This window comes from Indicator indicator, chromosome 33, assembly GCF_027791375.1.
Source record: "Indicator indicator isolate 239-I01 chromosome 33, UM_Iind_1.1, whole genome shotgun sequence".
NCBI lineage: Eukaryota > Metazoa > Chordata > Aves > Piciformes > Indicatoridae > Indicator > Indicator indicator.
This window is the reverse complement of record NC_072042.1, coordinates 6,145,811-6,215,038: the sequence shown is the minus strand read 5'-3', so window position 1 is coordinate 6,215,038 and position 69,228 is coordinate 6,145,811. Positions and strand designations below refer to the sequence as shown.

Sequence of the window (69,228 nt, the reverse complement as noted above, 5' to 3'; positions counted from 1 at the left end):
CTACCCCCCCACCCCCCCCAGCAGAACCAGGGGCTGTGCTGGAGGCTTGTGTTGGGATTCTGGAGTGGGTCATGGCCAAGCCCTCCTGGGACTCAGGGCTTTGACCCCATCCTGGTCTCCACCCAATGTTGCTTTCAGGGATGCTGTCTGCAGGATGGGGTTGGAGAGGATCTTATTTCTGAGAGCAGATGCCTGAGGTCATGGCTGGGCTGGGTGCCAGCCCTCAGCTTCATGAATGCCAACCCACCCCCCTACAACAGTTCACCCCAGCTGGCTGCACCATTACTACTCTGGAACCCCCAGATTCCTCCAGGCTTAATCTTAAAGCAGAGACCACCTCCCTCCACTGGTGCAGGGCAGCTGAAGGCCATCCCTCACCCTTAGCCCTTTGCCCTGGCCATGGCTGAGCTTTTCTGCCTTGGCATCACTCTGTGCAGTGCTGTTTTGGAGGGCAAAGTCTGGGCATGCAGGAGGCTTCCCATCACCCACGCTTGGTACCCACCAAGGCCACCCCAGTCCAAGATGACTTCCTCCATGGGTGGCAACATCTCAGTGTCTTGCTTTGCTTTCTCTTGCCTTTTTTATTCTCTCTCCAAGGTGGCAAATGCCTCCCAAGCCACCTGTGCCCACAGGCTGTGGGGACCACACTCATTTTTCTAACCACTTCTAAAGCTCCACAGCGCTGAGCTGCAGCCCACGCAGAGCCCAGCAGCAGCTGGCCACAAAATGCAAGCCCAGCACATCCTACTGAGGGCAGCAGGTCCTTCCTGGGGGTAAAGCTGGCATCCTGAACCTGCTGGGAACCCCCATTCTCATCACTGCCCCTGGCTGAGCCCCAGCTTGCTCAGAGCTGCTTCCTGCTCAGAACTCTGCAGGTGCCCCTTGAAATGTGAATTCTTGCTGCTGACTGATGAAGAAAATCCAACCCTGTCTCCTGGGAAGGGAAATGAGGGCTGGAGGGTGGCAGCAGTTTCCCCCAAGCCCTCCCAATGACTTTTTTTTTTTTTTCTTTATTAATGCCCAGACTTGGAAAACAGACTCTGAAAATGCAATGCATGGAGCCTCCCTCCATGGCCTCTGCTGTGGAACCTCTCTTGCTCTTGGTGCAAGGCTTGGTGGGACATAGCACTGAACACAGCTGGGAATGGACCTCAGGCTGCTCCTGGTCCACAGGGCAGACACCAAAATCCACTTTCTCTGCCACAAGTTGTTGGGGTTTGCACCACCCTTTGTGAGAGGTGCAGTCAGCATGGGTGGGGGATCTCTGCAGGCCCCCCAGGGTGGCTAAGCAATGGACAGAGGTATTCAAACCCCAAAAGGAAAGGGAATTCCCTCATGCTCCATGGAGGGGTTGAGGTTTGAGGGATTTTTAGACTTTCCCACTGTGGGTCTGGCAGCAAAGTGGTTTCAGCACCATGGGGACCTGCTGACCCCCCACTTTTTCAGCTCATCCTGCCTGCAAATGCATCAATCCTCCTTTAACGCCAGTGATGGGCAGGGGCTGGGGCTTGCTTGGATGGGAAGTGTGCTGGGATGGGACTGCCACTTCCTGGAGTCCCAGCAGCCCTCCCCAGTGCCTGTCTGTGACCCCAAGGTCAGGTGCAGGGCACTGCTGTGGCTGAGCCCTGCTGCTGTGTGACTGCAGCGTGACCCAGTGATGGCGCAACCCCGGCCCGTGCCAGGCTGTCCCCTGGGGTTCACCCAACCTCCTGCCTGGAACCTCTCTGTCCTGCTGTTCTCCTGGGGGCTTGCATGTCCCTCGCCCCATAAAGCACCCCAGAACCTGCTGGGTGCCTGTGGTGCAGTGGCAGAGGGTTGCCAACAGCTTGGGTGCTGCAAAGTGCTCCTTGCCCTGCGGGCATCGCACCACCCAAGCTGGGGGCACACAGGGCTGGGAAGGAGCCTGCCCAGCCTGGCCTGTCCCTCTACCCCTGCCAACACCTCTGTCCCCAAAGCCCCTCTGGACTCTGGAGATGTCCAGACAGGCACTGGGTCTGTGCTCAAAGGCACCACTGAGTTGCCTCAGACACTTGGTCCCTTTTTGAGTTTGCTTTTCCATTTCTCCTTCACCCTGCTCAGCCCTGGGCTGTGGTCACCTCTGTGGGCAATCCCCAGATCCAGTGCAGCATCCCTCTGCCTGCACCTCCCCAGCTGCTCCTGCAGGCACTGGACAGCAGCTCCACCAGCCCTTCAGCTCCACCCCACTGGCTCCCAGTGCTCCCCAGCTCCAGCACCACCAGCAGCTGGACCACCACAGCTGCACTCACAGCTCCCACTCTGGGCTGCTCTCCCTTGCACCCTCTGGCAACCATAGAACTGTTGAGGCTGGAAGATATCTTTGAGGTTACCAAGTCCAACCTCTTGCCTGGAGCTCACAATCCCACCCCTGCTGCTCAGCCACCAGCACCACTAACCCACATCCCTCAGCACCACAGCCAGGCAGCTTCTGAATCCCTCCAGGGATGGCTGTCTGGGATGCACAGGAAGGACAAGGCAGCTGTGCAGGGCTGCTCCCATGGCTCAGCCCTGCTCCGGGCTCAGGAGGCACTGCTGCAGCAGCAGAGGGGTGACAAGGGTGGCATTGTGGTGCCCCCTGCCCAGGCCTGCCCCGTGGCTCCGTGCAGCCAGGCGCTGGGCACCAGCCCTGGGCATTCCCAGGGCATTCCCAGGGCATTCCCAAGGCACCCTGGCGCCAGAGAGGAAGGGCTGGGGGGAAGCTCGGACACAACCCTGGGCTGTTCCCAGGTCCTGGCAGTTTCTCTGGAGCTGATCACATGCCTCCTTTCCCATGGCTTCAGGCAGAGCCAGTGTGGGGTTGGGTGCTGGGATTGGCGGTGGAGCAGGGATGTGCTGCTGAGGCTTTCTGGCTCTGGCAAGCAAGCCCTGGCCTGGCCAGGCTTGGCTGGGCACCACCATGAGCCTGGGGTGTTGGAGAGGATCATGGAAAGGTCTGCAGCAGGTTGCCCAGGGAGGTTGTGGCTGTCCCCTCCCTGGAGATGTTCAAAGCCAGGCTGGATGAGGCCTTGAGCAAGCTGGGCTGGTGGGAGGTGTCCCTGCCCGTGGCAGGGGGTTGGCACTGGATGACTTTTGGAGGTCCCTTCCAGCCCAGAGCATTCTCAGATTCCCTCCACCTTCCCCAGTCCCCCCTTTGGCAGCCAGTGTTGTTTATTCTGCTGCATGTGCTTCAGATTTTTGCTTAATCCTAATGCAGATGAAATCCTTGTGCAGAGGAGCCACCCATCCACACAGATGGAAGCAGTCTCAGGCTGTGGTGGGCTGGGAGGTGGAAAGCTGTGTGCAGCTCAGCCTTGGGATGCAGGCAAGTGGGGAATGGGGGGAGAAAAGGCAGCTCAAGGGAGAAACCCACAGCCTGTAGATTGATATTGCTTCAGTCACCCAATTAGGGACCTAAGGGCTCACAGCTCACAGGATGTCAGGGGTTGGAAGGGACCTCCAGAGATCATTGAGTCCAACCCCCTGCCAGAGCAGGAGCATAGAATCCAGCACAGGTCACACAGGAACACAGCCAGATGGGGCTGGGAAGCCTCCAGAGGAAACTCCACAACCTCTCTGGGCAGCCTGTTCCAGGGCTCTGACACCCTCACAGTGCAGAAGTTCCTCCTCATGTTGAGGTGGAGCCTCCTGTGCTGGAGTTTCATCCATTGTCCCTTGTCCTAGCCCAGGGCACAGCTGAGCAGAGTCTGTCCCTGTCCCTGTCCCCTGCCTCCTGACCCCAGCCCTCACCTATTGATAGACATTGATCAGATCCCCTCTCAGCCTCTCCTCACAGGGCACTGCTCCAGTCCCTCCAGCATCCTCCTAGCCCTCCTTCCTTGGTGTCTTCTAAGGCAACAATCCAAGAGTGATGTCCCCTCTGCTCCTGCCTCTCACTCAGCTGCCAGTCCCAGCCAGCCTCCCCTGAGCCGCCAACTACTAAACCATGAAATTATTACTCAAAAAAACCCCTAGAAGACAGAGAAGTATCCCAAGGCCAGCACCCCCAAGCTGCAGGGATCTGGCTGGGGCTGTTGACACCACGGATCAGGTGCTGCTGCTCCCCCAGCCAGCAGATGCTGAGCTGGAGGCTCTGCTGTGCCGACCACAGAGCCACCAGCCAGCCACAGCTACCTGCACCACTGCTGGGCAGTGCACCTCTTCCCCCTGGCTGCTGCTTCTTCCACCCTCCTCTTCCTCCTCCCACCAGCCAGCAGCTCTTCCAGGGGAACAAGACCCAGAATGAGAGGGGGGATGGCATCCAACAGCTTCTGCACCTCCTTGCCCACCTGCTCCTCCGTCTTGCTGCGTGCTGAGTACAGCCCAGGCCCTTCCCTTCCTGGGTGGCAGGAAATGGTCTTGGGGTTTGCATTTATTTCATTCCTTTTTCTTGTCAAGCAGCAAACCAGCAGCTGGCTCTGAGATGGCTTTGCTGGCTCTGAGATGGCTTTGCTGGCTCTGAGATGGCTTTGCTGGCTCTGAGGTGCCTTTGCTGGCTCTCAGGTGCCTTTGCTGGCTCTGAGATGACTTTGCTGGCTCTCAGGTGCCTTTGCTGGCTCTGAGGTGCCTTTGCTGGCTCTGAGATGACTTTGCTGGCTCTGAGGTGCCTTTGCTGGCTCTCAGGTGCCTTTGCTGGCTCTGAGATGGCTTTGCTGGCTCTGAGGTGCCTTTGCTGGCTCTCAGGTGCCTTTGCTGGCTCTGAGATGGCTTTGCTGGCTCTGAGGTGCCTTTGCTGGCTGTGAGGTGCCTTTGCTGGCTCTGAGGTGCCTTTGCTGGCTGTGAGGTGCCTTTGCTGGCTGTGAGGTGCCTTTGCTGGCTCTCAGGTGCCTTTGCTGGCTCTGAGATGGCTTTGCTGGCTCTGAGGTGCCTTTGCTGGCTCTGAGGTGCCTTTGCTGGCTGTGAGGTGCCTTTGCTGGCTCTGAGGTGCCTTTGCTGGCTCTGAGGTGCCTTTGCTGGCTCTGAGATGACTTTGCTGGCTCTCAGGTGCCTTTGCTGGCACTGGGGTGCCTTTGCTGGCTCTGAGGTGCCTTTGCTGGCTCTCAGGTGCCTTTGCTGGCACTGGGGTGGCTTTGCTGGCTCTGAGGTGCCTTTGCTGGCTCTCAGGTGCCTTTGCTGGCTCTGAGGTGCCTTTGCTGGCTCTGAGGTGCCTTTGCTGGCACTGGGGTGGCTTTGCTGGCTCTGAGGTGCCTTTGCTGGCTCTGAGGTGGCTTTGCTGGCACTGCCCTGCTGGGGTTTTCTGCTGGCCCCTCGATGCTCCAGGCCAGCTCTGTCTTTGTCCAGGTTTGCTGGGTGGCTTCTTCCCCACCTTTCTTTTGTCCCCTTGTCCCATGTGGTTGCAGTGCTGGCAGGGGTCCAGGCTGTGTGGTGTTGGGTTGGTTTGATGTGGTTGATCCAAGCTGGCAGCTGAGTGCTGGGAGGGTGCAGCCTGAGGAGCCAAAAAAAAAAAAAAAATCTGCAGGAATGTGAATGGTTTCTGGAAAAAGAAAGTTGTTTGCAAGGGGAGAAGAGCTGAGGGACATCAGAGCTGCCTTCAGGCTTGCAGTGGATGTGGATCTGTAGTGCTCCAGCCATGCAAACACACACACAGAGCTTTGCTCAAGAGTCACTCCACTGGGGGAGGGAATTCTTCAACCTGCTCTCCCTGCTCTCTCTGCACCACCCCAGACATGATGCTCTCATCCCTCCTGCTTGCCTCAGGATGGGCAAACCCCCCATCAAAGCAGGTTGCTTCTCCTCAGCTTTCTCCTCTGCTTGGTCCCCAGCCCCAGCAGGATCTCCTGTTCCCAAAGCTCTCCTCATTCCACAACTGCTGTCCTCTTGTAACTTCCCTGGAGCCAGGGTGAACTGGGGGGATTGGAGCTGCTGGGACCACAGCTCCCAGGTGTGTGCTGAGACCTTTTTGGGAAGGAGCTGGATGCTTGCCAAGATTCAGGCTGTGCCTAGGAAAATTTTCCCTAGATTGAGTAGGAAAGTGATAGGATGTAAATAAATTACCATGGGATGTAAATAAATTATCATGGGATGTAAATAAATTACCATGGGATGTAAAAGGGAAGATAATGATAAGGTCTAAATAATGCCATTGGTCAACCAACCTCTACCCAAAGAGCAAAATGCTACAGGCCATCTGGAAACATCCCCTCAGACCTGATTTTGGCCTCTTCTGGAGGGCTCAGAAGCTGATGTGCCCTCCTCAGGTGGCTCAGTGATGTCAACCTGCAGCACTGCATCTCCTTGCCTTTGACTCTTGTGAGCAGAAGGTGTTAGAGAGACACCAGAAAGAGCCAGGGATGGGGATTGGATAGGGATGGAATGGAGCTGGGAGGGGATGAATCCAGAGCAGCTCCCCTCTCTCCATCATGAAACAGGTTTCCCAGGGAGGTTGTGGATGCTCCTTCCCTGGGGACATTCCAAGCCAGGTTGGATGAGGCCTTGACCAACCTGGTCCAGTGGGAGGTGTCCCTGCCCACAGCAGGGGGGCTGCAACTGGATGATCTTTGAGGTCCCTTCCAACCCAACCCAATCTGTGCCCACCCCACACTGGAGCCCAGGACAGACAGAGCAGCCACACTCATCTGAGTGCCCTCTGCTTGGAGCTGGTGGCATTGGAAGTGTGTCCTTTGTACTCCCTGCAGCTAATTGGAGGCAGTCCCATGGCAAGGGAAGAAGAGAAGCTTTATAAAAACCATTTGCCTGCCTCCTTTTTCATCTCTACTTCTCCCCTTCCTCAAGCCAGATGAAGAAACTCTGGCCTTGAACTGGGCTTGCTCTTGAAAAGTGAAACCAGAGGGAGGAAGAGGAGGCTCAGCTCTTGCCTGCCATCTCCATACAAATAGGAACTCATAAAAGCAATAAAAATCTTTGTTTCAGACATCATTTTATATTAACTAGGGGGGGAAGGGAAGGATTAAATGATTGCACCCAAGGATGGAATATGGCCAAATGGTGAAACATTTGGTTAGTGTTAGGACAAGAAATCTTTGTTTGCTTTGGGGGGCTCAGGGTTGTCTTCTCCTGCCCAGCCAGGTTCTGGGGGGTGCTGCACAGCTTTCAGGAAGGTTCATTGCAACCCCTCATGGCTTTCAGCCACACTCAGCAGGGTTGGGTTGGCTTTGCTGGGCACATCCATGAAGATGGGGGTTTGGTGGGGGAAATGCTTGAGGAATGAAGGGGGGGAAGAAATCCCCAAGGGATTCACTGGTGGCCTTTTAGATAGAAAGAAGAGAAAAGATTATTCTTTAGCTTGCCAGTCATAGAACTGTCAGGGTTGGAAGGGACCTCAAGGATCATCCAGTCCCAACCTCCCTGCCATGGGGTGGGTGGAGGAGCCCCACGTGGAGCTGTGGCACCAACCCCTGCTGGTGTGTGCCAGAGTCACAAGGAGCAAAACATCTGCTGGGGACTGCAGTGAATGTCCCTTCAGGTGACTGTGGTGGGGATACAAACCCAAACCCCACCTTGGGTGGGCAGCACTGGTCTGGCCTGCAGGCAGCCTCTGCATCTCCTCACTGCTCTTGGAGACCAACATAAAGCTGTAAGCTCATGGAATCATGGAAGGGTTTGGGCTGGAAGGGACCTCCAAAGGTCATCCAGTCCAACCCTTGCAGGCAGCAGGGACATCCTCCACCAGAGCAGGTTGTCAGAGCCTTGTCCAGCCTCACCTTGAATATATCCAAGGATGGAGCTCCCTCCCTGGGCTCCTGTTGCAGTGTTCCAGCAGCCTCCTGGTGCAGAACTTGCTCCACACATCCAACCTCAATCTGCTCTGCTCTCATTCCAAGCCATTGCCCCTGGTCCTGTCCCTGCAGGCCTTTGGGAACAGTCCCTCTGCAGCCTGCTTCAGGGACTGGCAGGCAGCTCTTGCTGTTTCCAAGGACCACAGCTCGTGGCTGGTCCTGCATGGGACATTTTCTATCCCTTTTTGCAAGAAAAACAAAACCCTGACTGTGTCTTTTTCTGCTCCCTCTGAGAACCCCACAGCTCAGCTCCTGGGTCCAGCCATGCCCTCCTGGGACTTCTGGAGCCAGCATCCCAGTGGTGCCAGATGCCTCTAGGTCATCAAATGTCACAGCTGTGAGTCAGTTCTTATAGCTGATGGCTGTTGGGATGGAGAGGCCTTGGCCACAAGGGTTGGTTCCTCAAGAGCCACCTCTGTGTCTGCAGTGGAAGCCAGCAGGGACCCCCATGGGGTGCAACAGTCTGTGGGGACAGCCAAAGGCTGTGAAGCTCCATGGGGACAGCCATGGAGTTTGGTGTTCCCTGAGCATGGCCATGCAGAGTGATGCTCCATGAGGAAGCAGTGAGGTGCTGGCAGCTCAGCTGCTCTCAGAATTTTTGCCTCAGGGTGAGCCCTGCCTTGCTGACTGCTCCTCTGCTCTGTGCTGGACTTGTTCACCTCTCCCAAACTCAGGCTGCTGATGTTTGATGCTTTTCAGCTTGGTTTTTGGAAACCTAGAAGCAAGAGGGGAGAGCTCATAAGCTGTCCCCATCCATCCCCACTCCCCAGAGGCAGCAGAATGGTTCAGTCAGGGCTTTTTTGCCTCTTTCTTCACCATGTCCCCACTGGGCATATTGACTTTGGTCTTAGGATGAAAGTTGAACTCAATGATCTTGGAGGTATTTTCCAGCCAAACCAACTCCCTGCTTGTCCTGATCTTGAACCTGCCCCAGCAGATGCTGGAGGAGGAGCAGGAGAAAACCCTGTGGTGGTAGAGCTGGTGGCAGACACCTTTAGCTTCTGGAAGTGGGCAGTGCTGGGTGCCCTGCTGCACCATCCCCTCTTCCCTGAAGGTCTCTGGGTCCATGCCTTTCCCTCAGGCATCACCAGCATGACACAGTCAGAGTTTCACAGCTGCTTGAGTGGGGGCTGTGGGCTGGGGCTGACACATCCTGGGCCATGGGGAAGCTGTCCTGGTGCTCCTGACAGGTCCTGGTGCTCCTGACAGGTCCTGGTGCTCCTGCTGGGTCCTGGTGCTCCTGCTGGGTCCTGGTGCTCCATCTGGGTCCTGGTGCTCCAGCTGTGTCCTGGTGCTCCAGCTGTGTCCTGGTGCTCCAGCTGGGTCCTGGTGCTCCTGCTGGGTCCTGGTGCTCCTGCTGGGTCCTGGTGCTCCAGCTGTGTCCTGGTGCTCCTGCTGGGTCCTGGTGCTCCTGCTGTGTCCTTGTGCTCCTGCTGGGTCCTGGTGCTCCTGCTGGGTCCTGGTGCTCCAGCTGGGTCCTGGTGCTCCTGCTGGGTCCTGGTGCTCCAGCTGTGTCCTGGTGCTCCAGCTGTGTCCTGGTGCTCCAGCTGTGTCCTTGTGCTCCTGCTGGGTCCTGGTGCTCCAGCTGTGTCCTGGTGCTCCAGCTGTGTCCTTGTGCTCCTGCTGTGTCCTGGTGCTCCAGCTGTGTCCTGGTGCTCCAGCTGTGTCCTGGTGCTCCTGCTGTGTCCTGGTGCTCCTGCTGGGTCCTGGTGCTCCAGCTGTGTCCTGGTGCTCCTGCTGTGTCCTGGTGCTCCTGCTGTGTCCTGGTGCTCCAGCTGTGTCCTGGTGCTCCAGCTGTGTCCTTGTGCTCCTGCTGGGTCCTGGTGCTCCAGCTGTGTCCTGGTGCTCCTGCTGTGTCCTGGTGCTCCTGCTGGGTCCTGGTGCTCCTGCTGGGTCCTGGTGCTCCTGCTGGGTCCTGGTGCTCCTGCTGGGTCCTGGTGCTCCAGCTGTGTCCTTGTGCTCCAGCTGGGTCCTGGTGCTCCTGCTGGGTCCTGGTGCTCCTGCTGGGTCCTGGTGCTCCTGCTGTGTCCTGGTGCTCCAGCTGTGTCCTGGTGCTCCTGCTGGGTCCTGGTGCTCCATCTGGGTCCTGGTGCTCCTGCTGTGTCCTGGTGCTCCAGCTGTGTCCTGGTGCTCCTGCTGGGTCCTGGTGCTCCTGCTGTGTCCTGGTGCTCCAGCTGTGTCCTTGTGCTCCAGCTGGGTCCTGGTGCTCCAGCTGTGTCCTGGTGCTCCTGCTGGGTCCTGGTGCTCCAGCTGGGTCCTGGTGCTCCATCCATGCCTCTCCTTGCTTCATCCTCAGGTCCCCAGTGGCTTTTCTCTCCTGCTGGGCTGCAGGTGGTGGCCCAGGCTCAGCCCAAGCAGGGGTTTCTTTTTCCACCCTTCCTGTAAGTGACCACTGCAGGATCCCCACTCAGCAAATTTCCCTTTCATGGATCTCTGTGTTTCTTCCTAACCATAGACACTGCAACCCTGACAGGATTCCAAGTCGTTTTTCTCCCCTCCTCCTGCTACACCAAGCTCTGGGCAGCACCTCTGGCAGAGGCTGGGGGAGCAGGCACTGGGTGGCACCAGGCAGGGTGGTGGTGGTGTCACAGCTTGGCTGCTGTGCTTCCCTCCAGGCAGGGGCTTGGTCTCACCTTCTGCCTCCCAAGGTGGCTCCTTTGTGGCTAACAGCTCCCCAGCAGCACATCACATGGGGGCTGCAGTGACTGAGACCTGGGCTGGCAGACAGGAGCCTCCAGGACCATCCCTGCCCCCAGCCAGCTGAGTTCTGTGTCAGCAGGTGGGAGAAGAAAGGCAGAGCCTGAGAGCTGGGGAGAGAAGGGAGAGCCCTGGAGGAGAAATCCCTCTGCTGTGTGGGGATGGAGGGCATGGAGGAGCCCAGGGCCACCCCTCAAACCCACCCCCATGCTGGGGGGAGGGAGGGGGCTGGTGCACAGCTTCCCAGGGCCACGAAATCTGCTTTGCCTGCAGCCCTGCTCCCCTCCTGGGGGGAGGGGTTGTGTGCTCAGGGCTCCCCAGCTCCTGCCTGCCTGTCAGGGGCTTTGCCTTGCCAGGGGACCCCTGCTGACTGGTGGCATGTCTCTGCCTCTTTTTTAATCCCTTTTTTTCCCCTCCCCTTCTTTTAAATCTATGTGTGAATGTGTGTGGGAAGGAGCATAAATCCTTTGTCTCTCATCACCTTGTTATGATCTAATAGGAGCAGGGAGGCAGTGGAGTGAGTTCCTCTTTGCTGAGCACTTTAATTCCTGAGGATTTCTCAGGCTTGAGCTGCTCTGATATGTTGTCAGAGTTTGTGGTCCACTGTTTTGGCCACGTCTGGGTTTGGGGAAACAAGGAATGAGCTCTGTGCTTGCTGTGTGCTTGCTGTGTGCTTGCAGGCTCCCAGCCACACATGGTTGGCATTAGGAGCAGGAATCTGACTTCCCAGCTGAAGTGAGGAGCTCCAGCCACGGCCACGCTCTAAAAACTCTCTGAGCCAGAAGGGGAGAACCCTGGAAAACCTGCCAGGAGGTCCCTGGTGGCATTCTGGAGATGGGGAGGGGGGCACAGGGCTCACAGCCCCTCCCCGTCCTGCTGCACCTGATTCTTTTCCTCCTGGGTGTGGAATCACAGAACCATAGAAGTGTTGAGGCTGGAACAGACCTTGAGGTCATCAAATCCAACCACAATCCACCACTGCTGCTGCACCACCATCCCTGGTGTGTCCAGGGTGGGGAGGAGGCTGTGGGGTGATGTCCATCAGCTGTGCTGAGTGATGCAGGAGCCAGAGGGCTGAGCTTTTCCCACCACACTTTCATTTTCCTTGGTTCTGGTGCTGGGGATGGAGCAGGCAAAGGCTGTGGCTGAATCCACACTCCCAGCCTGTTCATCCCAAAGATCCTGGCAGCCTTTGGCTGAAATCTTCGGCCAAAACCATGACCCTTGGCCTGTCTCTGGTGTAACTCCAGTGACTCACAGGGAGCAGCCATGGGGGCTCTGCAGACTCTGGGGTTCCAATCCCTGACCACTCTTTCAGGAGAGGAATTGTTCCTCATGTCCAACCTAAACTTCCCCAGGGCCATTCCAGACCATTCCTCTCCTTCTATCACCTGAGACTAGGGAGAAGAGCCCAACCCCCACCTGTGGGGGAGAGCAATGAGGTCTCCCCTCAGCCTCCTTTCCTCCAGGCTGGACACTCCCAGCTCCCTCAGCTGCTCCCCCCCCAGCCCTGTTCTCCAGACCCTTCCCCAGCTTCCTTGCCCTTCTCTGGACCTGCTCCAGCTCCTCAGTGTCCTTCTTGGAGTGAGGGACCCAGAACCGCCCCCAGGATTAGAGGTGCAGCCAGCCTGAGGTGCTGTCCAGACCCTAGTGAGGCTGTGATGCACTCACAGCCCAAGCAGCACCCAAGGTGGGCACCACAGCAGTCTGTGGGGTGCCAGGCACAGCCTTCAACCATAGCATTCTCCTTCTCCTCCTTCTCCTTCTCCTTCTCCTTCTCCTTCTCCTTCTCCTTCTCCTTCTCCTTCTCCTTCTCCTTCTCCTTCTCCTTCTCCTTCTCCTTCTCCTTCTCCTTCTCCTTCTCCTTCTCCTTCTCCTTCTCCTTCTCCTTCTCCTTCTCCTTCTCCTTCTCCTTCTCCTTCTCCTTCTCCTTCTCCTTCTCCTCCTCCTTCTCCTTCTCCTTCTCCTTCTCCTCTCTCCTTCTCCTTCTCCTTCTCCTTCTCCTTCTCCTTCTCCTTCTCCTTCTCCTTCTCCTTCTCCTTCTCCTTCTCCTTCTCCTTCTCCTTCTCCTCCTCCTCCTCCTCCTTCTCCTTCTCCTTCTCCTACTCCTTCTCCTCCTCCTCCTCCTCCTTCTCCTCCTCCTCCTCTTCTCCTTCTCCTTCTCCTTCTCCTTCTCCTTCTCCTTCTCCTTCTCCTCCTCCTTCTCCTCTCCTTCTCCTCCTCCTCCTCCTCCTCTTTCTCCTTCTCCTTCTCCTCCTCCTCCTCCTCTCCTTCTCCTTCTCCTCCTCCTCCTCCTCCTCCTTCTCCTTCTCCTTCTCCTTCTCCTCCTCCTTCTCCTTCTCCTTCTCCTTCTCCTCTGCTCTTCTCTTTCTAAAAGGGCTTTAATTTCTCTTTGTCCAAGAGAGTGGGACAGGCAGGGTGGCTGCAGGCTGGGGGGATTTTTCCATAACATAAGCATATTAAAAAGAAAAGGGAAAATAAAAAAGGGGAGAAGGATTTTCCATTCCCACTGGAAGCAGCCAGTGTGTTTGGAACATGAGGAATGGATTACCCAGGCTGTTGTAAAATCAAACATAAAAACAACCCAAAGAGGAGGAGAAGAGAGAAACCTGAGGGAAAAAAAAAAAAAAAAAAAAAAAAAAGAAGAAATGTCTCAGTTGGGAAGGGAGACACTGGAAATTGAGATTTTATCAACTGTCCCTGCTGTGAGAGAGAGAGCCCCAGAGGTGACAGAAGGAGAGGGAATGGCCTCAAGGTGCACCAGGAGAAGGTTAGGTTGGAGATTAGGAATAATTTCTTCCCTGCAAGAGTGGTCAGGCACTGGAACAGGCTGCCAGGGAGGTGGTGGAGTCCCCAGACCTGGAGGTGCTCAAGAAACCTGTGGCCATGGTGCTTGGGTCATGGTTTGGTGGCCATGGTGGGGTTGGGTCCATGACACTAAGTGCCAGCCACAGGCTGAGCTCTTTCCCTTCAAACAGGCAGCACAGGCATGGAGATCATCTAAGGGCAGAGCCTTGGTGCTGTGGTCTCAGTGACCTGAAGCCAGCAAGGAACTCTTCTGTGGGAATTTTGGAGGATCACAGAGGGTTGGAAGAAAGCTTTGAGGTCACCAAGTCAGACTGCTCACCTAGAGCTCACAGTGCCACCTCTGCTGCTGGGCCACCACCACTGAGCCACCTCCCTCAGCACCTTTGGGGGAAGGCTCTGCCCTTTGCCTGCCTTCCTTAGGAGAGAGAAAGTGCCAGCAGAGAATGTAAAGAGCTGATCAGATGTGCAGCTCCAGAAACTGAGCCCTTGTTCTGCATCTCCTTTGCCTTTTACTGGCCACTTTTGTGCCCCAGTTACCTTGAACCCTCTAATTAAACATCTTGGGTTTATTAGCCCTGGGTGGGTTTGGAAAAGCTCCCTGAATCAGGAAGCCTACCTTTTTATTTTTTTTTTTAATTCCCATAAATCTCAGCAAAACTGCCAGGCTGGGAGGAGCAGCCCCAGCCCCTGCCCCTGCCCCTGCCCCAGCCCCTGCCCCAGCCCCAGCCCCAGCCCCAGCCCCAGCCCCAGCCCTAGCCCTAGCCCTAGCCCTAGCCCTAGCCCCATCTCCATCTCCAGCCCTAGCCCCATCTCCAGCCTCATCTCCATCCCCAGCCCTAGCCCCATCTCCAGCCCCAGCCCCAGCTCCAGCCCCAGCCCCAGCCCCAGCCCCAGCCCCAGCTCCAGCCCCAGCCCCATCTCCAGCCCCAGCCCCAGCCCCAGCCCTAGCCCCATCTCCATCTCCATCTCCATCTCCATCTCCATCTCCATCTCCATCTCCATTTCCATCTCCATCTCCATCCCCACCTCCACCTCCACCTCCACCTCCATCTCTACCTCCACCTCCATCTCCATCTCCATCTCCATCTCCATCTCCATCTCCATCTCCATCTCCATCTCCATCTCCACCTCCATCTCCACCTCCATCTCTACCTCCACCTCCATCTCCACCTCCATCTCTACCTCCACCTCCATCTCCATCTCCATCTCCATCTCCATCTCCATCTCCATCTCCATCTCCATCTCCACCTCTACCTCCACCTCCATCTCCATCTCCATCTCCATCTCCACCTCCATCTCCACCTCCATCTCCATCTCCAGCCCCAGCCCCAGTTCCCAGCTCCAGCCCCAGCCCCAGCTCCTCATTCCTGAGCAGGGTGGTGGGACCCCCAGCAGCACCTCAGCTCTGTTCCCAACAAGAGCAGGGCCACAGGGACGTGCTGCAGTGATGGGAAGGTGGTGCCAGGGCTGTGTTGCAGGGCAGGGTCTGGTGAAGCTTTGCCAGAGTGGCGGCCTGGGAGGTGAGGAACTGAAGCCCTTGCTGGGGAGCCCCCACACAGCCTGTGCAGGCTTCTTGGGGAAGGCTGTGGTGAGCAGCAGACTGAACCCAGACATTTTGCTTCCCCTGCCAATGCCTTCTCCCAGAGCTCACATTTCCTGCCAGCCAGGGCTCACAGCTCAGCTGGAGGAGAAAGTGTGAAAACATTCTGCAAAGCCACCAGCTTGGGAGGGTCAGGCAGAGAGAGAGAGCAGCTGAGACCCCAGGCCGTGGCTGAGGTTGGGTTTCACAGCTAAGATTCCCCTCTCTCCCCACTCATCTGGCTGCTGGTGGGAGACTGGAAGCTGCTAACTGTTATGTCTGGGCAAGTTCTCCATTTCTCTCCTCTCCAGCCTCAACCTGCTGCTGAACTGCTTCAACTTCCCAGGCTGCTGTCTGGGCTGGGGCAGGAGCCTGCTCGTGGTGTCAGCCAGCTGACCCGGGCAGACAGGCAGCTCCTGCTTGCTTATCAACTTTTTTTTTTTTTTTTTTTTTTAATATGAGAAACTTCTGCAAAATAACCATGAGCTCATGCTGGGGAGCTCAGGGCCGGGGGCTGATGGTGGCAAGCAGGCACAGTTCCCTTTCCAAGCTGCTGGAGAGGGATGAGGAGCATCCAGTGACTTAACAGCAGTCCCTAAATAGCATCAGGTTTGATGTGTCTGAGTTCATAGCCAGGAACCAGAAAAGTACCTCCTGCATCTTTTGCAGCCTGTGACTAATTGAGGATTGGTTCTGTGCCTAGAGGGATGTGTAAAGGCTGGGTAAATCCACAGGCTGAGCCCCCCTGGCTGGGGGGAGCTTGGGGTTTGGAGCCTCTCTACCCCCCCACCAGATTTGGAATGGAATAAAGCTGGAAGTGGGGAGATTCAGGCTGGATGTGAGGAAGTTCTTCACCATGAGAGTGGTGAGAGCCTGGAATGGGTTGTGCAGGGAGGTGGTTGAGGCTCCATCCCTGGAGGTGTTTGCAGCCAGGCTGGATGAGGCTCTGGCCAGCCTGATGTAGTGTGAGGTGTCCCTGCCCATGGCAGGGGGTTGGAACTGGATGATCCTTGTGGTCCCTTCCAACCCTGACTGATTCTATGATTCTGTGATTTATTGGTGGGGGGTGTTGGGCAAACTCACATCTCCCCATCACTGAGACACTTCATGGAAGGGCAAATGTGAAAGAAGATGTTTGCAGTGGAAGACAAGACTAAATAAATAGCTCAAGGAAGAAGTAGAAGCAACACAAGCTGGAGGCCATGGAGCCACAGGGGCCTGAGCAGGTCCCAGCTGTGAAATAGCATTGCCCAGAGTCACTCACAAAAGTGAAAGTGGGGAATGATTGCAACAAGAAAATGAACCTGGGAAGGGAGGAGGGAAATAATTGGTGTGGGGCTGTGGGAGAGTTTGTAGCTAGAGCCAGAGGCTGCATTCCTCAGAGCTGCTTTGCTGTAGGTGAGTCCTTGATGGCAGAGTTTGAGGTTGTTCTGTGTTACTGCTGGAGGACCTTCAAGGTCTCTCCTGCAGGTTGCCACAGTCTGGTGGACATGGCAGAAACCAGGGGGCTGATCACAGAGGGGTGACCAACAGCTTGCATGGGAAAAGCCTCTCCTTGCCCAGCACTTCAGTGTTTTGTGGAAAGGAGCCCCATCCCTGGAGATGTTTGAGGTCAAACCTGATGGGGCACTGAGTAGCCTGATCTGGCTGAAGATGTCTCTGCTCACTGCAGTGGGGTTGGACCTTTAAAGGTCCCTTCCAACCCCAACCACTCTCTTGCTGGAGAACAACCTCCAACCACCCTGCGCTGGCAGCGCTCTGCAAAGCTCAACCTGCCTGCAGACAGGTGGGGAAAACCCTGCTGGGGATGAAAGCTGCTGGGGTAGGCAGGGTTCTGAAGCACCTCCTGTGATCTGCCTCCCTCCCTCCCACCCCCACCCCCCCACCCCACAGCTCTGCCTCCACCAGGGTTCAGCCCAGGCAAGGGCAAACGGGGGAACCACCTCGGGGGGGCAGATGGAGCTGAGGCAGCAGGGCAGGAGATGCCAATGTCACCTCTGGTGGCTGTGACAGGCTGGTGGCTTTCCCAGTGAGGCATTGCAGGCTGAGGTTTTGGGGGGTGGAGGGGTGGGGAAACCTACTTCCAGCAAGAGGATATTCCAGAAAGGGCTTTGGAAATTCAGCAAAGCTTCCATGAGGCCTCTCTGCTGCCCTGTGGTCAGGCAGAGTCAGGTAGCACCTCCCTGACCCCCCTCCTGCAGACCAGGCAGGAGGCCACCTGGGAAAGCACAAAACTGCAGCATCACTGTGGCTGGAAAAGGTCTTCAAGGCCACCAAGTCCAACCATCATCTAACTCTACACCATGTCCTTGGGCACCATGTCTAGAAGGCTTTTGAACACAGCCAGGGATGGGGATTCAAGCCCTGCCTTGGGCAGCCTGTTCCAGTCTTTGAGAACCTTTTCAGCACAGGAGTTTTTTCCTCATATCCAAACTAAACCTGCCCTGGTGTAACTTGGGGCCATTTCCTTTTGTCCTATCAGTTGTGACTTGGGAGAAGAGACCAACCCCCACCTCTCTGCACTTCCCTTCAGGCACCTGTAGAGAGCAATGAGGTCTCCCTCAGCCTCCTATCCTCCAGGCTGAACACCCCCAGCTCCCTCAGCTGCTCCTCCCCAGCCCTGTTCTCCAGACCCTTCCCCAGCTTCGTTGCCCTTCTCTGGACCTGCTCCAGCTCCTCAATGTCACTTTTGGAGTGAGAGCCCCAAAAGTGAACCCAGCGTTCAAGGGGTGTCCTCACCAGTGCTGAGTACAGGGGGACAATGGCCTGTCCAGTCCTGCTGCCATCCGTGGGCTGCTTGATTAATTAAAGGGGTTGCTGGAGGCTCTCAGCTCAGCAGGGTGCCCTCGGGGGGACCAGGCTGGGTTCCCTTTGCAGCACTGAGGCCCCACAGGGAAGTAACCCAGAGCTGCTCTGTTTGCACTTGGAAAGCTGCTTCTGCTGAGACGTGACCTGAAGATGCTCTACCAGACCTGAACCCAAAGGGAAACCAAAGTTCCCTGTCTGATGCCTGCTGCAGGCAGCTGCCAGCACCCTCCTGCCCTGCTCGGGGTTGGGGACACAAATATCTCATTTCTGAGAGGTATTTGCAGCCTAAAGTGGTGAAACCTTAGCCTGGGAGATTGTGTCTTGGTTCCCAGCCTTCACTTTCCCTCTCTTCATGTTTGACTTCCCCAAAGGCATCACCCAGCCCAGCTCAGCCTGGCTCAGGACACTGCAGATCCCTCACCCTGCCAGGGCTTGAGCACATCCCTCAGCCACTCTGTTGGTGTGTGGGTGCAAGACCCTTCCCCCCAGGGATTGCTGCCTGCCACCCTGCAGGCCTCAGCCCTGCACACCCCTTTGATACCCAGGAGCCCCCCAGCATTTTGGGCCAGGCTGTGAGGAAGAGCAGTGCCAAAAATGCCCTTTCAGAAACCTCCCTGAGCATTCAGCCACTCTGCTGGGGACAGGAGGTCCATTTTCACACCCCACCAGGGGCAGTTACACCAAAGCAAAGCTATTTCCCAAGACAAGGAACCACTTTTGCAGCTTTTTTTTTTTGGGGGGGGGGAGGGGGGATGTTGCAAAAGTGCTTTGCTGGGCACGAGCAGGAGGATTTCCCTTCTCCTGGGCACCCTGCCTGGGAGCCCTTCCGTGACAGCAGCTCCTCTGGGTGCCTCTCCTCAGCACTAGAAATCATATTGTGCTTTCCTGTGTCCACCCTCCTGTACTTTTCTCTTTGTCATGTGCCTTTCAGTTCCTCTTTTCACCATCCAGACGTTTCCCCTTTTTTCTTTCCTCTGGAATTTTTTGTTCTAGTTGTTTTTAATTTCTCCCCACGCTGCCTTTCGGGTTCTGAAGGGTTTGGCACCACCCCAGGCTCCAGCAATAGGGCCATGGGATGGGCACTGCCCATGGCTCCAGTGCTCAGTCCCTTCCCTGATGGTTTTGGCTGTGCCAGGCTTTGAGGGAGGGATCTGGGAAAGGTCTGTCCAGAGAAGAGCCCTCCCCAGGTGTTCAGGCAGTGTGGACCTGCTGCTTAGGGACATGGTTTAGTGTTGGCCCTTCAGTGCTGGGTCAAGGGTTGGACTGGATGAGCTTGGAGGTCTCTTCCAACCAGCTGTTTTCTTTGATTCTGTGAAAATGGAAGGAGTTCCATGAAACACTCCCCATGACTTCAACCATCCACCTTCCAGCATAGGGAGTGTCTCCAATGGAGATGTCTCCATCAAAAAGGAGTCCTCATTCCCTATAGGATTTGGCATGAGGCATCACATCCCCCCAAAACCTCCTCTGACAGCCTTGAAGAGAGAGAAACTGCCCTGAACTTGGAAAGCTCCCATGAAACACTCCCCATGACTTCAACCATCCACCTTCCAACGTGGGGAACAGCTCCACTGGAGATGTCTCCATCAAAAAGGAGTCCTCATTCCCTATAGGATTTGGCATGAGGCATCACATCCCCCCAAAACCTCCCCTGACAGCCTGGAGGAGAGAGAAGCTGCCCTGAACTTGAAGAGCTCTGAACAAAGCCCAATGTTTGCAGTTGTGCTCTCTCCACCTTTGGGCATTTTTGGGGAGGGAGATGGGATGTCCTTAGGTGCTCCATAACCTTTGCATGAATAGTTCTTTTTTTTCTTTCCCCTGCATAAGCACATTCTTAAAGGAGCTTTGGGGCTTTCATTCTCCACTCTCTCCCAACCCCTTTCTCTGTTCACTTGCTTTCAAACCCCCAAGCAGAAATCTGTTAAGCGTACTTTGAATATTTAGGAGTAGTTTTTTATCTCATGCCATGCATACAAAGCATATTTGATTTCTTTCCTCCCCTCCCCCTCCCCCCCCACCCCAAAAAAAAAAAAAAAAAAAAAAAGGAGGGTTTTTTTTCAAGTGCAAAAGTTTTTAAAACATGTGGCTTTTATTGCAGGCAGGAATGAATAACAGCATTCCACCAGCGACCACATGAAGTGGAACAGTAATATTCATCTGCGTAAGGGCAAAAAGCTGCCTTGTTTCCTATTTTGCAGTTGAACTCTGAAATTAATTAAGAACTAAAAAGGATCTGACAGTCATTAGGATCTTTTTTTTTTTTTTAATTTAAAAAAAAATTAAAAAATTAAAAAAAAAAACACAACCAAAAACCAGGCAAGGCAAGGAGTGGAAGTGGCAGATGGGACCCACGCTCCGAGAAAGCTCCGCGGTGCTATCAATAGCACAGAGGATGTGAGCCCTGGATGTGCTCCTTGCTGTCAGGCTCTTGTGGGCAGAGGAGGATTGTGGCCCCCAAACAATGAAGAATGGCACTGGGGTGACTTCAGAACCACGTCAGTAGCACTCGTGCTCCTAAGTCACTTCGGATCACACAACCAGGAAGGCTGGAAAAGACCTTTGAGATCGAGTTCAGCCCTAACCCAGCTTCTGTCACCACTGAACTCCATCCTGAAGTGCCACAGCTGCAGCTTCTTGGACACCTCTGGGGATGGGGACTCCACCACCTCCCTGGGCAGCCTGTTCCAATGTCTCACCACTGCTTCAGCAAAGAAATTGTTCCTGATGTCCAATCTAAACCTCCCCTGGCACAACCTAAGTCCATTTTCCTCTCATCCTGTCGTTAGTTACTTGGGAGAAGAGACCAACACCACCCCACTCCAACCTCCTTCCAGGGAGGTGTAGAGAGCTTCACAGATTTTGAATACCCCATCCCATCCTGTTGGTGCTGCTCACAGAGCTCAGGGTGCTCACCATGGGCTGGTGTTGGGGGAGTGGTGGGTCCTGGTTCTCCTTTAGAGAGGATAAATCCCTGATGGCAGTGGAATCACTCCTGGTGTGTCCTGTTGTGAGCACTCAGGGCTCAATGCTCTGGTCCCCAAGTGTCTGAGCTCCTGTGTGGAGGTGCCCATGTGTGGGGGTGCCCACGTGTGGAGGTGCCCATGTATCTGGAGCATGTCCTTGGGGATGTTGATGGAAATAAGGACTGGTAATAAAATGCAGTGGTATAAAATGGGGGAAATTGGGAGGACAGGCAAGCCCCAAAGCTGTAAGGAGAGTCAATGACCACTTCTGCCATGGCCTTTTCTTGTCGTTGAGTTGATGGTGAATGAATCATAGAATCATAGACTGCTTTGGGTTGGAAGGGACATTAAAGACCCTCTAGTTCCAACCCCCTGCATGGGCAGGGACATCTCCTACTAGTCCAGGTTGCTCAAGGCCTCATCCAGCCTGGCTTTGAACACTTCCAGGGTTGGAGCCTCCACACTTTCTCTGGGCAACCTGTTCCAGCACCTCACCACCTTCCTGGAGGAGAGTTTCTTCCTAGTTTCTCATCCAAATCCAGCTCCTTCCAATGTGAAGCCATTGCCTCTCTTCCTCTCACTCCATGCTTTGAAACATGGCCCCAGGCAATCAAGTGGGGATCTCAGATTGATTATTCCCTGGTGACAGCATTTCAGAACCTCCTGCTAAAAATCTTCCTCCTCCTCCTCTTGCCGTGCTGAGCAAGAATCCTGGATGCTGGGTGCCAGTGCTGAATGTGCAGACAGCAAGGTGGAACTGAGCAGCTGTGGCTCCCATGGGGTTAAATGGATGTCCTGGCTGAGAATTCAATGCCAAGCTGCAGCCCTGGCCCTGGAAGCAGGTGCTGAGAAGGGTTTCCTCTACTGTGGGCATCACCCAAGCCTGGGGCTCAGCAACAGCAGAGCAGAGCCCAGTGCAGCTCTGCTGGAGTCGTCAACAGGCTCTGGGAGCTGGTCCCTCGCCCGAGCACAGGCTTCCCCCTGATTTATGGCTGGGGCAGCCACTGCCTTTTCTCCCCCACCCCAGTTTCCCCTCGTTCCTTCCCCTGAGCCACGCAGCTTCCTCCCGCAGGAACCTCTGCCTGCAGTGCCTGTAATTGCCCCATGGGAGCCCCTTTTAGCAGTGACACTCAGGGGTTAAAAACTGTCACCATCCTGCACCCCATTGGCCCCAGCATCTGCTGGGTGATTTATGGATGAATAGCACGCTGCCTCCCCGCCTGCTGCTCCCAGATCCCCTTCCCTTAACTACAAAACAGATCCAGACACCCGGCATGGTCCCACTGAGCGCAGGGCTCCTGAGAGCTGGAGGCAGAGTCTGCCATGAATTTTTAATAGAAAGCTTCCTCCTGGAGTCAGAAGGAGCAGCTCTGCTGCTGAGTAGCAGCCACAGGATCCCAGAATCCCAGCCTGGTGGGGGCTGGAAGAGACCTCTGCAGATCACCCAGTCCAACCCCTCTGCTCCAGCAGGGCACCCACAGCAGCTTGCCCAGGATCACAATGCCCAGTGGGGGGGTTGGAAGCTCTCCAGAGAAGGAGACTCCACAGCCTCTCCAGGCCTCCAGCACCCTCACATCAAACAAGTTTCTTGTTAAGTCCAAATGAAGCCTCCTGTGTTCTGGTTTGTCCCTTGTCCTGTCAGTGGCCACCACATCCTCTTGCTCTCCACCCTTCAGATATTTCTACTCATTTATCAGCCCCCCTCTGGAGCTGCTCTTCTCTAGGCTAAACAGCCCCAGGGCTCTCAGTCTTTCCCCTTCACAGAGATGCTCCAAACTCTTCAGCATCTTCACAGCCTCTGTTGGACTCTCTCCAATAGTTGCCAGAGCCTGGAGCAGGCTGCCAAGGGAGGTTGTGGAGTCAGGGTGCTTTGGGGAGGCAGTTGTATGTTGCTCTGAGGACACCAAGATGATGTAATTAGGTGCCCTTGCCAACAGGTTGCTCCCAATATAAAAAGGGGTTAGAGAAGTGGGTGGATGCAGGGCTGTGAGTGGACATGGGATGGATAAAACAGGGAAGGCAGGGAATATAATCTTGGGCTGCATCCAGAGATGTGTGGCCAGCAGGTGGAGGGAGATGATCCTGTCCCTCTGCTCCACTCTTCTGAGATCCCACCTACAGTGCTGGGGCCACCTCTGGAGTCCTCAGGAGACACTTGGAGAGGGTCCAGAGAAGACCACAGCAATTTTGGGAGGCCTGAAAGCCCTCTGCTGTGAGGCCAGGCTGAGAGAGTTGGAATTGTTCAGTCTGGAGAAGAGAAGGCTTCAGGGAGACCTTCTGGTGGCCTTTCAATGCTTCAAGGAGCTGAGCAGAAAGCTGGGGACAGACTTTTGAGAAGGGCCTGTTGGGACAGGACAAGGGGGGATGGTTTGAGCTGAAAGAGGGAGATTGAGAGTGGAGAGAAGGAAGAAATTGTTTACAGTGATGTAAACCTGTCCCAGGTTGCCCAGAGAGGTGGGAGCTGCCCTATCCCTGGAACTATTCCAGGTCAGATTGTTCGTGGCACTGATCAGCCTGCTCTAACTGCAGATATCCCTGCTGACTGCAGAGAAGTTGGGTCTGGGTAACCTTTAAAGATCCCTTCAAGCCCAAGCCAGTCTGTGACTCTCTGATTCTATAAACCTGGAAACGAGCATCTCGCTGCCGGCAAGAAGCTCTGTCCGGGCTGGGGATATTCAGCGGACCAGGAATGGGGTCAGCGAGATGGGAATGGGGTCAGCGGTCCGGAGCTGAGCTCGGGGTGCCTTTGGCCGCCCCGTCGCGGACAGCGAAGCCTTAGCGTCAACTAGCGGCCGCGCTGCGGCACCGCAGCTGCGGAGCATGCGCGGTGCGACCCCCCCGCCCCGGTCCTCGCTGTCTGTGGCTCTCCCGCTCCTCGGGATGGGGGTACCGGGGTACCAGGATGGGGTCGTACCGAGCCCTCAACAAACTCGGTCTGGGGCTGACAGGTCCGTCCCTCCCGCAGCTCCGGGGTGTGTGTGTATGTGTGTGTGTGTGTGTCTCCGCCGCTGCTGAAAGGGGGGCGAAAAATAGAACGGAACCCAGCTTTCACCTAAAAAGGGCAGAATTTGAGGGTCGGTAACTGCGGGAAACATGCGGGGCTGGCGGCATGCCCCCGGGGCAGCTTGAGCCCTGAACTGCCCACGCCACCGGCTCTACCGACACGGCTCTCCCAGGGGGGTGGCCGGTGCGACAACCAGCGCTGCCCCGGTTGTTAACGGGTCGCTGTCGGTTTGCTCCTTCGAAATACAGAAAAATCCGCGGTTTTCGTTTCTTTGGGGCAAACTCGGGAACGTTCTAGGTCTGGCGATCAGCGGGATGCAGAGCCCAATCCGGGTGCACCCGTCCAGGCACCGCGGCTGGCGGAGGAGAATGGTGTCTTAGTTTGGCACCATTGGAGAAGGAGAAATTGGGGGCGTCTCTGGGTTTATTTTGTTTCTGTTTAACGAAAAATCGCTTTTCACACTGCGCAGTCTAGAGCCGGGAATGCTGCGGCCGAGCCGGCTCCGCTCCCACGGGCCGTCTCGGCTTCTTAACACCATCGGCAGCCCTCGGTGGAGATCAGTCCCGCCAGGAAACCACCGGGCAAAAAAACGTCCGCCTCGCCGCCGGTTCTGCCTCTCTGTTCTCCCCCGCGGTTCGGCGTTTCCGCGGCCGCGCACCGCGGGCAGCCGTGGAGAGGAGCAAACCGATGCCTTCGTTGTGTTCCCGCAGAACCGTGGCTTCGCCACGAATTTTCTCGCCAACGATTCCGGCCGGAGACACCGGCTCTGCCCACAGCCGCAGCCCTGTAGGACCTACCGCGGGCACCGGAGGCTGCGGGCGCCCCGGGACCGCCGGAGATCGAGGTGGTTTTCATTTATTTAGAGGCAAAATGTGGAGATTGGAGAACAGCGGTTTTCATCGAGCTCCCCGCGTCGGGAACGCGTGTGCCAGTGGTCGCCAGTGGCTACCCCGCGGCCACCGCTTCCCCCTGTCCCTCCCCGGCCGAGCCACAGCGGGGAGGGGGCAGCGGCGCGTCTGGTAGAAGGGGAGGCAGCAGGGATGGCGCTGTGTTTCCAGCCGCTCTGCACGGCAGCGGTTCCGACCCCAAACCGGCCTCATCGCGCCCCAAAACCCTCCGGCGGTGGCGGCGGCGAGAAGCCACCGGGGCCCCGACGTGCGACCGCCCCCACCGGCTAGACCCACGGGGGCGTGGCTGCCGGAGTCCCGCCTACACCGGGCGAGGCCACGCCTCCCCGCCGATGACCACGCCCCTTGTCCCCGCAGGCGTTAGGTGGTGGGCGGGGCGAAGGACCCCCGCGGGCCCCCCCCATTGGCGCAGCGCCCCGTCCGTCAAGGCGCTGCCCGCCCCCACCGGGGCCGGCAGTAAATACGGTACCGGGCGGCGCGGCTGACACTTGGGAGCTGGTTTTTGGGGCCGCCCGGCCGAGGGTGCCCGAACGCGACGTGGCTCTGCCGGGGCTCCGCACCGCTTTTCCCCGGGCGGGCCAGACGGGACCGCAGCGAAACGACCGGGAAGGAAGCCCGGAACCGGGCGGGAGAGAGCAACCCGCACCGTTCTTCCCGCGCCGCCCCGCCGAGTACGGCGATCTGTCGGGACGGAACGAGGCAGCGCGGGGCTCGGCAGCCGCTGCCCCCACCGCGCCCCGCTACCGAACCCCGTCGCAACCGAGCGCTGGGCACCGGGCCCCGCCAGGTCCGTCCTCGTACCCCCGGGCCGCGGCGGCTCCCTGACGCCCGCCGTTGTGATGCGTATTCCCGTAGACCCGAGCACCAGCAGGCGCTTCACACCCCCCTCCACTGCCTTCCCCTGCGGTAAAATGGGCGAGAACAGCGGGGCGCTGGGGGCCGCCGCACCGGGAGCCAGGGCCCGACCCGAAGTCCGCTCCGTCGTGGATGTACTGGCCGACCACGCCGGCGAACTGGTGCGAACCGACAGCCCTAACTTCTTGTGCTCGGTGCTGCCGTCCCACTGGAGGTGCAACAAGACGCTGCCGGTCGCCTTCAAGGTAAGCGGTGAGCTGGGACGGGGGAGACAGTCTGTGACCGGACAGGGGGCTCCGGGGGGTCGGAGGGAGCGGGCCTGGCTCCGGGCTTGCCCTTCGCCCAGATCCATTCGCCTTTTGCCCTCCGCCTCTTTCACTTTAACTCGCTCCTGACATCACCTTCACAAGGGAGCCCGGCTTATTATTTTTAATCAAGTCTCCGCATTGCCCCGCGGTCACAGCATCTTAGATATTCCGTACAGTTAGGAGCTCTCAGGCAACTTTGAAGTTTAATGAGAGTGGAGGTTAATTACCTTCCTGAGAGAGAGAGAGAGAGGCAGGCGAGGCAGATCTAATCTGCAGAAAGAAAGCAGAAAGCTGAAGCATCGGCACCGGGCTGCACTCCCCGGGCTCCCCGGGGCAGCTCGGTTCTGCTCCATCGGGATGGGGTGACCCGAAGAGGCATCCCTGGGCCGGGCATTCCCGCTGCTGCCCTCCCGGAGCCGGAACGTAGGGAAACGGGGTTGCCAAAAATCAGAGTGGGGAGAGCCGGGGGGAACCAAGCAGGACGGCGGCGGAGTCCCGGGGAAGCTAGAGGAGATGTGGAAGAGTTTGCAAACCGGCTTCCCCCTGCCGTACCGGTGCCGGCAGCCCGGGGTGCTGCTCCCCTTGCAGGGAGGTCCTTCTCGGCCCCTCCGTCGGCTCCCCACGCTTCCCGGGGCCGGGCGCGGAGCTACGAGGCCCCGGTGGCGGCCGCCCTGCTCCCAGCAGCGCTTGATTTGTCCCCCCGCCCAAATCAAACAAAATACAAGCATCACACCCCCACGGTGGGTCCGAGAGCCGGGCGACCACTCCTCCCTATCCCCTAGAAGCCCCTTGTTCCTTTTAACCCTTTTTAAAACTCATTTCCCCCTTCCTTTAGACTTCCTCGGGGGCTCAAATTGCTTTTGGTTTTGCTTTGGTTTTAGGGACGAAACCGCAGGTCAGGTTAGCTCCGAGCGTGGGTAACTTTAGCCTAAAATCCTCTCGTCCTGCCCTAGGTCGTAGCTCTGGGAGATGTCCCCGATGGGACGGTGGTGACGGTGATGGCAGGGAACGACGAAAACTACTCGGCCGAGCTTCGCAACGCCTCCGCCGTGATGAAAAACCAAGTAGCGAGATTTAACGACCTGAGATTTGTTGGGAGAAGCGGCAGGGGTAGGTACCGGCCCGGAAATGGTTCCTTTTTTATTTGGCTTTTTAAGAGAGAAAAAGAAAAAAAAAAAAAACCCAACGCCCAGCTTTTATTTTAACTGATTTTATTTTTAATTAATTCTATTTTAATTTAATTTCATTCAATTTAATTTTAATGGGGTGTTTCTCTCCAGCCGGTGGTTTTGGTGCTGCGGGCTGGGTTTGTGACATCGGGAGGAATCCCCGAGCCCCAAAGCAGATCTCAAGCGGGATGCAGTAGGGATGCAGGAGCAGTCCCGGTCGACCCCTCGACTCTGCCCTGCTCATCCCTGGGTTTTCCCTTTGCTGAGGGTTCAGGAAAGGACGATACAGGGGAAAAAAGAGAAACAACTCGTTGTAAAACCTGCGCTGTGGGGTAAGACAGCTCCTCTCAGGTGCATGGGCTGGTAAGCAGCCCATTTCCCCCCGATTTTAGCCCAGATCCTCATAAAGAATTTAAGCCCAAATATTCCCGATTTTATCCCGAATCCTCAAAAATTTAAGGCAAAATTTTCCCGATTTTGTTCCAAATCTTCAAGAACTTAAAAACTGAAGGCCGAATCCGCCCAAATTTCTCTCATCAGGGAGATAAAAGGAAGCAGCGGTGCCTGTGGTGCGGCCCCTCTGCAGGTGACTCTGCTCAGGGATCAAACCCACCTGGCAGCTGGGCTTGGAATGGTGCAAAACCCAGGATTTAAAGTAAAATCCTAACCCAGAGTTCGGCAAGGAGGGACCGCAGCGGGCAGAGATGAGGACAGGCTCAGCTCCTGCGGGAGCCGGGCAGATTTTTAGGTGCTTTCAGAGGAAGATTCGTTTCTTTTCTCCACGTTTTGTTGCGTGGAAAAAGAGGAGGGAAATTCTACTTTCTGGCCACGGAGGCTGACTCCAATATTTAGCCTTATTTGGATCACGCTGCCGGCTTTCCCCAAACAAATAGTGAAGGAAGTGAGGCTGTGCCATCCCAGGAGAGGAATATAAATCCTCCAAAACCACGGAACTGCGAGCGGGTGGTGGGAGCAGAGCCTTTCCTTCCCACCGCATCCCTTGCAGCCGAATTTTACCTGGATTTCAAAGCGGATAAAGAGAATTTCAGCATTTCAACCCCACTAAACGCTGCAGAGTGAAGCACTTTAATTGCTCATTTAAACTAAAGGACGAATCTTACATTTTACTGGCCATATGGCAGCGTTCTCGCCGAGGCTTCGAATGTATACACACAATGTCAGCTATATTTTGACTTCTCTGCATTAATTAAGAACAGTGATGTTAGGAATTATTTGCATGTAATAACTGTTTACTTGTTCCTCTTTATGAAACTGGAATAGTTTACATTCTTTCATACATTTCCTTTTTCCTGTTGGCTCCTTCTCCATCTTGCAGTTTCTTTAAAACTCTCCACTTAACTGGTTGCAGGTTGATGGATGGAAAATGTTTTCCTCTTTCATGAATTAAGCTTTCATTTCTGTAATCAATTATTCTCTTAGGCTCGTTTCTTTCTGGGTTTCGGGAGGAGGTTTTTTTGTTTGGTTGGTTTGGGTTTGTTTTTTTTTTTTTCATTCTCATTACACAAATCTCCCAGCTGAATGCAACCCAAGCTCAGCCTGACCCTTGAATTCATTATTAACTTTCCTCCTCTGCAGCCCCAAGCTCTCAATTAACAGTAGCTCGCTGTCTCAGGAAGCACTTGAGTGAAGAGACTCTTTCCTTGGGCAGAGTCCTGGCAAAGACTCATTACAGCAGTGGAAACACCTCCGCTGCCTCTAAAAGGCTTTGGAGCGAAGAGAGTAACTTAAGTGTTGATTTATTGTTTATTTATTTTTAAAATATATTGTTGTGGGGTCAGGCTTTGTAGCATCTGCAGAGCCCTAACCCCATCGGGGCTCCCCGCGGCTGGAGTGGATGTGGCACGGTGAGGTTTCCTCTTAGACTGAAGCCTGTTTTGAACTCCCTGTCTACAGCCGAGCCCTCCCCAGCTCTTTCAGATCTGGTTAACACGAAAAAAAATAATATCGTTTCTGTGGCATTTTTTTATTCTGAGTATCACACTTAATTTCCCTTTCCTGGCTTAATCCCTGCGAGCCTAGTGCTGCTTTCGTTTATTCTGGCAGTAAATTTGAATTCGCTGTGAAATATTTTGTTGGGGCAGAGCGGTGTGTGTGTGTTTGTGTCGCTCGATGTGCGGACGTGTGCATCTGTAACCGCGCACAGCCAGCAGTCTGAGCTGCGGGAGCCCTTCGAAACAGAAGCTGCCAGGCTCTCGTTTCTAAACGTGAGCTGAAATGATGCAGAATTGGGCGTTTGGAGAATTTAACGGTTTGGGGATCGTTCTCCGGCAGTGTGAGCTGGGAAGAGCAGGTCGTTCCCCGACCTCCTCCTACGTTACCATCCCTATGTGCAAGACAAAAGCAGAGGAGAAGGTTCCATTTCTATGTTTTGCTCTAAAAAATAAAAGCAAGCCCCAAACCCCTTTTCTGCTCGGATTTCAGTGTAAAACGAAAGCAGAGGCCAGTAGGATGCTGCTCTCCCAGCCGCAATATCCTCAGGGAGCCGTAGGTGCTTCCAAACCCACCCAGGAGCTGGGATCCAGCCGCTCTCAGCCGGCAAACTGGGGCTGGGGCACGGTGGGAGTGATTAACCTCAGCTCGGCTTCCCAAGAAGACGGGAAATGAGTAAAAATGATGCTGAGTAATAATTCTCATTCTCGATTCATGGGAGGATTGCTGAGAGCTGGTTAAGAGACGTAAAAATGGCCTGGCTGGCTCCGCGCTGCAGCCGCCCTCCCTGGAGGGCTCTGCAGAGAGCAGGGGGTGGAAAATTGAAATGCAGGGAAGTTGTTGCCCATGGAGAATAAAATATTCAAAATATAAACCGAGGTGATGCAGCAGTTCGCAGGGAGCTGTGTGAGGAGCTGCTGGGCTCAGGGTTGTGCGGCTCACAGGCTGGACTTGCCTGGCCGCTGCCGGCTCCTTTCCCTTCCCTCTCCTCCCGCAGAACTTCCTAAATAATTACTCCTAATAATCCTCATCCCTGCGCTCCTGTTCTGCAAAAAAATTGCCAGCAAACCCTCGGTGTTGGTTGGTTTTTACTTGGCCGTGCAGGCACCTGGGAGCCTTCGCACCACGCAGGCTGCCGCTGCTCAGCTCCTCCGTGCAGGTTGTCGGCAGAATCATTCCAGTGAGGATTCAAATTGGGCTTGGGAGGGTAAAAAAAAAATATATATATATATATTCGGTTTTGGGGCAGAAAATGAGCCGGAACTTTGTTTAGCTTTAGTCGTGAGGTAGGGCAGGGATTGATGTTTGCTTGTTGCTTTAAAGCCAGCATTTCCCCCTCCAACGCTTCCATAGAGGAATTCTCCCACCTGGGATAATTTCAGGATGTTCTTCAGAGGAAATAATTTCATTTTCTTTTTTATTATATTCTTTTTTAATTATTATTTTTTCTCCCCTGTCCTTCTGGCAGTACAAATAGTGGTTTGTTTCACTGTGGATACTCTCAGGTCCAGCCCTGTAGGTAGATGACAGTCTGGAGCTGAAACTCCCCTAATCCCTTCAGGGGAAAAGGGAAAGGAGATGGTGGTTTCTTACTGCATTTATTATTTGAGAAATAAAGGCTGGAGGAGCTAAGGGCTATTGCCCAGGCATTTCCAGCCTGATTCCTGCTGGGATTTATACCTCTGAAATACTCAATGCCTTTGAAATCCCACGGTGATTGCTCTTGAGGGGGTTGGTTAGAGTGATTTGCTCCCTTGCATGTGCAACTTCCCTCCTTTACCAGAGGGGATCCCCAATCCAGGGAGGCTGTAGGAAAGCAGAGGTCCTTCCCATGGAGAAGTTGTCCTGGTCTTCTGCAGCCTCCCCAGTAACTGGACATGAAGAGGGAAGAGCATCTGGGATAGGGATGCCGAGGCTGCAGGAGATGAATGGGATTGGGGTTTGGATGGGTGCTGGGTGAGGAAAGGGGGTGAGGAGACCCTCTGTGATGCCAAAATGGGGTTTGGGCTGCAGATGGAGACCTGTTGTGCCACCATAACAGTTGTGTTTGAGCAAAACTGAGCTCCCAGGAACTTTTCATTGCTTTGCCCCTGTTTTTTAAAGGTGACAAGTTTGGTGCTCCAGCAACATCTCTGACAGCCGCCATGGTGGTGTCTGAACTCTTTCCCCAACAGCAAGTTCCTGCTCTGTTGTCAGGGCTGGGACAAGGGGACAGTCCCCACAGCCAGCTGTCTGGTGGCCAAAGTTGGCCAGGTTCAGTTCCAATTTTGTAGTTTCCAGTGTCTAGACCTGGCCCCCCATACGTGGGTACCTGAATGGCCAAGGCCTCACTGCAGATCCCCTCTAAATGTCCCTGCCTGGGGGCATCCACAGGGCCAATCCCTCCAGCATCCCCCTACAAACACCAGCACTCATTGCCCACAGACTGATGCCACCTCCACCAGCTTGCTCTAGCAGGAGAATCCCATGGGTGCCAGAACCCGAATCCATCCCTTGTGGAGGGAGTTCTGCATCCAGAGCTGCGTTTCAAGCTGGAATTCCCATGGGAAAAAGGGGAAGCATCTAGAACGGGAAGGCACCAGGAAGCTGCTGTGGGTGGAGGGGTCGATATGGGGACAGGGCAGGGGGAAGCAGGGGACAAGTGACTTGTTGCTCTAGGAAGGTCCTGGCTCGGGCTCTGAAGCAGGTCCAAGGCTGTCTCTGCTGCAGCCAGCTGAACCCCAGCGGGAGCCGGCCGAGCTTTGTGTCTCGGCAGCGACGTCTCATAAAATTAAATGATGTGTGTGGTGGAGCTGGGTGGCTGTGGAGACTTGTGTCTGAGCTTGCTCCAGCAGGAGCCTTCTGCTCCCACAAGAGCTGAACCCATGAGAATCTCTTCATTTCTCTTACCCTGTTTTGTTTTGGTTTTTCTTTCTTCCTTCTGCTCTTCTCCCACCACCTCCTCTAGGCAAAAGCTTCACCCTGACCATCACTGTGTTCACCAACCCCACCCAAGTCGCTACCTATCACCGAGCCATCAAAGTGACCGTGGATGGACCCCGGGAGCCACGGAGTGAGTGATGTGTTTGATTTGGCAGCACTGAGAAATGCGCTGGGGAGGGGGGAGAGGGAGGGGAGTGTGTGCAGGGGGCCAAGCTCTCCACGGCCGAAGGATGCAGGATGTCTCTGTGGCCAGGCAAAGGCAGCCAGGACAGGCAGTGTGTGGAGATAAGATGGTGGTGGAGCTGAGTGAGCCCCTGGAGCACACTGTGCAGTGGGCATGGCTTGGCTGCCTGGATTTTCTCTCCTTGCTTTGCTGCTTACTCTCAACATGCTCCATGTCCCATCCTGAGGGGATGATTTTATCGCTCTGCTCCTCGTGGTAGTTGGGGCATGGGGACAACACTTTGGACTTCAACAGCAAAACCAGAAAGGACTCAGATCAGGTGGTGCACAGAAGGGGTTAGAGAGCCAGAGATGCTGTGCCTGGCTTTCGGGGCTGACTTGCTGTTTATTGAACTAAAAGTCTTTGCAGGTTTCCTCCACACAGTGCTTGTATCTGTCTGGCTGTCCTCACAGGCCCAGGAGAGCTCGATCAGAGCCTTCCCCTTTTGGTTAGTCGTGGTTTCGCTTTCGGGTTGTCAAAGGCTCTGGCTGGCAGTGCCCGTAGCTGGGGGCTGCGTGGCTTGAGAAAACCAAAGAGGTGATTCAACCACAGAAATGTCTCTGTTTTGATCAAGTAGGCTCCTGGGTGCAGGCTGGTGCCTCTTGGCTGAGGGTGGCTCTTTGGAGAGGTGGCTTGGGTTGGTTTTCAGCGTCAGGCTGGTTTGAGCTCACCTTGGCAACTCTCATGACCCGAGGAGGGCAGGGAAGTGCTCTGGTTCTGTTGGCTGGAGGAGTTTCCTTTTGCCAGGAGTAATTTGTTTTGTTTTGTTTTCTCTCTGGAACCCCCAGTGTGGTGGGACCCCATCTCTAGGGCCTCCATCTCCAGCTCTTTACTCTGTCTTCATCTTCCTGCTCGCTCAGCAGCACCCCAGGGACTATAAAGCAGAGTTTGTTCCCTTTGCGTGTAAAGCTGTCGGTGCCCAAATTGAAGGGAAACTGCTTGATCCTTCTAAATATGCTTCAGAAAATATTTTCTGTTGATGCTGTCGTTGGGCCATTGCTGGCCCTTGATGTCAGGCCAGGTGGAGGCTGTTGCCTCGGCGAGGGAGTTTGGTTTGCATCGGGGTTGTTTGGATTTTCCTTCCCCTGCCTTGATTTCTATTTTGAAGCACAAGAGACTTTCCGGGAGCCTGTCGAGCTGCTGGGCTGGATTTGCAAAGCCTGGGCTTGGGCAAGGCTCTTGGTTTTTCTTTTAAGCCCAAAAGGACAAGGCAGGGCCCTGTTGTGGGGCTGTGGTGGTGATTAAAGGTAGATCGTGGTGGGTGCTGAGCCGCTGGGACTGGGCTCAGCCCGGGCCTGGGAGGGAAACCAGACAGGGCTTGGGCAGGGAATTTCACAACTTTTCCAAGTCAGGAATAGAAACCAGGTCTCCTGACTCCTGGCTCAGCCCTTTATCTACTGTATCAGATCACCTTTCTAGTAATAATAACAATAATCATGCTCATCATCAGGAATACATAAATAATAATACAAGGTGAGATAGTTGCCACTCTTAGCGTTTGGTTTGCTCTGATTTCGCCGATAGCCAGCGCTGGCCAAACCCCTGCTGAATCATTCCTGCTCCTCCTGAATTTCAACAGCTTGGCCCCATCACTCCCCATCTTTAATTTCAATTTTCTGATACAGAGCTGAAGGCTTCGTGGCCAGGCCAGGGAGCTTAGGGCTGAGCCGTGGGCACGCTCATGCAGTTCTGTTTGGGTTGGGGCTCTGCCTTCCTTTGGCAAAATTAGGCAAAACCAGAGGCTGGAGCCACTCGTCCTGGCTCTGCCCTGCTGTGCCTCAGGGGTGCCCTTCCTGGGATGTCTCCCAGGCTGCAAAGTCATCACTTTTCTGCTTTTATTTCTTTCTTCCTGATTTGGGGATCTTGAGGTGTTTGTGCTGGAGGTGTAGGCTCCTTAAGGATACCTGAGTGGTGTTTGTTCATTGCTTCCCTTGCCTTGTGTGGACCCCAAAGTTTGAGCTCCCCCCTATCCCTGCACCCCTGCATCCTATAAACTGCTGATTTGAAGGAGTTTAGACTCCAGTTGTGCTGTGCTGGATGAATTTTTCACGTTTGTTGTTTGTGAAGGTCACCTTTTTGATGCCCAGTTTAACCCTGGGGCTTAAATTGACGATTGCTGAAAATCCAGTGGGTTTCAGAAGAAAAAAACCCAGCCAAACCTGTTCTTTTTTTTCCCCCAAAATCAAATCCCTTCTTCATTTTTTTCCCCTAAATCAAATCCCTTCTTCATTTTTCCCCTAAATCAAATCCCTTCTTCATTTTCTCCCCTAAATCAAATCCCTTCTTCATTTTTTCCCCCTAAATCAAATCCCTTCTTCATTTTTTCCCCCTAAATCAAATCCCTTCTTCATTTTTTCCCCCTAAATCAAATCCCTTCTTCATTTTTTCCCCCTAAACCAAATCCCTTCTTCTTTTTCTCCCAAACCAAATCCCTTCTTCTTTTTCTCCCAAACCAAATCCCTTCCTCTTTTTCTCCCAAACCAAATCCCTTCTTCTTTTTTCCCCCAAACCAAATCCCTTCTTCTTTTTTTCCCCAAACCAAATCCCTTCTTCTTTTTTTCCCCCAAACCAAATCCCTTCTTCTTTTTTTCCCCCAAACCAAATCCCTTCTTCTTTTTTTCCCCCAAACCAAATCCCTTCTTCTTTTTTTCCCCCAAACCAAATCCTTTTTTTTTTTTTTTTTTTTTTGGACACATTTTTGGCTTGCGTTTTCTAACGAACACGAAGGCTGAAACAAATTAAATTCACTAATGCCCTTTGCCCTCCTCTCCCTGCAGTGGCTCTGCAGAAACCCTCGGTGTGGAAATAACCGGCGGCGAACCGAGCTGGGCTCGCCGGTAGGACTCCAAAGCGGTTTTCCAGGTTCACCTGCCGCTGGGTGGCTCTCTGGTTGTAGCACCCCGGAGTGCTCCGGCACCCGCCGGGCTCGCTGGCCGGCGAGCGGAGCCGGTTGCAGCCCCGCTAATAACCACCCCTGGCCAAACCTGATGGGTTTGTGCTGCCCAGCCCCTGCTTGGTTTTGCCAGGTGCGAGCTGCCAGCAGGAATCGCGTTCCTTTTGGTGTGTGTCTGTATATTATCTATGCTTATGAACACGCGTGTATGTATCTACAGCTCCTTGAAAGGAGGTCGGAGCCAGGTGGGGGTTGGTCTCTTCTAAGTATTGAGTGATAGGATGAGAGAAAGTGGTCCCAAATTGTACCAGGGGAGGGTTAGGTTGGATATCAGAAGAAACTTCTTCGCTCAAAAGGTTCTCAAAGCCTGGCACAGGCTACCCAGGGAGGTGGTTGAATCCCCGTCCCTGGAGGTGTTTCAAAGATGTGGTGCTGAGGGATGTGGTTTAGCACCAGGCTTGGTAGAGTTAGAGAATGGTTGGACTGGAGGATCTGGAAGGGCTTTTCCCAGCAAAATGATTCTCTGATTCTATATATATCTGCGTGTAAAAAAAGAAAACAAATTATATATAGGGTTTTTCTTTCCTCCTTTTTGGCTGCAGTGCTGGAAATGAGTAGGACCTGGTGTGTGTTGGCTCCTTTTGTGCAGGATCAGCACTGGCCGGGGCTGGAGGCTGGCTGTGGGGCTGGTGTGAGCGGGCAGAGCAGAACCCTTAATGAGGAAAGAATTGGCCATTTGTCTTGGCATCCTGGGAAAGCCCTGGGCATCGTCTTCTCAGATGCGGTGAAATTCCTCCGGCAAATGTTCTCGTGGGGTTTTGGGGCCAGAGACGTGGCTGGGCTCCACGCCCCACCTCTGAGCATCCCATTCATCTTCTACCCCTGTCCCATCGCTTCATCTCTAGCCCTTGAGGGAGCCTTTTAACTAAAGCTGTGCCCAGGAAAAACAAAAAACAAAACAAACTTCTGAGGAGCTTGAAATCGAGCGGCGAAGGGCGAGAAATTGCCGGGAAGCGGCTGACACCCGGAGCCCCTCGTGGGTTTGGGGGGATGAAGCCTGGATGGGGAGAGCAGCAGAGCTGCACCGTGGTGTTAAAGCCACCCAAGGATGTTTGTTTGAAGGACCCAAAGCCAAGAGAGGAGCAGCGCTGGGGCGTGTGCGAGGCTGATAAGCAGCAGCGGCTTCGGCCAAGCCCCGGCTGCTGTGCTGCGGTCCCCAAGCATCCCTTGCAACCCATCCCTTGGGCTCCCTCCCAGCGGCCAGCTCCCTCCAACAGATTTCTTTTCCTTTTTTTTTCTTTTTCTTTTTTTTTTTTTTCCCCTCCCTTGTGCTCAGCCTTTTTTTCTGGGTTAGATCTGGAGAGGAAAAGGACATTTTTGTCATTCTTTTTTCAGCTCAACACCTTAGCTCTAAACAAATGGCTCGCTGGGTGCCAAGTGTTGACATACTTTGTGCAAACAGGAAGTAATAAAATATTTGAACTTCCTGTGGAATTTCCTTTTTTTTTTTTTTTTTCCCCCCCTTTCCTTCTCCCTCCTTCTCTGCAGCTCTTTATTTAGCAAGAGCCCGACTCTAGCTGAGCTCCAGCCCTGGTGCAAAGCCCTCTCTCATCCACAGCTGCTTGCAAAACAATCCACAAGAGGCAGAACATGGGAAAATGAATAGCTGGAAGCTATAGAGGGATGTTTAGTCTGCTCCTGGCTAAACAGGAGCATCTCCAGGGCCTCCTCCCCACACCCACCTGCTGCCTGCCATCCTTTTTTCTCTTCTTTTGCCCCTTCTCTACCCCCTTCCTAAACCTTCTTTATCCTTAATCCCTTGTTGCTGATTTCTGTCCCATTTCCTCCTTGACAAGGCAGCAGAGGAGACCAGGAAGACTTCATCACCCACCATAACCCTTGTGGGGAAGCACATTTGTCCCCAGCTGTGCTCTCCTGGGGTCAACCCCATCTGGTTGTGAACCTGCAGAGAGCCCCAGGTGCTGGTGCTGGGCAGGTGGGAAGGGATGCAAGGCAGCCACAGCAGGGTGACAGAATCCTCTCTGCTCCTGTGGTGAGATCTTGGACCTCTCTGAGTGTCAGGTTGCTTTCTGAGATTTAATGCTGTATAAGTTTGGGTGAATGGAGCTCGTTTTCTTCACACCCCCCCAGCTAAGGAGTGAGTAGAGGGGGGAGCAGGATGCTGGAGAGAGGCACTGGAGGCTGCAGCTCCTCCCCAGGAGCATTCACCTCCCAGCTCTTTCACTGCAGGTTAATCATCTGTCCTGAGCTGAATGATGCAATGGAGAGGGTGAGGATGAGGAAAGGGGACCTGAAGAATGAGAGAGTCCCCCACAACACTCCCCCTCCTCTCCTTGTCACCCACTTGGCCACAACAGTGGTGTGAATGCCTGTGGAGGTGTTGGTGATGTCTGTTGGTGTCACCCACCCTGCTCATTCTGGGTGCCTGCGTCAGAGATTTGCTGCTTTCTGTTGTGTCCCTGCTTGGTGTGACCACAGTGAGTGCCAGGAGGATGTCCCCATCCTGCAGTGCCTGCTGGCCTGCAACTGGTAGGAGGAGAGTGATAGTAAAAAGCATTTCATATCCCCTACCATGCCATGCTGTCCCCACAGGGCTTTTCTGGCTGGGCTCCATCCTGCTTAGGCAGAAATCACCTCTGTGTGGCCACAGCTCTGATTGTTTCCAGGAACAGCTACTTTCTGCTCTCACCTTTTCGAGAGCCTCAGCTGGCTGAGGGCTCCCCTCCCTCCCTGACTGCCCCTTGCATGAGGTGTCAGCCTGAGCCTCAGCCCAACTCCAAGCCCTCAGCCGGCAAATGAGGAGTCTGGCATGGGCAGAGGGTGGAAACCTCCTCATCCATGCCTTTAAAGTTGCACCAGGGGAGGCTGGGTTGGCTGTTGGGGGAAAAAGTTATACACCAAAAGGGTCACCAGGCAGTGGCAGAGGCTGCCCAGGGAGGTGGTGGAGTCACCATCCCTGGAGGTGTTCAAAAGATGTTTGGATGAGGAGCTGAGGGCCATGGTCTAAGAGTTGTGTACAGGGAGATGTTAGGTTATGGTTGGACTCTACCTGAAGGTCTTCTCCAACCCCATGATTCTATGGGCAAGGTGCTGGTGGGCAGTGGGCAGAAGGCTGTTGCTTGGCTGCTGGCTGCCCTTGAGCACTCCCTGCATTGGGCACTCCTGGCTTCAGGTATGGGGCAAAAAGGCCAAAAAACCTGGGGGAAAGACTGTCCAAAGGGGAAAATCCTATCTGTGGAGAGTAGGATGCTGGCATGGCTGTGGGAGAAAGGTGCCCATGGCCCCAGGTGCCCCCAGCCCCACTGTAAGGGGGCAGCTGGTGCTGCCCATAGGGTGGCTTCAACTGGAAAAGACTTTGAAGGTCATCAGATCCAACCACTGACCTAACACCACCATGGCCACCATCCCGTGTCCCAGGCAGTGCCATGTCCCAGGCAGTGCCATGTCCCAGCTGGCAGCCAGGGAGGAGAAAGGGTTGGCTCAGCACCTTCCTGGGGATGACACATCCCTCACTGTGGCTTCTTTCTCCATCTTGAAGCCACCTTGATAAAAAGCAGCTCCCTGAACCACCCCAACCTGCCTTGGACCCACCAGCCCAGACACACCTTGGCAGTGCTGCCCACACCTCCTATCTCACCACCTCCATCTCTCTTCTCATCCCACGCCCAGCATCTCCCTGGCCCCAGCTTCTCTCGTCTGCAAACCACCCTGAAAAAAAAACCTTTCTCATTTCCCCACCCCCACCCCAAAGTTGATTTTAAAATTAATTTCTTTAAGGTGCTTTTGAACCCATTTTTTTTTTTCTCTTGAGCTCTGAGGAGTCTGTGCTCTGGGGTTGGTTTGTATTAATCCCTTTAAGTTTTAGTGGCTGCTCCAGCCTGAGGCTAGAGAGGAAAAGGCTGCACAGGACCCTGCTAGCAAGGCAAGCGACCTCCCCACACTACTTTCCCCATCCCTCATGGCTGTACAGTCTGAGTTTCACAACCAAAGGTAGCAAAACTCAACCCCATCTCAACCCCATTTTGCTCAGGAAAGGGAAAAGAGGCAGAATATTCCACCCTGTTAACCAGAATAAGCTCTGCAGAGCCCCCAGTGTGAAGTTAACCAGAAATCACCAAGCACCCCCTCTGGGATGGTGCTGCTCCACTTTGAGCCTCTCATCCTTCCCAGCTTGACCTACAGATCTTGGGCAGGGGAGTGAGAGGCTGAGCACTTGGAGCCCATGGCAGCTAAACCCCCCTGGGAAGCTTCAGTGCTTCAATTCAGGTGGTTGCAGGTGTGGAGTTGATCCTTCCCCAGTCACCCTCTCTACTGGGCACCAGCCTTGACCCCCAAACCAGCTCTGCTCCCCCACAGGTGGCAGGCACGGTGAGGATGTGTTTGTTGGAAGGTTCGTTTGAAGCTTGCCCTAAGCTGAGGCTGTGCCATGGCTGGGGGAGTCCTGAGAGCTGAGTCAGCTCCTTGGTGCTCCCTGGCAGCAGGGCTCACGCTGGGGGGGGTCTCAGCCGTGGGGGGTTCCCCGTGGTGCTGTTTGGTTTTCCTGGGCTCCGGCAGCTCGTGATTCCCGCAGCGGTATTCTGGTGTCCTAATGGCTCAAATGCCATCACAAAGGCACAAAGCAGTGGTTAACAGCTTGTGGAGTTGGCTGTTTGCTTGCTGACCTCTGGGTCGGGATGGCTCGGAGAGCAGCAATGGTTTCTGGTGAGGTTTCTGACTCCTTGGGCATTGCTTGTAGCAAGGAGCAGCCATTTGGGGCTTCCCTCGTTTGCACAGCTCTGGAGGGGGGGTAAAAAGTAAAGAGAGACAGATGCAGCCGAAACATTCCCATGAATTCCTTCATCCATCCCGTCCCAGCTTCCTTTTGTGGCGGGGAAGTTGCTGGGAAAAGGCAGAGCTGCTCTTGGGGTGCCAGGCTGATGCCAGGAGCCCCACAGCAAGGCTGCTGCTTGCTCCCCAGCCCGGGGAGGATTTTGGCCAACTGGTCTCAGGATGCTTTGTTGTGTGGACCTGTCCTGAGGAGGGATTTCTGTAAACCCACACCACCATTCCTCCACGGGGGGGGGGGGGGGGGGGGGGGGAGAAAGGTTGCCTCATGGTTTTGTTATGATTCAAAGCAGCTTTGAGAGGAGATGAGGACCTGGAAGAGCTCTGTGGGACTTGGGAGCGCTGCAGGGAGGTTTGTGGTCCTCTGGGGTGCCAGCTTCATGAAGCCAGTTGGTGAAATCAGATCTGCAGCTCTCCCATGTCTGGGATCTGGGGGAACTGGGATCTACTGAGTGGTGGAGATGGGTGTGGGGCAGTGAGGGACAGCCTGAAATAGCTGAGGAGGAAGAAAAAGGAGTGGGGCAGTTGGCTGGGGTAGTGGGAAGGTAGCCAAAGAGGAGCAAGATCAGAATGATGCCCTGCTGCCATACCCCTATGGGCAATTTTGGGACCCCACAGCCTGCAGTGTGCCCAGGGCAGTGCCAGCCCACATCTGCTGTGTCCTGGGAGATCTGCTAGAGCTGTGGCAAATGCTTGGAGAAGATATCATCAATTATTAGAGGGTCTTGAGCTGCTCAGGAGCTCAAATGGAGACCTAAGACAGGGGCTGTGTAGTGCCAGCATCGTCCAACTCCAGATCTTTATCTTGGCCAAAAGGCTTCCTCGTGGGGATGTGCAAAGCTTCAGCTGCTGAAGCTTCTGTAATTAAAAACAGGCTGAGTGCTGAGGTGCTCCTGTGGGGAGCTAGATTTGGGTATTAATAGGGTGTTTTGTTTTGTTCCCTTGCTTGTCCTTAACTAGATATAAATACACAGCTCCCAGTTTGCTCTGGAATTAGAGGAGTGGGGAAAAAAAAAAAAAAAAAAGGAAATGGCAAAGAAGGAAAAAAAAAAAAAAGAAAGAAAATTACAAGAAAAAAAATAAACCAAAAAACGAAATCAATCAAACCAACAAAATCATTTAAAGAAATAAATGACCTCACCACTTCCTGGGCAGTTGTTTGCTGCTGTAAAGTTGCTCTAATTTGCTCTCATTTCAAAGGTGCTGTTTAAAATAAGCTGTTTCCCACTTCTTGAGACCTGTCCTCATCCCTGGGGAGGAAGAGGAGGAAATCCTGAGTGCCACTTTCTCACTTCCCTATTAGCTCTCAGCCCTGCACACGCTGCAGCCCCTCGAGATGGATGTTTAAAGAGACCCTGAGGGCTCCACACAATCACCTTGGAACTTCAGCATTGCTCTTAGGATCACAGAATCGTTTGGGTTGGAAAACACCTCCAAGATCATCAAGTCCAACCTGAGACCCCCTTGGCCATCAAACCATGGCCCCAGGTGCCATGGCCACAGGTTTCTTGAACCCCCTCCAGGGATGGGGACTCCACCACCTCCCTGGGCAGCCTGTGCCAATCCCTGACCACTCTTGCAGCAAAGAAAAATTTCCTAATCTCTAACCTAAACCTCCCCTGGTGCAACTTGAGGCCATTTCCTCTTGTTCAAACCCACTGTGATGCTTTCTTGTGGTGGTTCATGGGCACAGGAGGGAGGATGACACTGCTGAGGGACTCCAGGCTAATTCTGAGCATGCTCCGGCCCCCAGTCTGAGCTCCTCTGGAGCTGGTGGTCTCTGTTTCTCTCCTCAGTGATCCAGCCCCATAGGGGGGCCCCTGTCTGGATCTGTTGTAGGGATTTTGGGGTGTCCTGAAACAAGGCAGGCATGGAAAATCCTCAGTGCTTTAATATTTTACTTTTCTTGCTGTTTGCTCTGCTGTCCCTCCAGCTGCTGGTGAGGTTCTCAGTGCCTGGCTGGGACACTTGTGTGGATGGTGCCTGAGAGCCTCCTGCACTGATCCCATTCAGCTCCATCCCACCCTTCCCTGTCCTGTTTGCTCTTTAGATGGAGGCAAAGAAACAGCAAATACTTACCAGGGTGAGGGACTGGGAAGATGGCACAACATTGGAGCCATCCCTGCATGTCCCATCTGGCAGCTCTCACCCTCCAGCTCCTAGATCCCTTAAACACCTCCCTAACACCCCAGGAATTGGGATCTTTGCAGTGAGTGGCTGTGCAGGAGGCAAAGGATGAGGCGTTGGAGTCTGGAGGAGGCTGTGGGGCAGCAGCCAGCGCTGGGGTGTGGAGGGATGAGGAGAGGCTGGCTTGGGGCTGCCCACTTGGTGCTGGAGCCCTTGCAGATCGGTGCTTGCTGAGCAGGAGGCTTTCTCTGTTTGCATTCTCATCGCTGATGTGTTTTGACCCCGGGAGGGGGGTGGAAATTTGCACCCTTTGGTATCTGCTGAGACCGTCCAGGGCATTGTTTTGCTGCAGAGGCAGTTGGGGCTGCTGTTGATACATGCATGCACAGCAATTATCTTCAACTACCTCCTCCTCTCATTTCTTATAGGCACTGCTATCCAGTTAACCCCTTCGGGGTTCAATCCTGCCAGGGCAAGGCCAGGGGGAGTCAGGGCTCAGCTCTGAGCTGGGTGGATGAAAATCCTTTGGGGAGAAGAGCAGCCCAGCACTGGGTTTCTGTGGCTTGAGTTGGGTTGAGCTGAGCAATATCCCCAGCCAGGTGTGTGACCTGCTCAGCACCCCCAGCATGGGGACACCCCAGTGGACATCTGGGTGCTGGGGGGTTGCAGAGCATTTAAGACCAGGCTGGATGAGGATTGGAGCAACCTGGGCTGGTGGGAGGTGTTCCTGCCCATGGCAGGGTGGGTTGGAACTGGATGCTCTTTATGTTCCCCTCTAACTCTAAGCTGTTCTGTGATGGTTCCCTGGGGATAGCACAGAGGGGACAAAGGTTGCTTGACTGTGCTCAAGGCCATGGGTTTGCATCCTGCCCTCAGGCAGGATGTGGGAGCTCAGGAGGGCAGTGAGAAGGATCACAGAGTGGGGGAAAAAAGAGAGAGAGAAAAAAAAAAGAAGAGTCCTTGCTGCAAGGTGAGTTTCATTTCAGGGAAGACAACAGCTACAGGACCAGAACTACCAACCCAAACCACAAGATCACATCAGATGTCAGGGCAGGACACGTCTCATTTCTCCCCCTCGAAAGGCCTTATCAGCCCAACCAATCACTTTAATGATGTGGCAGAGGGAGGAAGAGGATTTGACTCAGAGTGAGATGAAATTTAGTTCTGAGGACCCTTCTCTTCCGCTGCTGGAGCTCAGGCACCTGCCCTGCAGCCAGCCCCAGAGAAATCACATCCTGCAGCGGAAGGGGCTCAGACATGACCTGGCATTCTTTCATCTGCCTCTGCCCACTGAATCTGAGCACAGCAGTGGGAGAAGGGAGGAAGAGGAGGGACCCAGCAGCAGAAAGCATCCCTGATGCCTGTCCTGGCCTCTGAGGAGGATGGCAGTGAGAATTATTGGGTTGGAAGCGACCCTTGTCCACACAGCCCCCCTCCTAAAGTGTGCAGGGACTTCTTGAACTAGTTCAGGTTGCTCAGGGCTTCATCATGTGTCCAGGGCTTGGGCCCTCCACCACCTCTCTGAGCAACCTGTTCCAGGGTCTCACCACCCTCATAGTAAAGAACTTCTTCCTCATGTCCAACCTAAATCTGCCCTACTCCAGTTTCAAACCATTGCCCCTTGTCCTATCACTACAGGACCCTCTAAACCTGTCCCTCCCCAGGCTTCTTGTAGCTCCCTTCAGGTACTGGAAGGCTGCTCCAAGGTCTCCCTGGAGCCTTTTCTTCTGCAGACTCAACAACCCCAACTCCCTCAGCCCTCAGCCTGTCCCCTGAAGGTGCTGAGCAGCCCAGCTCCATGCTGCTCTGCCTCCTTGCATGGAGGCTGTCAGCTGAGAACATCCCAAAAACCACATGGGATCAGGGAGCAGCTCAGCAGCCCTGAGCGGGCCAGAGCCAGGGAGCTCAGCTCCGTCCCCTCAGCTCCGTCCCCCCAGCTCCGTCCCTTCAGCTCTGTCCCCTCAGCTCCGTCCCCCCAGCTCCGTCCCCCCAGCTCCGTCCCCCCAGCTCCGTCCCTTCAGCTCCGTCCCCTCAGCTCCGTCCCCTCAGCTCCGTCCCCCCATCTCGGTCCCCCCATCTCGGTCCCCCCATCTCGGTCCCCCCAGCTCCGTCTCCTCACCTCTGTCCCCTTAGCTCCATCCCTTCATCTCGATCTCCTCAGCTTTGTTCCCTCATCTCTGTCCCCTCAGCTCGGTCCCCTCGGCTGTGGCCAGCTTGGGCACAGTTCTGCTGGGTTTGGCTTTGCAGCAGCAGCTTTACAGAGGGGACTGAGGGTGCTGTGCAGGTAGCACTGCTCTGGGGCTCCCGCTTCTGGCGCTGGCTGTGTGTGCTGGCAGAGCCCAGCAGGAGCTGGAATCATCTGACACAGGCTCCGGAGATGGAGCTTGGAGCTCAGTCCCGGGATTCGGGGTATATTAGCATGCTAATGCCAGGGCTCAGCTCCAGCTCTGTCCTAGGGCAAAGGGAAACCCGGTGCTCAGCACCCTCAGACCTTGGGAAAGCTTGGGTCTGCGGTGGGGTTGTGCTGTTACAGGGCTGGAGAACCTCTCCTGTGAGGACAGGCTGAGGGAGTTAGGGCAGTTCAGCCTGCAGAAGAGAAGGCTCCGAGGAGACCTTAGAGCAGCCTCCCAGTACCTGCAGGGAGCTACAGGAGGGCTGGGGAGGGTTTTTTACAAGGGTTAGTAGTGACAGGGCAAGGGACAATGGACTGAAATTGGAGCAGGGTAGATTTAGATTGGATATTAGGGACAAGCTCTTTACTGTGAGGGTGGTGAGGCTCTGGAACAGGCTGCCCAGAGAGGTTGTGGACAGCTCAGTCATAGAATCAGTCAGGGTTGGAAGGGACCACAAGGATCATCCAGTTCCAACCCCCCTGCCATGGGCAGGGACACCTCCCACTAGATCAGGTTGGCCAGAGCCTGGAAGTGTTTAAGACCAGGCTGGATAAGGCTTGGAGCAGCCTGGGCTGCTGGGAGGTGTCCCTGCCCATGGTGGGGGTTTGGAACTAGACGACCTTGAAGGTCCCATCCAGCTCGAGCCAGGATATGTCACCAAGAGCACAGGACCAGCTGGCAGAAGCTGTTACACCCAGCCAGCTGCCACCCTGCCCTGCAGGATCAAACATCTCACCTCCATTAGCTGCACCATGGCACATTCCCTGCACAGGTCTGAACCGAGCAGCTGGTCCTTCCCATCCTGGGCAGAGCATCCTCAGCCAAAGTCACCCAAAGGAATGTGATGTGCTTGCCCTAATGGAACAGGTTATTAAGTGGGGAAAAACCAGCTCTGCTGGTACCACACAGGCCCCATCTCAGGTTGTTAGACAGCAGGCACTGAACTGGCATCACTCCACTGATCTGTGTGGTGACAACAAATATCTGCAGCTGAATCTCTGCTCTCAGGCCTGGCTGAGGCAATACCAGCTGGAGGGACTTGAGAGGTGTCTTGCTTCCTCCCCAGCACCCAGCTCTGAGCTCTTTAACTCAGGGGTTTTGCCTAAGTCCATGAGCAGTGGGGCACAGCCCCTCAAGGAATTTGGCCTTGCTGGAGATGGGAGCAGCTGCAGAGCAGTCAGCAGTGCTGGAGGGGTCTGCACCCTCCTGAAAGCTGCTGCAGCCCCCACAGCTCTGCACTCAGCTGATGCTTTGTGACATGCAGTGGGGGGAGGAGGGGAGGGAGGATGAGAAATTTCCATCTCTGCAAATCAAAACTTTTTGAACCCCCATCTCCATCACTCTGCACTCTCAGTCTCCTTTTCAGGGGTCCTTAAGGATGGGAAGAGGCAGGAAAGAACTCCTGGGGATGTTTTCAGCCAGGCACAAGTGAGCTAAGTGCTGAAACCTGATGGATTTGACCCAGTCTGTTGCTGAGAATTCCACTCCCCAGCTCTCCCTCTGCTCTAAAGTGCTCCAACTAAAGGCCACCAAAAGAATTTTGGGGGAGGGTCCCAGTGTAATTAAAAGCCACCAAATAAAATCTGGGTATCTCCTAGTGCAGTGAAAGGCCACCAAATAAAATCTTGAGGTCTCCCAATGTAATTAAAAGCCACCAGATAAACTTTGGAGGTCTCCCAGTGTAATAAAAGGCCACCAAATAAATTTTGGGGGTCTCCCTGTGTAATTAAAGGCCATCAAATAAAATCTTGGGGTCTCCAAGTGCAGTGAAAAAGGCCACCTTAGGATTTCTCAGCAGCTGCCCCACTTGCCAGGCCTCCCATTGCAGGGAGAGAGGCAAAGTGGAGGGACTCTAACCCATAAGTGAGAGGAGATTAGGGGCTTGCAAAGCTAACTAATCAATACCAGGCTGCCTAGAGCCAACATCACTGCTGCTGCTGGAGCTTCAGACAGTAAAAACCCTACTGTAAATGCAACATATCTCTGAGCTTCCTGCCAGCTGGCCAGGAGCCAGCCTATTTCCTTAGCAAAAAAAAAAAAAGAAAGAAAAAAAAAGAGGGATATTTATTTTCATCCTTTTAGAGGCAGCCAATTCAGCTCAGACCACCACCAGCTAAAGAAGCTTTCCAAATTAGCAGCCTTTTTTTCCTCTCTCTCATTTTTTTGCCTTTTTTCCCTTCTTTTTCCTTTTTTTTTGTTGTTGTTGTTGTTGTTTTGCTGGTTGGTTGATAATTCTCTTCCTCCACCCCCTTAAATAATCTTCTTCCCTTACCCCTTTAAATAATTCTCTTTCCCACCCCCTTAAATAATTCTCTTCCCTTACCCCTTTAAATAATTCTCTCCCCCACCCCTTTAAATAATTCTCTTCCCCCACCCCTTTAAATAATTCTCTTCCCCCACCCCTTTAAATAATTCTCTTCCCTCACCCCTTTAAATAATTCTCTTCCCCCACCCCCTTAAATAATTCTCTTCCTTTACCCCTTTAAATAATTCTCTTCCTTTACCCTCTTAAAAAATTCTCTTCCCTTACCCCTTAAAAAATTCTCTTCCCTTACCCCTTTAAATAATTCTCTTCCCCCACCCCCTTAAATAATTCTCTTCCATTACCCCCTTAAAAAATTCTCTTCCCTTACCCCTTTAAATAATTCTCTTCCCCCATCCCTTTAAATAATTCTCTTCCCTCACCCCATCAAATATTATTTTCCTTTGGTTGTTGGAGTAAAGCCTCTGCCAGGACATGCGAGCCCAGTGCATTGCGACACACTCCTGCTCCTGCTCCTCCTCCTCCTCCTCTCCAAGCTGGAGGAAGACAGTAGCAGCAGTGTCTCATGAAAGCCAGAGGAAACCAAAGCAAAGCCTGGCTGTGACTGATTCTGCTTCCCAATGGCGTAAGCAGCCCAACTTCAAACACATGAAGAATGAGTTATCTGTGCTGGACCCTCCTGGGCAGCTCCTTCCCAACGCCTTCCTCCTCTGAACTCCTCAGCTTGGGTTTTTGGCAGTGGCCTGGAGCAGTGCTGGCACTTGCTGGCTGCTGCTGCTCGCCAGAGCTCGGTGGATGTCTCCATCACCCTCTGTGGAGACGTCACAGAACTGTTAAGGTTGGGAAAGGTCTTTAAGGTCATTGAGTTCAACCAGGACCCAGCGACCACAGCCACCAAACCATGGCCCCAGGTGCCATGGCCACAAGTTTCTTGAACACCTCCAGGGATGGGGACTCCAGCACCTCCCTGGGCAGCCTGTGCCAATCCCTGACTACTTTTGCAGGGAAGAAATTCTTCCTAGTATCCAACCCTACCCTTCCCTGCTGCAACTCAAACCCATTCCTCTTGTTCTGTTGCTGGGTACCTGGGAGAAGACTCCAGCCCCAGCCTCACTCCAGCCTCCTCTCAGGGAGCTGCAGAGAGCAATGAGGTCTCCCCTCAGCCTCATTTTCTGCAGACCACATACCCCCAGCTCCCTCAGCTGCTCCTCATGTGATGTCCTCAGACCCCTCACCACCCTCCCTGCTCTTCTCTGGACACCCTCCAGCACCTCAATGTCTTTCCTATCCTGTGGCACCCAGTACTCAAGCTGTGCCCTCAGTCCCTTCCAGCTCCTGGCACTGAGGGCAGCCCAGTTCCCATCTCCATACTGTCCTCCCCTCTCTCTCCTGTTGGGTGTGGGGCTCCACCAAATCCTTCTTGGCTGGGAATTTCCCATGGTGAGTCTGAAGCCAGAGGTGGGATTCCAGGGGAAAAACCTGAGGGATGTTCAAGTCTTGTGCTGTAGGAGTGCAAGGCTGAAACCACTCCAACATCTCCTGCCAGGGACAGGCCCTGCTGTTCCCAGAGCACAGGAGTTTCACATGGGGCTTGTTCCTGGAGCACATGCTGGGACTTGATAGTCTAGCCAAGGCTCAGACTGGGAAAGAAATTCCAGCCTCTGTAGAGCATTGGTGTGTCTCTGAAGTACCTATTTTGAGGGCTACAAGAGGGATCTGAAAGGTGTTTGACGCACAGAGACAGAGCTTTAGCCACTGCTGATTGCTTTCTTGTGGTCCATTCTCATGGACGTGTAGAGACTAAGCCCCTGGGTTGTGTGCAGCATGGCAGCTCAGGCTGCTCCTCACCAGCTCCTCCTTGGCCAGGCTGTGGAGTCTGGCTGTGACTAACAGAGCAGAGCCTTTGGTGGAGGGCGGTGGGGGCTTGGGGTGGGATGCTTGGAGCCTTGCTTTGAAGCTGGCTAAGCATGGGCTTCCGGGGCTGCTGATGGCTCTGCTCGAGCTGCTGCCCCAACCCACATCTCCTGGTTCTTGTCTCCTCCTCAGTGGAGCTAAGGAAATGATCTGCAAATGTGTGTGCAGCTGAGCATCCCCCCCCAGCTGGAGCACTCCACATTTCCTCTGCTCCAGCTTGCTGCCAGCATTTCACAGCAAGGTGCCTGGGGAGGGCCAAGCCACTTCCCACCAGCTGCTCTCCTGTGCTCTGGTAGCACAGGGCTCTTGCAGGGGCTGGGGACAAACATGACACCCAAATCCAGAGCCACTGAGGCTGTGCAGCTCCTTGTCCCTCCTGACTGGGACCCCATCTGCAGCTAAACACAGATGAGAGGAGCAGGACCCCCAGGCAGTGTTTGTTTCAGATCAAATCTGCCAGCTCTGGGCTGTGGGCATCACTCAAGCCAGGAAGTTCCTGGAGCCCATTGCTACCTTTGGCCAGCTTCATGTTCTGCATCTCAGTGATGTGGGGAAGCAAACTGCTTTTGGTAGGCACCATGGGCACCCCCTCCACTGCTGAGAAACCTCACCCACACCCCACTTGCAGAAGCCACCTCAGGTTGCATGCTTCTAGAAGGAGGAGCAGAGCCTGTCTGGCCTCTGAAATGTTTTAATGCAGAAGGCATGTTTGCAGCTCCCAGCTTGGAGGGCCTGAGCTGCAGAGCAGCACACACTGCTCCGCTGTCTGCATTCCAAGGAAACACCCAAAACTTCCAGCGTGCTTCTTATTAGTGGCCTGGAGTGTCAAGTTCACATCCAGTCTTCCAGCTGGGAAGTGTTCAATGGGATGGTTTGTTTGATATGCTGATAGGGATCTTGTTACCACATCAGGATGGAAGGTGATCTGTCAATGTTTACTTCGTGTCATGTTCAATACCAGGCTGAAGCCCTTCAGGAACCTGAGCCAGCTCTGGAACCCTTGTTCTGTTGACACCAAGTGCCCAAGGTCAGAGGCTGCCATCGTTTTCTAGCACCAAGGACCAAGGGTTTCCATAAATATTGACCTGCAGGGCAGTGCTGGCACAGCTGGAAATGCAGTGCACAAACCTCCAGCCCAACAGCAGGTTTTGTGTCCCACCCCTGGAAGTTTTTAAGGCCAGGCTGGATGTGGCTCTGAGCAACCTGATCTGGTGTGAGGTGTCCCTGCCCAGGGCAGGGGAGTTGGAACTGGATGAGCCTTGAGGTCCCTTCCAACCCTGACTGATTCTGTGAAAATAGCCAGGTCAGGGTGGTTAAGACTTTGCAGACAGATTTCTTGGGATGAGGTCTTGGAGCTGTTTGAAGTCAATTGAAAATCCACCCACTGGCTTTGGGAGGCTTTGAGTCAGTCCCTGGGTGAAGCTTAGAAACCACCTTCCTCTTCTGCAAGGTATGAGCCATTGTTCACTTGATGGCATTGGTTTCCTCTCTGTGACAGCTGTGGGTAGCTGGGGAAGGGCTTTTAATGAAGCCAACCACTGCAGAAATTAAAAAGTTGAGGTTGTTCTGATGAAAGAAAGCCACTACCAGGGAGCCTCTCTTGCGTGACAGAAGCTGACGTCCCCAGCCCCAAGTGACAAGTGGCAGGAAGTCCTGGGGAGACAGCCTGTACCAGAGAGGGTTGGCAGTCCAGAGTGGTGGCTTTTTAACTCATTCACTGCCTTGCTCCATGCAGTTTTGTGCTGCCAGGTCCCACCCATTCAGGTGGGGGTGGGATACAAACCAGGAAGGGTCTGGGAGAGCTGGGAAGGGTCATGGTTCTTCCACAGCTCCCCTCTGGGCTTTCAGTCCAGATGGGTTGGCAGCATGAATTGGAGGGGATTTAACTCATTCACTGCCTTGTTCCATGCAGTTTTGTGCTGACAGGTCCCACCCATGCAGGTGGGGGTGGAATACAAACCAGGGAGGGTCTAGGAGAGCTGGGAAGGGTCATGGTCCTTCCACAGCTCCCCTCTGGGCTTTCACTCCTAAATGAACTCCTGCCTTGGCTCACATTTGCATCCTCTACTTTCCATTTATCAGGAGAGTTTCAGGGTTTGGGGGGGGGGGTTGCTGGTGGCTGCTGGGTCTCCCCACAAACCAGCCCTTCTTAGAAGGTGTGGGTACAGCCCTTGAAGCTTACAAACCCATGGGGCTGTGCCCACATCCAGACAGGGCAGGGAGCTGAGCACCCTCAGTGCAGCATGATGGAGCCACATGGAGCACTGGGTTGAGCTGCACAGCTGAATAATCTTTAAAACCATTATCAGCACAGAGCTCACTTGATCTGTTTTTTCAGGATTTTCTCTGTCACATGCCACGTACTACCACAGGATAGAGTTGCCACTGAGACAGAGGCAGAGAATTTAATTTCCATTCAACTTCTTGCTGGAAATTGAAGTCCTTCTTAAAGGCTTCTCTGCTAAGCTCTGCCTCTGAGAAGTGGTTAAAGGGAAGGGAAGAAAAAGGTGAAACTTTTTTTTTTTCTTCTTCTTCTTCTGTACTCAAAAGTAAACTGAACTACTAAAAGGTGGAGCCAAACAGGACACCTCACTGCACACTTTGCCCCTTGGGGAAAGCACAAACCTCATGTGACGGATGCAAAGGCACTCAGATAACACAGAGATGCCCCAGGTCTAGGGATGCACAGAGATCAGAAGAGAGATTTTTCTGGTGTTGATTTGAGGTTTCCTTGGTTTACTTCACACAGAGGGGAGAAAGTGTTTTCAAAGCACTGGAGGGTTTTTGCTTTCTGCTGGGAGTTTGTCTGGAGCAAGTTTTGCTCTCTGGTGTCAGCAGGTTTGTGTTGGGCTTTCGTGTGCCTATGAGCCTGAGGATTGTGGAGTTTGAGGGGGGCTGGTGGAGCTCATTTGGATGTGGAGCTCCTAGGAGAGGGTCAAAGCCCCTCAAAAAAGCTATGGCTGGGGGTGGTTTGTTGTTGGGATACCCATGGAGAGCTGCCATGGCAGGGAGCTCAGCTGGGAGTGTGGATCTGCTCTGGAGTCGATGCTCTCCTCTCCCATCCAGCGTCTCCACAGCCAGCCTGGCGAGTGCAGCCTGAGCACGAGGAGCCAAGCAAGCTGGAGACCAGCAGAGAGCAGACGTCAGATTTAAAGAGGGGGAAGTCTGGGGACTTTCTGTGACTTTGCTATAAACTGACACCCAGCTCACAGTAAGCAGCTGTGAGGGGTGAGGGAAGGGGAGCGAAGCAGGAGGCTGGTGGCAGTTTTCACCTTCTCACCACTTTGCTTCGCTTCTGAAAAGCCACCAAGGACTGAGCTTGACTTGGTGGCTTTAGGCCATGGGGCTGGATCTGATAAAGCCCAGCTCTCAGAAGAGCTGCAGAAGGGTTTCTTCCCAGCTCCTCTCCTGCCTCCCTGGCATGCCTGCACACCTCCAGTGCCCCCGAGCTCCGCTGCCGATCACGCCCGCTGGGATAAGGCCACTTTGGGAAGGTCCTTTCATGGCAGGTGCAAAGAGCTGGAGGTGCTGCACGGCTGTCTGGCTGTGGCAGGTAAAGAGCCAAGGAGAATCCAAGGTCTGGAACCTGGGATTGATGTAAAAGCAAAGCAGTTCTGGCTTCCCTGGAGTCCCTCCAGCTTTGTGCGGGTGTAACTGAGACTGGAATCTGGCCCAGGGAGAGTGAAGCAGTTTGGTGATGATTAATATAGTAAAATGCGAAAGTTATGTATCAAGTGCATTTCATGAGCCTCTTGCCTGGGGACAATTAGCATAAATTTAATAATTATTGCCCTGTGCCAGCAGCTGCTACCTAAGGAGCTGTGGGAGTGCTTTACAAATGCTCATTAGCTGCTGCCCTGCCTGGGGGAGGGAGGTGAAGAGTCTCCCTCCCCATTTCGCAGCTAGGAAAAGAGGAACAGAAAGAAGCAAAGTGAGATGGCCAAGGTGTGGTACCAGGGCAGGCTGCTCCCAGCCCTCCTCCTGTGCCTTCTCCAACCCTGCTTGAGTCTGAGCCAGTTGGTTGAGCAGAGCTGGAGAGGGGGCTGGAGTGAGACAAGAGTTTGTTCTCCATGCACTCAGCAAACGCTGTAGCAAATACCTAAAATCCAACAGTTCCTTTGCTGGTTCCACAATCACCATCCTGCCAGGAGCTCTCCTGCCTTGCACAGGTCCTCCCTCCTTGCCTGCAGTGAGTGAGGGCTGGTGAGGGCTGGCCGCTTGGGCACAGCACAGGGCACCCTGACCCTGGCACCCACATCCTGCTCCTTGCTCAGACACTGACTTCTCAGATGATCTGAGTCCTCCTGCATGGGTCAGTCTGTGTCCCCTTCTTCAGAAGGCTTTGCTGGCCTCAACCCTGAGCTCTTCCCACTTGTGTGTGCCCTGCAAAGCCCCCCACGGGGAGCTGCTCCCCACCACGGCTGCCACACATCACCCCCTGTGCAAGCGATAGCAACCCACGGAGATGGAGCCTGCTCTGCCTCTGTGTGTAAGCAGGCTGCTGTAGCCAAAGGCTAACTGATAAGACATCAGACTCTCTTATCACGTTCCAGGGCACAGACAAAAGCTAGAAGACCAAGCCAAGCCCTTCACCGACCGCTACGGGGAGCTGGAACGGCTGCGCCAGTCCATGAGGGTCACCCCAACAACGCCCAACCCCCGCGGATCCCTCAGCACCCCAAGCCACTTTGGGTCCCAGGCTCAAACTCCAATACAAGGTAACTGGCTGGGTGCCCCAGCCTGGCATCACACCCCAAACCCTCATGCCCCTGACACGGCCAGACAGGGAGTGGAGCTGGGCTGGAGTCCAGCTCTGCCCTGGGTAAGGAGCCCAGCCTGGGGTCAAGCCAGGGAAGGGTTTGGTTGGGTTCCTTGATGCTGGCAGCTTTTTTGCACCCTTTAAATCAGCAGGTGGCTGCTGAATCATAAACCCAGGTGACTGTGCTCTGTGCACCATGAGGCAGAATCACAGAGCCATGGATATGAGCTCTTCGGAGAAGCTGAGCAGTCACAACAACAGGAACATGAGGGAGATGAGAGCAAAGCGCTTTGAATCTAGGAGCTTCTTTGACACGAAGGTGTAGACAGTTAAGCATCAACTCCAAAGGGTGTATTGCACTTTGCATGCTAATCCAAAGGGTTTCTTATCTTGTTGCACTGTGTTTATGCCAAGTCTGCTGATCCATCACCCAGTTCCAGCATAATTCCCCACACGCATGCACACCTGCATGGGCACACGCATGCACACCCCCCGAGCCTCTGCTCTTCCCATGTCTGCCATCAGCATAGCTGAGCCCTCAGGCATGCCCTGGGAATCTGCATCCCTGTTTCTTGCCAGGAAAGAGGTAGGAACTGCCACCAGAGAGAAGGGTCAGTCTGCTCATTCCCATGCTCCTGAATTTCAGCCCCAAACTGAGCATTGTGCTGGGAAATTATAGAATGGGTTGGAAGGGATCTCAAAGCTCATCCAGTTCCAACCCCCTGCCATGGGCAGGGACACCTCCACCATCCCACGTTGCTCAGGCCCTCATCCAGCCTGGTCTTGAACACCTCCAGGGAGGGGACAGCCACAGCCTCCCTGGACAACCTGTTCCAGTGTCTCCCCACCCTCACTGCAAGAATTTCTTCCTTATGTCCAGTCTCAGTCTGCCCTCTTCCAGCTTCAATCCCTTCCCTTGGGGAATGGACTCGATTTGGGTTGGACTCGATGATCTCTGGAGGTCCCTTCCAACCCCTAATAGGATCCTGTGGTCCTCTTGTCCTTGTCAGAAGTCCCTCCCCAGCCTTGGTTCTCCTGGCTTTGTGCACTTCTCAGCACAGCCAGGCTGTATGGAGAGAGTCCTGAGACCTGCTCCTCTTCCATGTATTTTTCACCTTGCTGGTGTTTTCCTTTTGCAAATCAGCAGAGACCTTAAATGAGGATTTAAGGGCAAGGATTTTAAGCTCTTTGTGTTTTGAGTTCTGCTGAAAAGTTGCCCTCCTTTGGATGGTTTCATCTGAAAGGTTCCAAAGAGCCTTTGTGTTGCATTTGCAGAAGTGATGTTGGGAAACCCTCAGTGTCATTGGCAGGGAAGGTGTCTGAGGAACCCCCCCCAAAAAAAAACACCCAAAGAAAGGAACCCCAAACCAAAACCCAACCAAAAACATGTTGGAAAACGTTACCCAAACTGTTAAAAGCTGCCCCTGCTCCTCCCAACCTCAAATTACAGTGAAAATTTAATTTATTTCTCATTGAAATGCAAATCTTTATGCTTGGAATTTTCATTGACATTAGCAGGCTTTATGAGAAGGAACCCAAGCTTTATTTTTTTTAGGGGGGAGAGGATTTGATTTTGTTTAGAAAAAAGCAAGAGGGAAAGGGGGGGAGGGGGGAAGAGTTTTCTAGGCTCATCCCATTGGCTGCATAAGGGTTGGGGAGAGGATTATCATTTGATTTTGGTTTGAAATAAGCAAGAGGGAAGGGGGGGGGGTAAGTTTTCTAGGCTCATCCCATTGACTGCATAAGGGGGGGGGGGGAGGATTATCATTTGATTTTGGTTTGAAATGGCAAAAGGGAGAGAGGAAAAAAAATGTTTTTCTAGGCTCATCCCATTGGGTGCATAAGGGCTAGGGGGAGGATTATCATTTGACTTTGGTTTGAAAGAAGCAAGAGGGAGAGAAGGGGGGGGGGAAGAGATTTTTAGGCTCATCCCATTGGCTGCATAAGGGTGGGGGGGAGGATTATCATTTGATTTTGGTTTGAAAGAAGCAAGAAGGAGAGAGGGGAAGAAAAAAATAGGCTCATCCCATTGGCTGCATAGTAAAGAAAGAGGCTCTTGGGGGGAAGGAGGGAAAAAAAATACTAAGCTGAGTATTTCAAATTAGCTCAGTCCCCTGTAGAGTCAGAAAGCCAAGGAGCATCGTTTGGAGCAGACAATCAGGTGATGACACAAACCCAACATGAAGAGAGAAAAAAAAAGAAATAAAACCCAACCCCCCCCCCCCAAAAAAAAAAGCAACTGGCCACAGGCTGCTGCCTCTGCCAAATCCCCAAATGTCAAGTGACAGCAGGAGTGGAGACACACAAAATTAGCCATCCCCCACCCCCAGCCATTCCAAAGCACCCGGAATGCTGCAAAAAGGCAGTCTGTACACGCTCTGCTCTTGGCTCCTTCCTTCCCAAGCTGGAGGAACTGGCTGAAAAAAAAAAAAAAAAAAAGAAAAAAAAATTCCTTGTGGGTTCTTCCCAGTGGAACTGGGGAGCAGAAGCAGCTCAGTAGTTTGCAGATCTCAAGCCCTGTCCACACACCAGGCTGGCTATAACCAATCATAACCATCATCATCATGATGATAATGAAAATCCAACCCCTCTCTCTCTCTCTCTCACACACACACACACACACATGGCTTATTCACAAAGATCATCATTTTTAACCCAGGCAAGTGGAGCCTGGTCCGTGCCAAGAACAACAGAGGAGTTAACAGGGCTGTAATTCTCACCACTTGGCACGTTCTTGGGTAACACACAGGAGAAGGTGATTAGCAAAAAGCACAACGAGATACGGGCGAGGAGGGAGGCAGGGACGGGGGCAGGCTGGAGTTCATCCGGCCCCTGCTACCCTTTACCTGCTTGCTTCCCAACCTGAATGTTTTCAGCCTCCCTGTGCAGGGATTTAGAAGGGGCCAAGGGGAGAGGCGGAGGGGCAGGGTCCCCCCTGCACCATCACCCGCAGCCGGCAGCCCTCCGCTGGCTGTGCTGGCGGCGCTCGGCCTCTTGACTCTGCTGACCCAGCAGTTTGCATCAACCTCTCCTAATCCACTTCTGGCAAAACCAGGCTGGGGAACTGAGGTGCTCAGAAAGAGCCTGGGCCACCGAGGTAGGGTTCAGACAGCTCAAACCCCTCGACAGAGCACGAGAGGTTTGGGCTTTGAAGCAGAGAGTGGATAGCACAGAGCAGTGGAGTAGGCTGCCCAGAGAGGTTGTGGAGTCTCCTTCCCTGGAGACTTTCAGGCTCCATCTGGATGTGTTCCTGTGTGACCTGAGCTGGGTTCTATGGTCCTGCTCTGGCAGGGGGGCGTACTCAGCTTCCAGAGGTCCTTTCCAACCCCCAGCATCCTGTGATCCTGTAGGAGAGTGCAGGGATCTCTGGGAGGAACTGGAGTCCTTTGCCCTAACCCAGCCCAATCTTTCCTTCCTGGGAGTGAAGGCTGTGGAGATCATGGCAAGGGCATTGGTGTAGATGGCAGAAGAATCTGGCCTCCAGCCATCTGCAGAAGGCTTTCAGTAAAGCAGCCCTGGGAGGTTATAAATAGCCCCCATGTGAAATGATCATTCTGAGGTGAGATGGTCTCAACCCAAAACCCTCCCAGTAAAAGACAAGAGATTGTTTCTGAAGGGCATGCCAGGAAGCATAGGAGGAGAGCCTGCTCAGCACCATGGCTGAGCAGGCCAGATCCTGCTCTCCTGCTGCTTTCCTACTACCCAGTCTCAGTGTATTTCAGTGGCTTCAGTCTTGCCTTACCTCAAGCAGAACCAATCCCTTCCCATGCCTGTCTACAAATAGGCTCACAGGATGTTGGGGCTTGGAAGGGACCTCCAAAGATCATCAAGTCCAACCCCCCCTGCCAAAGCAGGGCCACAGAACTGAGCACAGGTCGCACAGAGATGCATCCAGATGGACATTTGCAACCCTCTGGATGCCAGATTTCCTTCCTACTTACAGGGCTTTGGGATGAAAAAAGGCTAATTCTGGGTTGACCTCAGTGTAGCTGTGATGAGAGTCTGGCCCTTTATTTAGCTGGGCAGGTAGGACAGACAGACTCTTAACTCATGTCAGGCAGTGCTGCTTCGCTGGCTTCAGCAGAGCAGGGCAGAGCAGAGCTGTTTGCCTCTGCTGAGGATCTGGCCTGATATTTCTCCAGTGAGGGCTGGAAAATATGAGGTTTTGAAATCCCTGCTCTGCCATCTCCTCTCCACAGCCAGACACCAAGCTGTCATTAGGATGGCTTGAAATGGTTCCTTATTACAGGGCACGCGAAGCCAGAGCCTTGCGTGCCTGCTTCCTTGGGAGCTTTGTCTTTCTGACTTGAAAAAAACCCCAAACAACAACAAAAAAATCCCCCAAAAAAGCAAAAATCACACCAAGTAGCTCTCAAAAGTGAAGCAAGATGTTCAAGGAGCTTCCTTCTGCCAGCCTCTGGCTGCTTCTAGTCTCCCCCCCACACACACTTTGGAGGGGAAAAAGTGGGATGGTGACAGTCACACAGATCCTCCTGGGGGGATCTGGGATGGTCTTAGCAGCCTCCTCCCCTCCACCCCGAGCTGTCCACACCAGGCTTTGCCCCTGCCCACATCTCAGCTGTGCTCCATGCTGAAGCCTTTTGCTCCCATTGCAACAGAGCGGGGACCGCCCACGCGGCCGGCTTGTGCCTTCCAGCACTGTGGTGGAAACATCTTCAACCACTCAGAAGCAATTGTCTGCATTGTCCAGCAACATGCAAGGGCCTTGTGTACACCAGCACCACTGCAAAGTGATTTTAAATTTGATCTACTCAGTACCAGAGCGAGCTGATGACTGCACTTTACCTCTCCTTCCACGCTCTAGCAGCTTCGTGGGGAGAGCAGTGAAGGCTCTGGATCCTTTTTGCAAGCTCCATCCTGCCTCTGCTAGCCCTCAGTGTCTGCTGAATGGTTTGGGAGATGTTGTCTTTGCTGGTGAAGAGCTTTCAGACTTCCTGGTCTGGAAGCTGCTCAGCTGTAACCAGCTCCATTCCCAATCGTCTCCTTAAGGCCAGCGCAAGGTCTTCAGCGGAGCCAGCAGCAGAATGCTTCACCCTCTGCACTTCAAGTCAAAAAGATCTCTCTCTTTCTCTTCTTAAACATACATTTTTAAAGTATTAGGTTACTTTTAAGAAGCCTCTTGGCACAGGCAGCCAGTGCCCTATTGTTTGTGAACTGCAACGTGGCTGCTCTGAGGTTGAGCCCTGAATTATGGGCCCAGCAAATCCCCTGAATTGCTGCTTCCTAATCCCCGTCCAGATCGACTTATGGTTGCTTTAAAATATCCGTTTCTTAATGGATAAAAACATCTCACCATGAGCAGAGGCTAAATTGTTTCCAAAGGAAGCCAGGCAAGCATTAGTGGGAAGAGAGCACATTGTGGGATTGGGCTGCAGCCTCAGAGGAAGGCGAGTGCCCGAGATGGGTTTCCTGCCTGCTTTCAGCCTGCCCTGCCCTGCTTCCAACTGCTCTGCTGCTCCTCTCAATTACCTCTGCCCGCTGCTCACTGTGTGTCCCTCAAATGAATTTGGCCTCTCACCATCAAAGAGATGAACCACAGCATCCCTCCCAGCCCCCAGCAGCCCCCAGTGCTGCTTTTGCCGCTGCTGTGCGGCCGCCTCTGTCACCCGGCTGCAGCTCAGGTGCCAGAGCTCTGCAGCTCCTACCAAGCAGCAGAGCAGGGAGATGCCAGATGAGCTTGCACCAAGCCCAGCTGAGCTTGCACCAAGCCCAGCTGAGTTCCCCCCAGGCTCCAGGGATGCCATCCTGCCTTTGACATGGGATTTGTGCTGGGCAGCCAGACTCGAGTGCCCCTGGGGAGCCTCCAGCCTGCGGTCCCGCTGCAGGAGGGCATTGCCTGCATTGCTGAGCTGCTTGGCTGCAGTGCAGCCCCAGAGCAGCACAGCAGGGCTGGAGCTCTCTCTATCTCCTATCACCCCATCAGCTCCCCTATCAGCCTGCTGCTCTGCAGTGGGTTTCCCATGGTAGGCTTGGCCTGGTCCGAACCTGCTCGGCAGGCAAGGTGGTCTAGCTGCAGGCTGGGTTGTAAATTCAGCAACTTCCTTTTATGTAGTCAGGGCTTGTTAATTTGTTGTTTTTTTTTTTTTTAATACCCTTTGAATGCAGGTAAAGAGCAAAGCACAGGCAGGCCAGAGGGAGTGCCTGCCATCCAGGGAGCCTTTCCAATTCAGCCCACCCACCCGCTCCAGTTAGCACCGTTAGCTTATTCAATAGCTTCCAGGGATGGAGGGATGGGGACTGAGCCTGCTGCAGTTGGGGCAAAGCAGGGGGATGTGGGCAAAGCTCTGGGGATGATGAGGGGAAGAGAGAAGCTGTGGTGCAAGAGGAAGCTGGGAGAGCCTGGCTTGTTTAGTCTAGGAAAAGGCAGACTGGGAGCAGAGCTGATTGCTCTCTGTATAAATACATCCAGGGGGTAAACATCAGGGAGGGAGAGGAGTTAATGTAAGCTCTGAAGGACAGTGCTGGCACAGGAGATGGGGATGAACTGGGCCCAAATAAAATCTAGGTTGGATGGTAGAAGGAGGATCATAGAATCATAGAATGGTTGGGATTGGAAGGGACCTTAAAGATCATCTAGTTCCACCCACCCTACTTCTCCTGCTAGCCCAGGTTGCTCAAGGCTGCATCCAACCTGGCTTTGAACACTTCCAGACTTGGAGCCTCCACAACCTCTCTGGGCAACCTGTTCCAGTGCCTCACCACCCTCATGAGGAAGAAATTCCTTCTAAAGTCTAATCTCAATCTATCTTCTTCCAGTTTGAATTCCCTGTAGAGACTGTGTCCTCCCTAGAAGGGCAGGATAGGTCCCATGAATGGCTGGAATCATACCAAGGGACATTGAAGAGTTTGCAGAGGAGGACAAGATGCGGTGCAGGATCCACTGAGCTGGGAATACCTGGGAATTTCCCAGCCTCAGTGCTCTCCCTGTCTGTGTAGGCCAGGAGGCTGTTGCCCAGCACGCTTAGAGGTGACTGAAAGTGCTGGGAGAGGACCCAGGAGAGCCCTTCCCTGGTCACTAGGGTGGGTCTGGGGGCTGCATCTGTGTCTGCACCGCAGCTCAGGCTGTTTGAAGAGGCTCAGCCAAGTGAGCATCAAAGGTGCTTGGCAGCCTCGAGCTGTCTGCTGGCAATGCTGCCACAAGCACCCTCTGTGTGTTGTGTTTTGGTTTGGGGTTATTTTATTCTTTTTTTTCTGTCAAGCTCTGCAGAGGAAGTCCTTGCACCCAGCTTGTGAGCTGCTGGTATCAGATACAGAACAATCTCTCCCTGGGCGTGGAACAGGATGCTGAGCACACCCTCTTTTTTTTTTTTTTCAACACCTCCCCTCCTCCTTCCCTCCCCCCAAAAATAAATTTTTGCTTTTTTTTTTTTTTTTTTTTTTTTTTTTTTTTTTTTTTTTTGGTGGGGTGAGAGGAAGGAGCTGTTTTCTTTTTTAGTTGGCTCTTGGAAACAAATGAACTTGTTCACCGTGGTAGCAGAGGCGTGAGAGCGCTGGCGTGCGTGGGTGGGGAGGAGAGCAGAGCCTGCTCTAGAGATGAGCTAGGGCTGCAGAGAGCAAACACAGCTCCTCCACCTCCCCTCTGGCCACCTGCCTCTCTCTGATGGAGCAGTGAGCAAGAGAAGGAAGCAGGGAGGATGAGAGGTCAGAAAAGGCATTGAGGAGGTGCTCAAACAAGCTGCCCAGGGAGTGGTGGAGTCACCATCCCTGGAAGGTGTTGAAAGGAGGAGTAGATGTGGCACTTTGGGACATGGTCATGGAGGTGCAACAGGGGAGGTGTAGGATGGACATTAGGAAGAAGTTTTTCACAGCAAGAGCAGTCAGGTGTTGGATCACAGGATGTGATTCTTCCCCATGAGGGTGGTGAGACACTGACACAGGTTGCCCAAGGGGGTGGTGGAAGCCTCATCCCTGGAGGTTTTTAAGGCCAGGCTGGATGTGGATCTGAGCAACCTGATCCAGTATGAGGTGTTCCTGCCCATGGCAGGGGGGTTGGAAGTGGATGAGCCTTGAGGTCCCTTCCAACCCTGACAACTCTATGACCTCCAGAGATCATTGAGTCCAACCCCGCTGCCAGAGCAGGACCATAGAATCCAGCACAGGTCACTCAGGAACACATCCAGATGGGGCTTGAAAGTCTCCAGAGAAGGAGACTCCACAAATTGGAATGAGCTACCCAGGGAGGTGATTGAGTCACCAACCCTAGATGTGTTTAAAGGCCATTTAGATGTGGTGCTTAGGGGTGAGCTTTGCCGGGCTGCCAGTTGGACTTGGTGATACTGAGTGTCTTTTCCAACCTGAATGTTTCTGTGAAGGCTGAACTTGATGATCTTAGAGGTCTTCTCCAACCTTCATGATTCTATGAAAAATGCTGAAAGACAACTTAGAGGTCCAAGCACCACAGAAACTAGAAGAGAAAAAGCAGCCAAAGATACATATAGAGAGACAATTTCTGTCCCCTCTCCATATCCCACAGGCAGAGGTATTTCATACATAAGCAGGAGCATAATTGCTGTTCACACTGTTGTCAATCATCATGGCATAAGACAGCAAAGGAGATTTCTTTTTTCCCCTCCAGGCTATATTTTTCAAGACAATTTTGCAAGGCACCTGTATGCATAGGGATAGAAGGGGGAGGTATGGCTGAGGGAGCTGGGCTTGTTCATCCTGGAGAAGAGAAGCCTCTGGGGGGACCTTAGAGCTGCCTTCCAACACCTCAAGGGATCCTCCAGGAGGGCTGCAGAGGGACTTTTCATGAGGGTGTCTGGAGACAGGACAAGGGGGAATGGTTTAGACCTCTTGCAGGGTCCATTGCCTCAGCTCCATGAGTGCCCCTAAGAACCTCAGAGCAGATCTCCCAGTCTGTACCCAGGAGGGGTGCAGACAGCAGTTTCAGTCCATCCGAGGCAGCTCCCAGCCCCGGCACGGTGTTAAGGGAGGTGGCTGAACACACCCAGCAAAACCTCTGTGGTTGGCACCCTCACAAACCAGCCTCCCCACCTCTGCTCTCCTTTACCAGCCCTCACCACCCTGCCTGGCTCTGCCACGAACCAGCCAAGCTTCAGCTCCTATCAGAGGCAGCTCTTCCCATTTATCTCCTTGCCACCCACTCAAGAAAAGACCCAGATCGTCTCTGAGGGGAAAAAAAAAAAAAAAGGCAAGCAAGCAAGCTGCTGTGTCACTGGAGCGCAGTTGTTTTATCTGGAAAGGGGCTGAGCAGCTTTGAAAGCCTATTTCTATCCAGCTCCCTGTGCGAGGGGACTTGGGGGTCCTCCGAAGGTGCAAATTGCAGCTGCACAATTAACTCGCGGGGTGTGTCCTGCCCGAGGTGGTCCCCGGGGCAGGACCGGCCCTAACGAGGAGACAGTGGCATTACTAATCAGGGCTCTGACCTTTACATGGCTTTTATTTAATACACATTCCACACTTCCCCAAACTCCCATCCAAAACATTGACATTTCCGCTGATAGATTGGGTCAGGTTTTGGAGTAGTTTGGGGGCGGGGGGTGGGGGGCCGGGGACTCAATCCTCTCTTACAATGGTTAAATTCTTACAGCTAAATAGGCTTATTCAGTTAGCGCAGCAGCTGGTGCGATTTCGAGAAGAAAATAAACATTTCCTTCAAATATTTTGATTGGCAACCGGACAACCGAAATACTCCAGGCTCGGATTGCCAGGGTCCAAAAAAGCAAACGGGGGCTGGATGGGGAGTAAGGGAGGCAGGGCGTAGTAAATCCTACCACGCAGATGTGTGTGTGCGAGCTGCTGGGCTCTGCCCGTGCTCGGGAAGGAGGCAGCGAAATGGGAGCTTTTAAAGCCCATTTTCAGCTGTGATTTGGAAGGGATTGGGGGACCTGGGGGTACAGCTTTACCCGCTCCTTATGCCCTGGCATCTGCTCAGCAAGCTGCCTGCTCCAGGTCGCTGTTTGACGGCTGGCTGAGCGTGGCAGAGGGTTACTTTGCTGCGGGGTTGGGTGGTTGTGGAGGGTGTTAATGATGGTGTTTGGGCTGGACTTTGCTGGGGCTCTTTCGGTGGGGATGTCCTAGGTTGGAGAGCAGCAGGGCACAGGTGCCCCTAGCCAGGGTGTGTGGCTCTGAGCGCTGTGGATCTGCGAGGAGCAGGAGCAGCCCTGAGGAAGATGTGATGGAGAGGGCAGCTTAGAGGTGAAGGAGAAGGGATGCAGGGGCAGCCCTGAGACAGATGCGATGGAGAGGGCAGCTTAGAGGTGGAGAAGAAAGGATGCTGGGGCAGCCCTGAGGCGATGGTGCTGAGGCGGAGCGGGGACCCCGCCGTGAAAGCGCTGGAACGGCGCAAGGCTCCCCGCCGCGCTGGCGGCCCGGGCCCGCTCCCGCTGCCGCCGCCGCGCCGGGTGCCGGTTCCCGCCCGGCGGCTCCCCGGGCAGAGCGCGGCCGTGTCTCCCTCTAGCGGCCACCTCTCTCCCTCCCTCCGCGGGCCCCGGCGGGGCCGTTGCCCTCTGCCGGCGGCGGGACTGGAACCGGCCCCGACCGGGGCTTCCCTTCCGCCGTGGAGCCGAGCCATGAGTGACATTGCGGTGGTTAAGGAGGAGGCCCTGGGAGGAACCGCTCCGTGCCCTCAGCTCCCGGTGGGTGTTGCAGCAGGGAGCGGGGATGGACGGGTTTGGCATCCCCGGGGGCTGCCGGAGGCTGCGGGAAAACGGAAACTGACCCAAAGTCCATAGAGTCATACGTAGGCTTTGCCGTACTCAGATTTGGGTACTGAAAGACGAAGTGGGAAAGGACCTTTCAAGGTCATCTCCACCCCTCTTGCAGTCACAGGGACATCCCCAACTAGAGCAGGTTGCTCAGAGCCCCAAACAACCTGACCTGCAATGGTTCCAGGGATGGGGCAGCTCCCACATCTCTGGGCAACCTGGGACAGGCACAGCCAAGGGCTTTGCTTTCTAAGATATTTGCTCTCTAAGGGCTTCACACCTGCACACACTCAGATTTACAGAGGCCCAGCCCTGCAGAGTGCTTCTGTCAGAGATCAGGGATTCAAAGCCTGGCTCCTGAAGAGCTCATCCACTGCCCACCACTGTTTTGCCATCAATAGATGGAGCATCTCCAGGCCTGAGAGCACCTCTGCGCTTTGCTGCACACACACACAGAGCCTTTAATTAACACTCTTACACAGTCGTGTGTAAATTAGTACTAAGGACCCACTGCCAACCATTGCAAGATGAGGCAAATAAAATGTAGCCTCTTTAAAAAGAGAAACCAACAAAAAAACACCCAAAAAACCCAACCCCAAACCTCTTTGAGTAGGTTCTAGAGGAAAAGGGAAATGTGCCCTGAGCACTTAAGGTTTTATTTCAATTTGCATTCTATGGAACATTATTTATGGGCATGTGAAAGCTAAGGAAGGTGTGCGGTCTGATGGCTGCAGATTGTCATCTGCTCTGGGGAAGGTAGCGAGCAGCAGGCTGGGGTTGGGGTTTCTGAGGGCTGAGGAGGAATTTTGAGATGGATTTCTCTCAATGCATGGTGAAACAGTCCAGCTGCTTGGGTTGAAGTGGTGAGGCTGCCTGTGTTTACGGAGGAGGCATTCAGAAAGCAGCACTTGTGCTCTCCAAACTCAGCCAGGATTTTTGTCCTGTGGTCCTACCTCATACTGGGTGCTAATGCTACAGGCTCTGGTCAAGCTGCTTCTTGCAGAGCTGGTCCCCACATGTCAGCTCCTGACAGCAGTTTTAGTGTTGCAGTAGCATGGCCTTCACAGAATCACAGAAAAAGAGACCTCCAAGCTCATCCAGTCCAACCTCTGACCCAGCACTCAAGAGTCACCACTAAACCACATCCCTATGCACCAGGTCCACACACAGCTTAAACACCTCCAGGCTCCACTACTGCCCTGGGCAGACCATTCCAATGTTTGAGAACCCTCTCTGTGAAGAACTATTTCCTAGCATCCAGCCTCAACTTTCCCTGGTGCAGCTTGAAACCATTTCCTGTGGTTCCTGTTGTTTGCCACCAAGCTACAACTGGGTAGGTTGAGACTGGACATCAGGAATTTTTTTTTTCCCAGCAAGAGTGGTCAGGCACTGGAATGATCTGCCCAGGGATGTGGTTGAGTCACCAGCCCTGGGTGTGTTTCAAGGTCGTTTGGATGTGGTGCTTGGGGATATGGTTTAGGGGTGAACTTTGTAGAGCAGGGTTAATGGTTGGACTTGGTGATCCTGAGGGTCTTCTCCAACCTGAAAGTTGCTGCGATTCTGAGAAGAGGCTGCCCCCTCCTCGCTCCAGCCCCCCTTCAGGGAGCTGTAGAGAGCGATGGGACGGGGCAGAGCGTCCTGCTGGCAGGCTGAGCTGTGAAACCAGGTCGTCTTGGTCAGCTGTGAGAGTTTTTCACGGCGTTGTGCTCTCCAAGCCAGCCCAGGGACGCTACCCCTGCGTGCGGCGTGCCGGAGGGAGGTCCCCGCGGCCGGGCAGCCGCTTTCGGGCTCGGCCGCAGCCAGCCGCGGCTGTGTGCAGAGCGGTGCGGTTCGGGACAGCTTTGAGCTGCTTCTCTCTTATCTCGCACCAAAGCCACAGCCACGTTCACAAACCAGGTGCCTCCTCCACCTTTCTCCTCTGTGGAGCCTGCGTGGGAAGGAAGGCGCTGCCGATCGCCCGCAAAAGCGGCTGGAGGGGAGGGAGGAACCTTCCCTCCCCTTCTCCTTGCAGCAGCCGATGGCTGAAGGACTCAGCTGGGATGAGAAAGAGGGTTCAGATCAAATCCCCTCCCTAGCTGCTCCTCCAGAGCATGCCTTTTGCCATTTGTTAGCTGGAAGGGATTAGCTCAAGTATTTTTTATTTCTCTTTTTTTTTTTTTTTTCCTGGGGAAATGCTGCAGGGCCTGGAACATCAGCCCTGAGAAGTTCAAAATGCCTCATCACAATTAACAGAGATAAAACACCACCACCCTCCCTCTGCATGCAGAGCACATCTGCAATCACCTGAACGTGTCTGTCTGGATGTATGCAGGCCTGAACCCAACAGGCATGGTTCTCCTACTCATCTCACACATTTTCTTGCTCTCTGTCAGTTCAAGATTCAGCCAACGTGACAAAAAAAAAGGTCACTGAGACCAGATGACATCCCAGAGCTCTGCTGCTAACAAGGGAAAAATAGAGGTCTTAGGAGTAAACAGGAAGGATAGAAAGCTACCTCCAGCTGGCCCAGGCTCTGAGCTTGGCACACCAGCCAAGCATTTTGGGCTAGAAATGCTCCTTGCAGAGATTTTCATCTCATGCAGGGTGTTAAAAAGCTGAGAAAGGAGCAGTCACAGCATTTCCAGCAATGCCCTCCTGCAGAAGCACTGCCAGAGTTTGGTGTCTCGAGGTCTCAAGGACAGAGGTTTTGCATCTCTCCTCCTTGGAGAGCTGTGGTGGGTTGAAATTTCCCTCCCACATTAACACCATCAGACTAGCTCAGTTCAGAAGCAAAACTCATTTCTCTCTGTCTTAGATGCACCAAGGCCAGAGGTGTGCTGGGCTCTGCCAGGAAATGGCACCAGCCTCAGGACAGCTGGGAGAGCCACAGGAAAGCCTTGAGGTTCTCCAAGGATTTGCTGGTGTGGATTCACATCTCTAACCTGGGCTTCCCACAGGAGCACAGAGCCCAGCAGCACCAAGCAGAGGTCCCTTTCCAGTTACAAGCTGGCTGCAACTCCCTATGGTTTTAGGACCCCCCACCAAGAAAAAGGCATTGGGGCATCCCAAGAAGCTGGGTAACATCCCCACCACACTGACTCAAACCTCCTCTCCTCCAGCAGAAGAATTTCTCACTCTCTATCCTCTTGGAAGGAGAAAAAGACAGAGAGAGCTCAAGCAGAGGGATATTGTGGCTCCTAGCTTGGGATTTTTCAGCTGTGTGTTTATCAGCTCCATCCCCTGATGGTATCAGCACGAAGAGGCCACCCACAAGAAGGCTTAGCAGGCTGGTCTGGACTCCAGCTTTTCCTCTCTGTCTCCGTGTGTGTGTATATACACCACAGAGTATCCCAGGGACTGCTTGCCTGGGGCCTGCATCCCTTTATTTACTACACAGCTGATGTAATGGCTAAACAGTTTTGGTTTCTTTTTTTTTTTTCCCTGTGTTTATGGGGTGTGTTTTGTTGGTTTGTTTTTTTTTTTTAATCTACAAGAGATGAATAGACCCCAAGAGAAGTCAGCAAAGTTGTGTCCCTTCTTGGATAGGAAACAACAAACTGGAGGACAGGAAATGGGAACAACATAAACAAAGGGGGTTAGGATTTTTCTATTTAAGTTCTCTAGCTTGCTTCCCTGGCAGACCCAAGAGATGCTTTCCCCCCTGACTTTAATTCTTTAGGCAGGGGGTGGTCCAGGTTGTAAGGCAAACTCTCCAAGCCTCAAGGACAGAATCACAGAATGGTAGGGGTTGGAAGGGACCTCTGGAGATCGCTGAGTCCAGCCCCTCCTGCCAGAGCAGGGCCAGCTAGGGTAAGGCATACAGGAACACATCCAGGTGGGTATTGAAAGCCTCCAGAGAAGAAGACTCCATAACTTCTCTGGGCAGCCTTCTCTGGGGCTCCAGCACCCTCACCATAAAGAAGTTTCTCCTCATATTGAGGTGGAGCCTTCTGGGTTCCAGTTTGTGCTATTGTTCCTTGTTCTATCACTGGGCACCATCCAACAGAGCCTGGTGCCTTCACCCTGACACCCAGCCCTCAGATATTTGCAGACCTTGATCAGATCCCTCTCAGCTTTCTCCTCCCCAGACTAAACACCCCCAGGGCTCTCAGCCTTTCTTCACAGCACAGCTGTTCCAGCCCCTTCATCATCCTGTCCGGATGTGTTCCTGTGCGACCTATGCTGGATTCTATGCTCCTGCCCTGGCAGGAGGGTTGGACTCAAAGATCTCCAGAGGTCCCTCCCAACCCCTAACCTCCCGTGAGCTGCGATCCTCTTGGCTCTAACCACTCCATTTCTTCCTCCCCCCTGCCCCAACAGGCACATCAGACCTGAGCCCCTTCTCGGACCCCCGGCAGTTCGAGCGCTCCTTCCCCGCGCTGCCGGCGCTGACTGAGACCAGGTTCTCCGACCCTCGGATGCACTACCCTGGGGCCATGTCCACTGCCTTCCCCTACACCGCCTCCCCCTCTGCCACGGGCATCGGCGGCATCAGCATGGGCAGCATGCCAGCCACCACCCGCTTCCACCACACCTACCTGCCGCCCCCCTACCCCGGCTCCACGCAGAACCAGAGTGGACCCTTCCAGGCCAACCCTTCTCCCTACCACTTGTACTACGGCACCTCCTCGGGCTCTTACCAGTTCTCCATGGTGGCAGGCGGTGAGCGCTCGCCCACCAGGATGCTCTCCTCTTGCACCAGCGCCTCAGGAGGGAACAACTTGATGAATGCCAGCCTGGGCAGCCAGAGCGACGGAGTGGATGCGGATGGCAGCCACAGTAACTCCCCCACGGCCATGACCACCACTGGCAGGATGGATGAGTCGGTCTGGAGGCCCTACTAGGAGGACCTCAATGGGGAACCCATAGCTCTAACTTGAATCAGCCACTTGTTAACTTTACTCTTCCTTTGGACAGTGAGTGGAGCAAAATGATGCCTAGGGAAAAGGTGGAACCGAAGCCTCCCAGCCCCCAAAAGCAAACCAAGGATCCTCTGCATGCAAGCGTGGGCAGACATCAGGTGAAGATGGACCAGGACCTGCTTTACATTTCAAGATGGATGTCCACCAGGCTTGAATCTGTTGCTTGATGTGGTTCCTTCCCTATGTTTTAAGGATGTGGATTGTATATAGGGGAAAAAGAAAAAAAAAAAAAAGGAAAACCAAACCAAACCAAAACCCAAAAGGACATTTGGAATCAGATGTTTGTTTCTTGCAGGACACTTCTCAGTCATCTCACTCACATCTCTTCCCCACACAAAGCATTCAGAAGTTACAGAAAGCTCAACTTTCTTCTGCAGAGTGTTTTGGAGAAGAGGAGAGGCCAGGGAGTCATCCAAGCCAGCTCTCAGCCAACACAGGAGGACTGAACAGAGAAAATCTAAAAAAAAAAAAAAAAAAGGAAACAAAACAAACCAAGAGACCCTTCCCCCCCATCACTG

At 54.0% G+C, this 69,228-nt stretch overlaps 1 protein-coding gene across 1 annotated transcript; it reads left to right on the top strand.

Moving 5' to 3' along the window:
* The first annotated feature begins 25,336 nt into the window (after positions 1–25,336).
* On the top strand, positions 25,337–68,632 carry RUNX3 (RUNX family transcription factor 3). The gene is made up of 5 exons (XM_054395313.1): positions 25,337–25,597; positions 26,614–26,770; positions 31,727–31,831; positions 52,913–53,077; positions 68,109–68,632. The coding sequence occupies exons 1-5, from the start codon at positions 25,337–25,339 to the stop codon at positions 68,630–68,632; spliced, it is 1,212 nt and encodes a 403-aa protein (XP_054251288.1).
* Positions 68,633–69,228: the final 596 nt, after the last annotated feature.

Excerpts from the sequence above, each read along its gene's own strand:
- RUNX3 (XM_054395313.1), top strand. The coding sequence starts at position 25,337 with ATGCGTATTCCCGTAGACCCGAGCACCAGCAGGCGCTTCACACCCCCC. Across the intron at positions 25,598-26,613 it reads CGCTGCCGGTCGCCTTCAAG|GTCGTAGCTCTGGGAGATGT; the intron begins GTAAGCGGTGAG and ends GTCCTGCCCTAG. Across the intron at positions 53,078-68,108 it reads GGCTCAAACTCCAATACAAG|GCACATCAGACCTGAGCCCC; the intron begins GTAACTGGCTGG and ends CTGCCCCAACAG.